The sequence below is a fragment of the Mchenga conophoros genome, linkage group LG7, assembly GCF_057382185.1.
Source record: "Mchenga conophoros isolate Kocher_MC1m ecotype Shallow Benthic linkage group LG7, M_conophoros_male_GT1.1, whole genome shotgun sequence".
Classification (NCBI taxonomy): domain Eukaryota; kingdom Metazoa; phylum Chordata; class Actinopteri; order Cichliformes; family Cichlidae; genus Mchenga; species Mchenga conophoros.
This window is the reverse complement of record NC_140532.1, coordinates 28658607-28728666: the sequence shown is the minus strand read 5'-3', so window position 1 is coordinate 28728666 and position 70060 is coordinate 28658607. Positions and strand designations below refer to the sequence as shown.

The 70060-nt window shown below is 43.8% G+C and overlaps 5 protein-coding genes and 1 pseudogene across 7 annotated transcripts; 4 read left to right on the top strand and 2 right to left on the bottom strand.

The window, feature by feature from the left end:
- The window catches only part of LOC146570335 (uncharacterized), a 10352-nt pseudogene extending 9650 nt beyond the window's left edge, over positions 1-702 (top strand).
- A 9775-nt stretch (positions 703-10477) lies between these two features.
- atp6v1b2 (ATPase H+ transporting V1 subunit B2) lies at positions 10478-17786 on the bottom strand. Its single transcript, XM_085278764.1, has 14 exons — positions 17594-17786; positions 16869-16924; positions 16557-16655; positions 16380-16473; positions 16190-16267; positions 15007-15146; positions 14793-14894; positions 14558-14655; positions 14062-14185; positions 13824-13974; positions 13649-13731; positions 13392-13496; positions 13183-13312; positions 10478-11226 (listed from the first exon to the last, which is right to left on the bottom strand). The coding sequence occupies exons 1-14, from the start codon at positions 17757-17759 to the stop codon at positions 11090-11092; spliced, it is 1563 nt and encodes a 520-aa protein (XP_085134890.1). The 5' UTR covers positions 17760-17786; the 3' UTR covers positions 10478-11089.
- On the top strand, positions 11311-12912 carry LOC146570334 (uncharacterized). The gene is made up of 3 exons (XM_085281265.1): positions 11311-11336; positions 11444-12002; positions 12418-12912. Exons 1-3 carry the CDS (start codon positions 11311-11313, stop codon positions 12910-12912), a joined length of 1080 nt encoding a protein of 359 aa, XP_085137391.1.
- Positions 17787-33912: 16126 nt separating the features above from the next.
- On the top strand, positions 33913-46692 carry LOC146570332 (transcription factor 7-like 1-A). 2 transcript variants are annotated; one of them, XM_085278762.1, is made up of 12 exons: positions 33913-35063; positions 35154-35223; positions 36362-36501; positions 41992-42069; positions 42733-42850; positions 42935-43016; positions 43652-43726; positions 44443-44586; positions 44688-44853; positions 45564-45671; positions 45746-45794; positions 45875-46692. In XM_085278762.1, the coding sequence occupies exons 1-12, from the start codon at positions 34887-34889 to the stop codon at positions 46405-46407; spliced, it is 1740 nt and encodes a 579-aa protein (XP_085134888.1). In that variant the 5' UTR covers positions 33913-34886; the 3' UTR covers positions 46408-46692. The 2 variants fall into 2 exon arrangements, with proteins under 2 accessions (XP_085134888.1, XP_085134887.1); XM_085278761.1 differs by having other exon boundaries at positions 33915-35063; positions 42932-43016.
- Positions 46693-51083: 4391 nt separating this feature from the next.
- On the top strand, positions 51084-59514 carry LOC146570331 (caspase-7-like). 2 transcript variants are annotated; one of them, XM_085281165.1, is made up of 5 exons: positions 51084-51407; positions 55533-55696; positions 55807-55933; positions 57337-57399; positions 59084-59514. In XM_085281165.1, exons 1-5 carry the CDS (start codon positions 51212-51214, stop codon positions 59326-59328), a joined length of 795 nt encoding a protein of 264 aa, XP_085137291.1. In that variant the 5' UTR covers positions 51084-51211; the 3' UTR covers positions 59329-59514. The 2 variants fall into 2 exon arrangements, with proteins under 2 accessions (XP_085137291.1, XP_085137292.1); XM_085281166.1 differs by lacking the exon at positions 57337-57399 and having other exon boundaries at positions 51086-51407.
- Positions 59515-59844: 330 nt separating this feature from the next.
- On the bottom strand, positions 59845-63379 carry LOC146570330 (caspase-3-like). The gene is made up of 4 exons (XM_085281164.1): positions 63129-63379; positions 62324-62487; positions 62087-62213; positions 59845-61426 (listed from the first exon to the last, which is right to left on the bottom strand). The coding sequence occupies exons 1-4, from the start codon at positions 63343-63345 to the stop codon at positions 61113-61115; spliced, it is 822 nt and encodes a 273-aa protein (XP_085137290.1). The 5' UTR covers positions 63346-63379; the 3' UTR covers positions 59845-61112.
- Positions 63380-70060: the final 6681 nt, after the last annotated feature.

The window sequence follows — 70060 nt, the reverse complement described above, 5'->3', positions numbered from 1 at the left end:
GCAGCAACACGATACTGATTCGTTTAAACTACTGTCAGAATCCTCAAAGCACAGGCAGAGGAGCGGGTGTGGCAGCAATCTTCCACTCCAGTTTATTAATCAACCAGAGACCAAGACAGACTTTTAATTCATTTGAAAGCCTGATGCTTAGCCTTGTCCACCCTAGCTGGAAATTTAAAAAAACAGTCTTATTTGTTATCATCTATCAGTCAGCTGGGCCTTACACAGAGTTTCTGTCTGATTTCTCAGACCTTTTATATGATTTAGTGCTCAACTCTGATGAAATAATTATTATGGGTGATTTTAACATCCATGTAGATGCTAAAAATGACAGCCTCAACACGGCATTTAATCTGTTATTAGACTCAATTGGCTTCTCTCAAAATGTAAAGAACCCACCCACCACTTTAATCTAGATCTTGCTTTAACATATGACATAGAAACTGAACATGTAACAGCGTTTCCTGAAAACTCTCTCTTGTCTGATTATTTCCTAATAACATTTAAATTTACAATAATGGATTCCGCAGCAGTGGGGAGTAGATTTCATCACAGTAGATGTCTTCCTGAAAGTGCTGCTCGTTATTGTTTGTTACAGGCCCGTGTCCTCGGGTACCAAATGCAAACGAGAGTTCGTTAGCTGAACAAACTGACAGGAAAGAGGCGAGTGAGGAGCAGAGGGAGGCGGGTCGAGCAGTGTAATATCAAAGATCCCTCAATGAATCAGGACAAGCTCTCTCTTCTCCTGTCCTGATTTTATTCCTATCTTCTTTCTCCTTCACCTTATTTCCTTTTCTTTTCTCCTTTCCTATATTTGACTTCTTTCCCCTCCTCATTTGTTACCCTGATTTCTTTTGCTTATTCCTTTTCTATCCTGGCTTCCTTTGTACTACTACCACCATTTCTTTTTTCTTTCCAGTACTTCTTTCTATTCTCATGTTTTTCCTCTGTTCCTCGCCTTGTTTCTTTTCCTTATTTCTTGAAGGCTACTTGTTTGCTTTCCTAGGTTCCAGTGCTCCATTCCTATCCTTGTTCACTCATCTCATGTACTCATTTCATTTTTTGTTCTTTCCTCTCTTTGTTTCCTGTCTTCTTATTCATATTCTCATTTATTAGCTGTATGTCAGCACAGATAGATTTATAGTCCCAAATCACCTGAATGCACTTTATACTGTAAGAAGCTGTCATGTAGCTGTTTGCAACCATGCTCTAACCCAGGGGTAGGCAACTCCAGGCCTCGAGTGCCGGTGTCCTGGAGGTTTTAGATGTGTCCAAACAAATCAGCTCTGTAGTTAAGGGATCTTTTTATCATTTACGGATTTTAGCCAAAGTCAAGTCTTACCTTTGCAGGAACGATCTAGAAAGAGTGGTCCATGCTTTTATTACTTCACGGCTGGACTACTGTAATTCCCTCTATGCTGGCCTAGATCGTTCCTGTCTACATCGCCTTCAACTGGTGCAGAACGCTGCCGCTTGCCTGTTGACCGGTTCAAAAAAAAGAGACCACATCACTCCGGTTCTCTGCTCTCTCCACTGGCTCCCAGTTGCTTTTAGGATTGATTTTAAAATCTTACTGCTGGCTTTTAAGGTTTTAAATGGCACTGCACCTTCTTACCTGTCAGAACTCCTTAGTACGTATCGCCCCAGGAGATCTTTGAGGTCAGCCGATCTGATGCTTTTAGATGTTCCCAGGTATAAATTAAAGACAAAGGGAGAGAGGGCGTTTGCTGTGGCTGCACCCAGACTGTGGAACAGTTTACCTCCTCACGTCAGATTCTCCAAAAGCCTAGAAACTTTTAAAACTGCTCTTAAAACTCACCTCTTTTCATTGGCTTTTAGAAAGGTTTAATTTATTTGTTTATTTATTTTTTATTTGATCAGCGAGGTGTTTTACGAAATTGTGTTCTATTGTATTTTTATCTGTATTTACTGTACAGCACTTTGGTCAGCCTTGGTTGTTTTTAAATGTGCTCTATAAATAAACTTGACTTGACTTGACTTGATCCATCACAGCTGATTTAAAGGGCTAAATGACTCCTCAGCATTTCTTGAAGTTCTCCAGCAGAGGCCTGGTAATGAACTAATCATTTGATTCAGGTGTGTTAACCCAGGGTGCGATCTAAAACCTGCAGGACACCGGCACTCGAGGCCTGGAGTTGCCTACCCCTACTCTAACCACATTAGAAAGAAACACGTATGTAATTCATCCATTAAATAATAAATACCTGATTGATATTTCTCGCACTGTAAGAGACAGTCTAACTGGACCTGGATTCTACATGAAAACATCAACATCTACACTTCGACCAGATATGAAAGAATCGTAACTGTGCAACAGACGTCAGTTTGTTCATGTAAAAGTTCCACTGGGGTCAGTGCTAGGACCAATTCTGCTTCTCTTTGGCAGTTCATTAGAAGACATAGCATACACTTTCACTGCTATGCAGATGACACACAAATTTCTCTATCTATGAGGCCAGATAGCACACACCAATCAGTTAAAGTGCAGGAATTTCTCAAAGGCATAAAGACCTGGATGGCCTCTAATTTTCTGCTTCTAAATTCAGATAAAACTGAGGTTATTGTACTCGGCCCTGGAAATCTTAGAAATATGGTATCTAACCAGATTCTTACTCTGGATGGCATTACCAGTAACAATGTAAGGAATCTTGGAGTCATTTCTGTCCTTCAATGAACATATTAAAAAAAATATAGGACTGCATTCTTCCATTTGACACTGAATCCTCCTTAAGCTAAGATGCAATAAGCTAAGGTCGCTCCTAAACTCTAAATTATTGACAGCTGTGGGAAAAGCCAAATTTCCTGATCGATTTTCACCCTCACCTCCTTTTTATCCTGTGAAAAGGACAAAAGAACAGAAATAAAGAAGTGACTGTCAAGCTTTTAACCAACATCATAACAAGCCACAGAAGATTAAAGTTTGGGAACAGCTGCTCCTGATATGAAGCTGCCAGTAAACACTAAAAGTACTTCTTATTCTAAATGAGCCATTCCAGTCGCATTAATCTCAGTTAAGATAGTCTGTAGCAGCACATCATGATGAGTTATTTAAACTCATCAAATATGCCGTAAACCATAAATGCTCTGCAGCATTTTCCTCTGAAATCAAGTGATGGAGCAGAAAAGTAGTCTGAAATGTTTTTTTTGTTCTGTTCTGTAATCTCAGACCGATATCTGATGTGAAGTGCTGTTTTTAAAATCCCGACACTTCACCGTGAGGGGGGATTCCTCTGAAGTGCCTGGCCTTGAGTGCAGGTTAATAACTTACACACACTCCCACTTCAGATCATCAGCCTAATGCATAGTGAAGAAAAACACGGCATTCTGGTTAAACGTATGGACTCTGACAGGAGGTGCGGTAGGATTTGTTCCCATGGAAACGCTCTGAAAGCTTCGTGACAACTACTGACGTCATCTGAGCTGTTTCTACTCTTTGAGGTGTCCCTTTTTTTATTCTTTAATCTTCATTGGGTTCAAATCCCATTTATCCAAGCTGAACAGCAACAGGGTTGCAGCAGAGTGGAAGCAGTGGAGCACTGCAGCAACCTGCAGGTCTGAAAACAGTTTGCATTATTAAGGGTGTGGCCTCTCAGACTGATAGGTGGATGATGACACAGATGGTTGCAGCTGCTAGTTTCACCTGAACTGGGCCTCTGGACCATGTTTGTCCTGTTGGAGCCTTTTGGAGCATTTTTAATGACTTCATGTGACCAATAACATGGCTGCTACGAGGTTACTGTACTAACAGACTGTTGAAAATGCTAATGCTGAAGCTTCAGACTGCGACATCAGTGAAACTCATGGTGGCAGGTCTGTGATTATCATACTTTTCATGTTTCAAGTCTGGCAGAAATTCTGCAGCGGTCGAGTTCTTCAGGCTCTTTATTCTCTGCAGTGAGCACTTTTCACATTTCACAGATGTGGCGAGCTTTTAACTTGTGAAACAATTACCAACTCTTATAAGATTGTTGGAATAATAAAAAATACCTGCTCTTTCCTGTTACATCCTTAAACTGACAGAGGAGTGAAGGAGTGACAGACAGATGCCATACACTGATTGGACCACATTATGCTGCTATTACTGCAGCTCAACAATCATGAGCAGAAGATCAGCCAGTAAACTCTGTTTACTACTCTGTGTGTGCGTGTGTGCGTGTGTGTGTGTGCGTGTGTGTGTGTGTGTGTGTATGTGAGAGAGAGAGAGAGAGAGAGAGAGAGAGCATGCACAGGTATTTTCATTTCACATCGTTATTTCAATTATACGTGTGTGTGTGTGGTGGGGAATACACAGTGACAGCTCATGAATAATTCCCCCCCGTGCAGGAAGCGTGTGTTTATCTACCCTTTAGACTGCTTATTGACACAAACACACACACACACACACAGAAATACATCAGAATAAACACGCTGAGGCGGCCGGGTGGGAGTGCAGACATTTATCAGACGGGCTAACAAAGAGAAGTCAGAGTGATGCTCCTGAAGATTAACAGGGTGGTTTCACTGCAGTCAGTGTCAGTTTACTGCCTGATGCATTCACTGACATCCTGTTCACAATGAAGTTTGAATCCACTTTCCTCTTTGAGGCTGCGTTTCTGTTCAGAAAAAAAAATTCTTTGTTTGTGCATCTGCGACAAGCTCAGATTGAACAACAGAGGCCTCGCAGGTGACGGGGGTCAAGTACGCGAGCACGGACTCGTGATTTGTACAACTGGAACACCAGCGTACTTGATGATGTCACAGGTCCGGAGTTTTTACTTCCGTCCCCTCTTAATTTAACTGTGAGTAATATGTTATGAAGCTTAACTTTAATCACAGGCAAACCGATTTACTCAGGAACAAATAAAACACTGAAATAAACCAAACATTAACATTTAGAAGTGATCTAAGTTACTTATATATCATGTTTAACCTCAGTAGTGAAATCTTTATTAATAAAAATAGTGTACATGTACATACATGTACATACCTTAATAAAAACAAGCAGGTGAGATGTTAGAACGCTTTTTATTTTTATTTTAGTGGACACTCAATACAATAGACAGCTGCTGGGGTTTGGGGTTTGTTTAACCTGAGTAGCGAAAAGACCGCGGGGGGGTTGAAAACGATGTGCCGAGAGTCCGCTGTTCTCGCCGGCTCTAATGATCCTCGACCTCGCTGTCTGCTATGGAGCTGGCGGGTCACAGACGTCTCCAAAAACGTCGGAGCGCGTTTGGAAATATATGATATCTTGATAAATCGAGCAGATATTTGAAGTTTACACAGCTACATTCTCGCTTGAAAATAACTTAAAAGTTTATTTTGTGACCCAGAAAGAGTAATATTTAAAAGTTTTTAGCCGCGCTCCTCCATCATTGCCGCGTTTGGGTTTTGGACGAAATGCATTCTGGGATATTTAGCTGTACCAAGTCCACACAAGTTACCACTGATGCATGCTCGATAAAACGGGCGGAGCGAGAACACATCCGGGACTTTTTCGCGTTCTCGGCTTGATGCGTACTTTGAATTGGAACAGTACTTGGTCTCCGACTGATGACGTATCACGAGTACACAAGAACGCAAGTACGCACAAGTACGCATATTGAGAAAGGCCCCGCCTCTCCAGTCCCACCGTCCCACTGTGACATCACCATGTGAATACTCTGTTCACCCCTCCCCCCTTACACATGCTGTGTGGCCCAAACAGGGTTTAGTTACATGAAAGTAGCAAAGTGTGCTTTAACATATAACAGCCAGCCTTACCCAGCACTCACATCTCCAAAACACTGATGTCCAGAAACCGGTGGGTGGGTGATTGAGCGGATCATGCTTTGGATATAAAGCCTATAAAACAGAGAAGAAACTGTCTTTCCTATTAGTGATTTTTATTTAGTGATTTTGTTGACATCAATAATCATCATGGATTCATTTTTAAATCAGTCATTGGTTTATTTCTGTTATTACTGTTGTTGTGTAAAGTGCCAGAGATTCCTGTTTGATCCCAGGAGGAGACAATGATCTCAAGTGGTGTAAATCGAATACACACCCCTGCCGTGGGGATCTCTAGTGAATAACAGAGCGGCCGAAAGCAGCTTTTTGTCTCGCGGCTGAAGAAGTGTCATGAAAAGTCATTTGTATCTGATCTGCAAACATCCTTTGTTGTGTTTTTTGTGTTAAAGTTTCCATAAACTGCTGCGGTCAGTAAAACACTCAGCCGAGGGCACCACGAAGCACAGAGATGCTCTGAGGAGACGCCCGACCCTCCAACACCGCCGCCACACACACACTGACACACACACGTACAGACACACACACGTACAGACACACATACACACACACACAGTGACAGGGTGGCAGGGTTACCAGTCACTGTGAGCAATCAGAGCAGTGTGCAGAGACAGAGATGCCACATACCTGCCACCATCCATCAACATCACAGCCTCACACTTGTCCATTTAAATTCATGTCAACAGCAGAAGAGAAGAGAAGAGAAGAGAAGAGAAGAGAAGAGAAGAGAAGAGGAGAGTCAAACTGAAACCATGAAGCACTTTAATAAAAATGTGGTAATTTAAACAGGAACTCTTGTAGCAAAATCTGATATTGTAGTGGAAAAATAATAAACCCAGTTTTGTTAAAAGCACCAGGATTACAAGCAGGCCTCATTCTGTGCTGGAAATCACTGCAGGTGCTCAGAAATGCTTTTGAAAACCATCGCAGCTCATTACTGCATCCACACAGGAAGTTCAAACCCCACCATGCAAAGAACAAACAGACCCCCAGAAACGCTGCCCCCTTTCTCTGAGGTCATGTCAGATGAGGCTGAGTGGAGACCGTCCCACACTCTTCAGGCTAAATAGAGAAGAAACTATCCTGCCTGGTGTAAGCACACAGGTCAAAACGCTCTGTTAGTACAGTAACCTCACAGCAGCCATAGTGCTGGTCACATGACGTCATTTAAAAGATGCTCCAAAACGCTCCAGAGGTCCAGTTCAGGTGAAGCTAGCAGACAGCTAGCAGCAACAGCTGCCTGTGTCAGCATCCACCTGTCAGTCACAGAAGGCACGCCCCTAATGATGCAACCTCTAAGCATTAATGCAATTTAAACAGGTGAGTTATAAAAACATCCTCCCTCCATAGCACTGTTATGAAGGAGGAAACATTAGTTTGACAAAGAAGAATATAATTCATAAGTAAATAACAAGGAGAGGATTTCCCGTCTGTCTGCGGCACTGGGAGGTGTCAGCTTAGTCCCACGGGGAGCTGCATGTAAATAAGCCTGAGTCTTTGGGCTGACATTTTAACAGGCCGGCTTCCTTCCAAAGAGACATGCAAATAACTGCAGGCAGAGACACAAAATATCATCTCTGTCAGCGCTGCATTTATCTCTCTGTGAAAATACAGAGCACACGTTAAACGGCAGGGAGTCAGTGCCCATAGACTACATTTTAAATCTTTACAGCAGAAATAAACATGTTTACAGCCTGATAAACAAACTGTTTGGTCTCTGTGGATAATTTAAACCTTCATAACACCTGTAGGAGGATATAACTTTTTTTATGACTTACTTGTTAAAAGTGCATTGAAGTATAAGTACTTTAACTGTGGTAAAATATCTGGATATTTGATATGGTTCAGAGTCAGATAAAAATACTAAAGACACTTTTGAGTTTCACACAGAGAAACAAAAGTGTTGTGGATCAGTGAGCCCCAGACCTGCTGTATGTATTAGTGGATGATCCGATATCATCGTGTTGGTGTTGTTCCCAGATCATCATGAAAATGTTGTTCCAGGTTCAACATTGCAAGTGACCAATCACATTGTTCTGACGTTATTCTTTTGCGCGCCAAGCCATTTGTGCATTTATGAAATTCCAATGTTGCAAGGACAATATCAGTTCGTTTATTAAAGGGTTATGGTTAGGGTTAGGGTCAGGGTCCGTTGATCGGCGGACAGAAGCAATTTCTCGCAGCTTAAGTACAGTTTTTTGTTTTAAGGCGGTTTTTCCCGGAGTCGCAAAAGTATGACGTCACAACATTCTGATTGGTCACTTGTTGATCCTGGAACAACATCTAGTATGATGATCTGGGAACAACATCAACACGAGGATATCAGATCGTGCAGTTTCTCCAGCCTCTGCCCTCCCACCCCCCACCCCCCGCCTGGACTTCCTCCTCCTCTAGCCCTCAGTTTGATTATTCTGTTAAATCAAAGCATGTGAAGTAACAGAAGATAACAGCGAGTTCCTTTCATCAGAACAAAGCTGGTTTGTGCCTGGAGGATGGGAAACTGAAGATATGCAGCGGTCATGCAAAGGCACGTGTGAGTCTGCATAAAGAAAAAACCCTACCCTCTAACCCTCTGCTCAGGCTGTCCTCCTGGACATCTGCAGACCTGCAGGGCCACAAACACGCCTACAAACACGCAAGCTGATTTTAAATTCCCAAACTTCTAAAGATATGATTATTTCTCACTGATTTGGTGGTAAACATATAAAACAAGGAGATGGAGCAGAGCAGCAGGAAACTTCAGGTGAAAAAAAAAAGACAAAGATGTTTTTATAAAAGCCTTAAAGCCACTCACAGGAACTAACGCAGGAACAATGGTTGCCATCATGTTGATGTTAATGACTGTTTGTCCTGTGAAAGCTGAGAGAGCGCACAGGTGTGGGAGGAAAACACAAACCACTCTTTGTCTGGCTGCAGGAGGATGGAGAAAGATGGAGACCGAGGACAAGAAGGATGATTGACTTAGATTTAAATATACTAAAGGGGCAGGGCCAAGAGATGGCCACTATAGACTGTATATGAAAGATATGTATATGTAGGTAGCTTCCAGGTGCCTGAAATGTTTTCTAATGACCATCAGGGGGCGCCTCCTCTGAAGTCTGACGTTGTTGAGGTCTGTTAACCATCATATCCAGCTTCCTAACCCCAACACACAGCAGTTAAAGTGCTAACTGATTGGTGATGTCACAGTGCCGTCTTTTATATACAGTCTGTGTATATTACTTTCTCTCCATGCTGAACGTGGAAAATACAGTCACTGCTCTCTCTCGCCTGCATATTTCCCCATTCGGACAAATGTCAGCATGTGTGCTGTAATGTGTTGTGATTGGTCAGTTAGGACGCCTGTTTCTTCACCACAGGAAGTGCAGTGTGGTCAGAAGCAGCAGCAGCTTGTGGTGGTTTAAGGTGATGCTCTCAGAGGGATGCAGGCAGTGATACTGGAGGATCACGTACAGGCCAACAGCACCTCCCTGTGGACCCCTGAAGAACTGCAGGGACTGAGTGGAGCACCAGCAGTTGATTCGTGTCTGTCACTGTTTTTAACGTGGGTGTTTGCTGCCGTGACGTCATCGACCTCTCCTGTAGCTGGTCGGCGTCCACGGGGACTCGGTGTGGATTTTTTTAGGCTTTAACTGGAATCTTCTGCTCTGACTCTTTTACAATTTTGCAGCACTTTTGTTCCTGCACTTCAAGCTGTGTGTTTGTCGTGCGCGTGCTCACAGAGCTCTGCATGAAGCTCCAGCTGTTCCCCACACAGTCCTCCACGGCAGCTTCAAGCAGTGCAAAGCATAAAGTTCCTGTTCAGGCTGTGCTGAGACTGAGGTTTAAGTTCAACAAACCATCTGGGCGCTTTGATAAAATCCTAAATTATAATGAAATAAGCAACACAGCAGGTGATTCTCATTCATTAAGAGAGATAAATTAACTTTTATGGATTCATAACTTTCCCAGACACTTCCAATAACAGGTTCAAGCATCTGTTGGACTCCTTTAATTAAAGGAGTTCACCTGTCGCTCCCTAGGTAACTTATTGTGACTTATTGTGAGCTCACTGATGGATATTTATTAGTGAATAAGTGATGTAATGAGTCTCAGGAGCTTCAGTTCATCAGTAAGATGTAAAAACAGTTTGATGGATGTTGATGGAGCTCTGTTTTGGTGGAGGTCTGGGCTCTGAGCTGCTGCTATGCCCTTTTTGTTTTCATGCACTTTACAGATTTCTGTGAATCTGCAGCATTAATAATGTGCAGCTGTGTGGACCCATGAGTGACGCATCCACAGGAAAGGTGACTCAGGTGTCTCAGCAGACTGAACTATAATTCACTTAGTGTACTGGGTTATAAAGCACACCTGTAGCCCATCCTGCTCTCACTCTGGCTGCAGCTGACGCAGGTATGTGGGAAACAGACTCACCTGGGGAGCAGCTGGTAGCAGCACTGGGCTGTCCTCGTGTAAACTTCCTCCCAGCTACCTGTGCTGTTTGTGTGGATACACACACATATGTAGTGAGAGGAGTTTTCTGGAAGAAGATTCATGAGTTTAAGGATGTTTTTAAGAGGGTGTAGGTGTTTCCATGTCACACCATCCCGTGCTCCAGCCGTCCATCCACCACGACCTCCTTGCTGCTCAGACTCCTTCATGTTAACCCACAGCTGTGTTCATACACGGCATTAAACACACGACCGCTCAGGAATGATGACACAGCAGCTTTTATTTCAGACTGCACTTCAGGCACCAACAGGAAACATTCAGCGGCGATGCATGCAGTTTGTACATCCACCAATGAGCACGCAGTGCCTACAAAGAACACACACATTCATCGTCACATCAAGCTTTTGGCATGAGAAAAAAAAGAAAAAAAAGAGTACACTGAATCTAAAGGAACCACAAGAACCGCACAGAACGCACAGAACCTCACACCTGATTTAAAGACACAATAAAAATGGAATTTACACTTTTCTTTGGATGTGTTTGAATTATTATTTTGACCTTGATCAGAAGACATCAGCATTTCTAATGCGGCATGAAATGAGCACGACAGAACATCTGGATTCAACATCTGTCTCTGCTGAAGTTCTGCAGGTCCTCATAAAATAACCTCTGACGTTAAACTGACCACAGAGTGCAAATCATCATCATCATGAACACGCTGATGTGCAGGCTCCTCCTCCTCGTCTCCTTCCTCTCTGAGTGGAAGCAGGACATGAAGGTCATGAGTGTGAGAACGTCACAGCATCACATCACTACACTGTACGAACACAGCGAGGGCAGGAAGCAGTGTGTGTGTGTCTGTGTGTGTGTCTAGTTAGTGTTTGGCCTCTCGGGGGTAGAACTCGGCCAGTGTGCTCTGGGGGATCCTCTTAAGCATCTCTTTGGGGAAGATCCTCATGAGCTGCCAGCCAATGTCCAGAGTCTCAAACACGCTGCGATTCTCATAGGCACCTAAACACAAACACAGGGACAGGTGAACACCAGTGTCTGACATCACAGCAGTTTGATGTGGGTATCGGGTGGACAAAGAGTCACATGACCCGTGAAATGCTCCTCCTAATGTGAGGGCACTCAGAGCCTGAAGCAGATAACCCGGGTTAACAGAGAAAGCTGATAACCATCATCATCGTACCTGTCATCTCTGACTGGGAGTTAGGATTTATTAAAGTTTATTTAAGTATCAAAAGTCTGTTAAAGCTGCCAAATCTGCCTTTTTGTCTAGCATTATTATGACTAATAGCCACAACCCCCGAGCACTTTTTAATACTTTTAATTCTGTGATAAACCCTCGCACTACCACTTATAGGGATGCTTCCCCTGCTCTTTGTGATAAATTCTTAAAGTATTTCTCTGATAAAATCTCAGCTCTAAGGGCTTCTCATCCATCTCATCCATCATCAGTTTTAGACCCAGTTCCAGCTTCTGAATGCTTGACTGTCTTTCAACAGTTTGAGCCAGTGTCTTATTCTGCTTTAAAAGATATAATTGATCATCTCAAAATCTCTGGTTCCCCGCATGATATTCTTCCTTCTCGTTTCTTTAAGGAAGCTTTACATGTTATTGGTCCTTGTATCTTATCTCTGCTGAATGCATCATTGTCATCAGGTTGTGTACCGTCTGTCTTTAAGCATGCTGTTGTGCAACCTATTATTAAAAAGCAAAATCTTGACCCTAATGGTCTTACTAACTACAGCAACACTCCTCGGCTTCTGCCCCTATTTATTGTGGTGTGCCTCAAGGGTCCGTGCTTGGTCCTGCTCTTTTCTCTTTGTACATGTTGCCCTTGGGATTAATTTTTAGAAAATAAAACATCTCCTTTCACTGTTATGCCGATGATATCCAGATTTATTCACCTTTGAAATCCGATGTGTCTGCTTCTTTGCAACCTCTGTTCAACTGTTTGCATGAAGTTAAAATTTGTTTATCACATAATTTTCTTACATTGAACGAAGACCAAAATCACTAGACCAGTTAGCTGATGCCCTAGGCCCTCTCGCTAGCCATCTTTCGTCCACTGTAAGAAACCTCGGAGTGTTCCTGGATGGCTCTTTTAAACTCGAGAAACAGGTCTCCACTGTGGTAAAAAACAGCTTTTACCAGTTGCGTCAGATTTCCAAAGCAAAGCCGTTCTTTCCTTTAAAGGACCTTGAAAAGCTTATCCACGCATTTATCACATCCAGATTGGACTACTGTAACTCCCTCTACTCAGGCCTCCAACACTCTTCTCTTTGCCGGCTCCAGTTAATTCAAAATGCAGCTGCGCATCTTTTAACAGGTACGAGAATTCATGAACACATAACTCCTATTTTAGCCAAATTACATTGGCTCCCTGTTAAATATCTCATAGATTTTAAAATTCTTTTGTTCACTTTTAATATTTTGAATAATTTTGCGCCCAGTTATCTTTCTGATTTACTCCATTCATACAATCCCAACAGGGCACTTAGATCATCCAACCACAGGCTCCTAGCACAATCTAGGTCTCGAATGAAGTCGAGAGGCGACCGGGCCTTGGCAACCGTGGCACCCAGACTTTGGAATAACCTCCCTGTTCATATTCGTACTGCCGAGTCTATCCAGTCTTTTAAATCACATCTTAAAACGTATCGTTTTACTTTGGCTTTTGATTCTAACTAGTTGGCTGTTTTAGCTTGTTGTGTTGTTACCTATTGTTTGTTGTCCTCTTTTATTGTTTGTTTTAACTGTCTCGTGTTTTTATTGACTGTGAAGCACTATGGTCAACACTGTTGTTTTAATATGTGCTATATAAATACATTTTGATTTGATTTGATTTGATTTTGATTAAAGCAATTAATAAATCCTAACCAGCTTTCCAAAGAAAGCTGGATCTGTTCAACGTAGTTACATAAAGGTGAACAAACAAGCAAACAAAGAGTCCAATGGCACCTTGAGAGATGAAGTTTTTCTCAAACTTGGTGAGGAACTCCAGGTACAGCAGATCATCGGCCGTCAGAGCCTCCTCTCCCACCACTGCCTTCATGGCCTGGACATCCTTCCCTATAGCATAACAGGCATACTGCACACACACAGACACACACACACTTAGATTAAGCAGGAAGACAGGAGCGTGCAGCCTGGAGCAGGTGTATACGTACGAGCTGGTTGGAGACGTCAGAGTGGTCTCTGCGGGTCATTCCCTCCCCGATGGCGGACTTCATGAGACGGGAGAGAGACGGAAGCACATTGATGGGAGGATAGATCTGAGTGGAGGAAGACGGGGAGGACAGGTCAGGGTCACCTGATGGCTCTGACGTATGCCAGGTTGACTGACAGAGCCTGGCATTCCTCTACCTGAGGCCGGCTACAGAGCTCAGAGCTCCACAGGTGACGTCTGAAGGCGGAGCTTTGTTACCTGTCTGTTGTGAAGCTGTCTGTCCACGTAGATCTGTCCCTCAGTGATGTACCCGGTCAGGTCAGGGATGGGATGGGTGATGTCTGCGAGAGATGAGAACTTGCTGTGAAATCCACAAAATTCCAATCCTTTGTATGTGAGATGAGCACGTGTGTGTCTGAGTATGTGTGTGTACCGTCGTTGGGCATGGTGAGGATGGGGATCTGGGTGATGGAGCCGCTGCGTCCCTCAACCCTGCCGGCTCTCTCATAGATGGTTGCCAGGTCAGTGTACATGTATCCGGGGAAACCTCGGCGTCCTGGCACTTCCTCTCTGGCTGCGGACACCTGGCGGCGGGGAGCAATCACATGATCATTTCCAGTTTCCTGCAGCGATTTGGGGTTACGGTAAGTGAGAGTGAAAGAGCAGCTGACCTCTCTGAGCGCCTCTGCGTACGAGCTCATATCGGTGAGGATGACAAGCACGTGCTTCTCACACTGATAGGCCAAGTACTCGGCCGCCGTCAGTGCCAAGCGGGGGGTGATGATCCGCTCGATTCTGCAACACAATGGCCCGATAATCTGTGAATGTGGGCCGACCCCCGGTGCAGGTTAGCCTCAGCCATCACTAACTCTTAGAAGAACACAGCTCGACCTGCAGAGCACACCTGTGTGTTCCTGCAACGTTACAAAACTGCTGTTTGAGCGCCTGAAGGTGAACCCCCAAACACTTGACCCGCTCCCACGGCCCATACAGCAAATCTGACATCATCTATGAAACACCTGGAAATCTGCCTTCAGCTCTGTCTGTTTGTCTGTGTGTGTATGCAAATGTGTGTGTGTGTGTGTGTGTGTGTGTGTGTGTGTGTGTGTGTGTGTGTGTGTGTGTGTGTGTGTGTGTGTGAGCTTTGTTCTTAATGTTTTGTCCTACGTCGGGTCATTGGCCAGGTTGAGGAACAAGCAGACATTGTCCATGGAGCCGTTCTCCTCGAAGTCCGACTTGAAGAACCTGGCTGTCTCCATGTTCACCTGAGGGCGGAGAGTAGATCACTGAGCTCTGTGAGTGGGAGTTTGCAGGTGCTGAGTGTGTGGGGCAGCTTTAAGACATCAATAAACTTGCTCTCATATTCAGAGGCTTCTGATGAGGAAGCATCTGAAGAACTCACCCCCATGGCGGCAAAAACAATGGCAAAGTTGTCCTCGCTGTAGTCCATCACGTCCTTTGACTTCTTCACCAAACCGGCCTGCCGGCAGATCTGAGCTGCAATCTGAGACAGAAGAAGAGGGATCTGATTTCCTTTTCAGTCATTACATCACAATAATGAAGAGGAGGTGATGTGTTTACCGACCCTGCCCCCTCTCGGAGTAGGGTGCGAGTACCTCGTTGTGCGGCAGCCCGGCAGCAGAGAAAATGGGGATTTTCTGCCCTCTGGCGATGCTGTTCATGCCATCGATGGCAGAGATGCCAGTCTGGATCATCTCCTCAGGGTAAATGCGGCACTGAGGGTTTATGGGCTGTCCTGAGGAGAACGTGGTTACAAACACATGTATGAAGGAACTGAACACGTGATCCACTGCAGCAGATAATAACAACTCCAAGAAGTCAGAGACAAGTACACGGAGATTCACAGGTGCAGTTTATGAGGACTCGAGGAAGTCAACATGAAAGCTGAAAACTGAATGTATTTTTCTATTTCAAAACTACAATTATAATGGATTGGATTTATATAGCGCTTTTCAAGGCACCCAAAGCGCTTTACAATACCACTATTCATTCACTCTCACATTCATACACTGGTGGAGGTAGCTACAGTTGTAGCCACAGCTGCCCTGGGGCAGACTGACAGAAGCGAGGCTGCCATATCGCGCCATCGGCCCCTCTGACCAACACCAGTAGGCAAGTAGGGTAAAGTGTCTTGCCCAGGGACACAACGACCAGGACAGAGAGCCCAGGGATCGAACCGGCGACCTTCCGGTTACAGATGCGATTCCCAGCCCCCTGAGCCACGGTTTAGCGAAATAAAGTTCCTAAAAATAAACTCATCATGACCCACAGCACAAGAGACTCTGCCCACAACTCTACGTCCTAAAACACATCCTTTAAATTTATTCTAATCACATTTTACTTAAAAACTCATAGAAAGCTGTTTTTATCGTTTCCCTCCTTCTGAAATCTGACTTTTCTCCGATTAAACCTCCAAACTTTTGATTCTGTGGGTCGTTCTTTGACCTGAACCGCATGTGAGTCCACGCGATCAAGCCCAGCTCGAACCCTGAGTGACGTCAGTGTGTAACCACATGTTCCACACTGAGGTGAGGTATTAATGAGAAGGTGGGCGTTACTGTGACTGCGAGTCAAACATACAGACAGAGCCTGATTTTGACCACGTGTGTCTCTATAAAACATTAAAACTGAGATCAGGTTAAATCTGCTGTGTTTTCTCTCATTTCTGACATTTTTCCTCCGAACAAGTCGAAGAAACTTTACTGCCTGTTTCAGATGTTTGCATCAGACTGCTGCACCAATCAGATCATGGCAAGTCTCCTCGAAGCAGAGACATACCCATGATGTCCAGGAAGTCTTCGGCCAGGACAGCGGGTCCTCGGTCGATGGGTTTACCCGACCCGTTAAACACACGACCTGCAAACACAAAAACACGCCTCAGCACACATCTGAGGACCTCATCACACATTCAACAGCGGACGGGGATTCATGAGGACCTTTGTGAACCTCATTCTGTCACGTGACGTACCCAGCATGTCCTCTGAGACCGGCGTCCGTAATATGTCACCTGTGAACTCGCAGCTGGTCTTCTTGGCATCGATGCCTGCAGTCCCCTCAAACACCTGCAGAAGGCAGAGCGGAGGAGGAAACAGTTCATCGGGGTCCTTCTGGAAGTGCCCACATTGTGTCAGACTGATGTGAATACCTGCACCACAGCTTTGGAGCCGGTGACTTCCAGCACCTGGCCGCTCCTCCTGGTTCCATCCGGCAGCGTGAGGTGGACGATCTCGGCGTACCTTGGGAACTGTCGGTGTGAAGGGAGACCACGAGAGTTACCAACCTCCACTATACACGTGTCAGAAAACATAGCACAGTTCACCATTTATTTGAGGGAAACTACATAAACGGATTTAAACGTGGTGTGAGGACGCTCCGACTGCAGGATCTGCTGGTTTTATTGAGAGACGCTTAGTAAAGAGGACGCTGAGACAAACAGCTGAGGAGGTTTTCCTCTTACCTTAACCTGGTCCAGGATCACCAGCGGCCCGTTGACTCCAGACACTGTTTTGTAGGCTGAGGAGACAAAAACAGCACAAGTCAGTACAGCGTGGGTGGAGCACAGGTGGAGCACAGGTGGAGCGCTGCACAGCTGCAGATCTCCACATGACAGCACCGTTTCTCCAACATGTGAAATCTTCTTTTATAAGCTCAAAGTCTCCACCTGCTGGAAGTCACATGAACCACAGTCTGACGGGAGATACGAGCCTTAGAGACTCTGCAGTGTGCAGAACCTAAATATGAATAAAAAAGTTTCTGTTCAACACGAGCCTCTGAAGAGCGTTTCCCTCTCACTTTAAATCACATCACACTGAAAGAACGGGTGTAATGAGCTCGCACATGTTCACCTGTGCAGGTGAGCCTCATCGCTAACACTTTAATCCTGCTCTAAACACTCCCAGGATCAGACACAGGAGCATTATTCTGAACTGTGACTGTGAACTGCTGTGAAAGAGTGCAGAAACAGATATATAGGTGAGCTGTCAGGAACATTTTTAATGCTCAGCATGTAATTTACAAGCCGACAAAAGTAAGAGATTACAACGCCAGCACCTGAGAGTTTTTTTCAGCCTCCATCATCGCCTGGTTTATTCCATTAACCCTCATCCTCCTCCTCCTGCTGCGGACCTCAGTCTGCCTGATAATGATGATGATGATAATGATGGTGGTGGTGGTGGGACTCACTGAGGCGCGGCTGGGAGATGTAATCCCGTTTGACGGCCATCACATGTTCCCGGGCGGCAGCGGTGGCGGAGGTAGGAGCGGCGGCCGGGGCTCTGCTCCCGCTGACGGCCGAGGACAGCTCGCTCATCGCCCCGTTCACCATCCCTCTGAGCGCCTTCATCGCCATGTTTCCCCGCAGCGGCGTCCGAGTCGTGACAGCAGCGGCGCATGCGCACGAAACTTCAGCTGCATCAGAAAGGACGCCGAGGAATGTGTCTATGGAACCTCAGTGATGCTAAAACAACATTATTATTATTATTATTATTATTATTATTATTATTATTATTATTATTATTATTATTATTATTATTATTATATAACAATGTGAATGAATAAAAGAAAAGCTGATGTTTGAAAATATTACATTTAACTGAGCTTTTTGTCAATAAATTATTTTTGTAATAATATTGCACTTTTTATCTAAACTTCTCATTAGAATAAAAACAATAATGTTATAATTAGAATACATATAAATGTATGAATTTATAAGACACGATGATAAGAGGTATATTTGGAGGAGTAAAGGTGAGGCTTCCAAACCGAAGAGCACTGAAGCATGGTGTTGGTAGCATCATGCTCTGGGCTGTTTCGCAGTCAGTGGCTTGAATAATGAAGGAGGAGGACTGCCTTCAAATTCATCAACTTCACCTCAAATCAACAGCTAGATGTTTGAAACTTGGACACTAAGGGTGTCCAAATTCATAGGCTGCATCCTCCTGAGACTACATTTGTAGGCCGATTATGTTACAGCAACGTGACGAAGGCTGTCCAAATTCATAGACTCCTCCAAATGCGGCCAACAAATGCGTCCTCCTTTTCCCCAGATTTGAAGGATGGGTCGGGTGTATCCTTGCTGGCCCACCATATCCCAGAATTCACAGCACAGCCCAGCCAATTCCAGTTTCCAACAATGGTGGCAGTTACTTAGTTTTAATTTTGCTCTTATTACTTTTTCTGGGTTACAAAATAAACTTTTAAGGCGAGAATGTAGGTGTGTAAATTTCAAATATCTGCTTGGTTTATCAAGCCATCACATATTTGCAAAAGTCCTCCGACTTTTTCTGAGACATCTGTTACCCACCCGCTCAATAGCTAGCCGGGGTGAGAACAGTGAACTATTGTTTTCAGCCACCATCCCCGCGGTCTTTCGCTACTCAGGTTAAACATGATACATAAGTCACTTAGATAATTTGAAAATGTTTTTGTTTGGCTTTTTTCTGTTTTATTTGTTCGTGAGTAAATCAGTTTGGCTGAGATTATAGTTATAGTTTTCACACAGCTGAATAAATGTCAAACAGAAAACTGATTAAACAGAAGTGTGACATGATCGAGAATTTACGCCAGTGTCCTGTTATATTTTACATAGCAAGGAGCAGGCAGCTGAGTTTTTATTAAACTCTACCAAGACACAAAAACTGAAGGCTAGACTATGAATTTGGGGCGATCGTGGCTCAAGAGTTGGGCGTTCGTCTTGTAATTGGAAGGTTGCCGGTTCGAGCTCCGACAGTCTCGGTCGTTGTGTCCTTGGCCAAGACACTTCACCCGTTGCCTACTGGTGGTGGTCGGAGGGCCCGGTGGCGCCAGTGTCCGGCAGCCTCGCCTCTGTCAGTGGGGCCGAGGGCGTCTGTGGCTACACTGTAGCTTGCCATCACCAGTGTGTGAATGGGTGGATGACTGTGTATAGTGTAAAGCGCTTTGGGGTCCTTAGGACCAAGTAAAGCGCTACGCTATACAAATACAGAGCATTTACCATTTGGACACCCCCACTGTGTTCCAGCAGAACAATGATCCCAAACGCACATCCGAACTGGTTTTGGATAAAGCAGGATAACATTAAGCTTCTGGAAAGTTCTTCTCAAAGCTCCGACCTCAACCCTGTGGAAAGTTTGTGGACTCTGGTTAAAAGCTAGCTCTGTGCCATGAAACTAAACAATTATCTTTGTCCTGTCTTCCTCCCCTCACTCCCAACCAGTCGGAGCTGAGCCTAATTCCCTTCCTGTTGAAAAGGGTGTTCTTTCCCACTGTCACCAAAGCGCTTGCTCATATAAAGTGCCTTCAGGTGACTGCTGCTGTGATTTCATGCTAAATATATCGATAAAACTGAATTGTGAACTTTATTTTGAAAATCCCAAATAAAGTCAAACTTGTTCTTTAAAGTCAGTAAAGATGTTGGACAATCATTCCAACCTGGAAACATAGCCACTCAAAGAAATCATTAAAAGCCCAAAATGACCCTGATGTTGATGAGTGGATGGAAACTTTGCTCTCAGAACAGCTTCAGACTGTCTCACCCTGCTTTAAAAGTTAGCCTAAACTACGTTTTGTCCAGTTTTACAGTCTTCACTCAGAATTTTAACATGATCACACAGACAGACATTTCTCCATCAGACAGATGGATTATTACGCAACAAATTATTAAATGAGTTTATTCAAAGTGGGACACAATAAATGTTTCGCACACGCTGACAGCTTTCTTCTTCACAGATAGATGCAGAGATTTCTTCTACCTGTTCAGGTGCTACAGCCACAGATGTCATGGAACTGACTGTTTATGCACATGTTTGGCCACCAGGGGGAGCTGGAGCATCAGTGATGTAACCTGATGTCTTGCCCTGTTGCTGTGGGAATCAAACCATCAACTTCAACATTTCCTGCGCTGTGTCTGCGTCTCTGAGCTCAGAACCCAGCGTATCCTCTGAACGCCTGAAACATGTCTGATGTCACTTCCTGAAAAACTGCTCTGTGGTGAACAGACCAGACGCGCAGCTGCCGTGGACTATTTTAGGTGGCGGGTGTATATGGGTCTCCTGGGGCAGGCGGTCAGAGTATGTAAGAGTGTTTCCTGTGTGTGACAGCACAGTGGTGCTGACATCGTGGGGCAGAGTCTGACTGCAAGGTGAATAATCCCAGCTAACTTCAGCCTGCTGTGTCTGAGTCTGGCTCGCACAGCCCGCTCACAGCGTGTCCTTGGGGATGAAAAACGACGCGCTTAAACGTTTTTCAGTCTGACTGAAGGAAACATGAAATTGACTCGAGTCCAAATTTGAACCTTTTTAATGTTCAAATTTTGTAAAACATTAAATTTAATCGAATTAGATGAGTAGCTACTAAATGTTCAGTTTAATGTGAGCACATTTTTCTGAATGATTGATTATTTGGACAAATTCAGTTCAATTTCAATTCAATTCAATTTTATTTATTTAGCACCAAATCACAACAACAGACGCCTCAAGGCACTTTATATTGTAAGGTAGGCCCTACAATAATACATACAGACAAAAACACAACAATCATATGACCCCCTTAGAGCAAGTACTCTGGTGACGGTGGATAGAAAAAACTCCCTTTTAACAGGAAGAAACCTCCGGCAGAACCAGGCTCAGGGAGGGGCGGCCATCTGCTGCGACCCGTTGGGGTGAAAGAAGGAAGACAGGATAAAACACATGCTGTGTAAGAGAGACAGAGGTTAATAACAGATATGATTCAATGCAGAGAGGTCTGTTAATACATAGTGAGTGAGAAAGGTGACTGAAAAAGAAATACCCAGTGCATCATGGGAATCCCCCAGCAGCCTACAACTATTGCAGCATAACTAAGGGAGGATTCAGGGTCACCTTATCCAGCCCTGACTATATGATTTAACAAAAAGTAATCTTAAAAGTAGAGATAGTGTCTGTCTCCTGAATCCAAACTGGAAGCTGGTTCCACAGAAGAGGGGCCTGAAAACTGAAGGCTCTCCCTCCCATTCTACTTTTAAATACTCTAGGAACAACAAGTAAGCCTGCAGAGCGAGAGCGAAGTGCTCTAATAGGGTGATATGGTACTACAAGGTCATTAAGATAAGATGGGGCCTGATTATTTAAGACCTTGTATGTGAGGAGCAGGATTTTGAATTCAATTCTGGATTTAACAAGAAGCCAATGAAGGGAAGCCAAAACAGGAGAAATATGCTCTCTCTTTCTAGTCCCTGTCAGGACTCTTGCTGCAGCATTTTGGATTAGCTGAAGGCTTTTCAGCGAGTTTTTGGACATCCTGATAATAATGAATTACAGTCGTCCAGCCTGGAAGTAATAAATGCATGAACTAGTTTTTCAGCGTCGCTCTGAGACAGGATATTTCTAACCTTAGAGATGTTGCGCAAATGGAAGAACGCAGTCTTACATATTTGTTTAATATGTGCGTTGAAGGACATGTCCTGGTCAAAAATGACTCCAAGGTTCCTCACAGTGTTACTGGAGGCCAAGGTAATGCCATCCAGAGTAAGAATCTGGTTAGACACCATATTTCTAAGATTTTCAGGGCCGAGTACAATAACCTCAGTTTTATCTCAATTTAGAAGCAGAAAATTAGAGGTCATCCAGGTCTTTAAAACTTTCCTGCAGTTTAACTAATTGGTGTGTGTTATCTGGCTTCATGGATAGATAAAGTTGGGTGTCATAAGCATAACAGTGAAATGTGTGCTAGACCTTCTGATGATACTGCCTAAGGGAAGCATGTATAATGTAAACAGAATTGGTCCTAGCACCTACAGCATGCTCTAATCATTCTAATAGAATATTATGGTCAACAGTATCGAACGCTGCACTGAGGTCTAGCGGGACAAGCACAGAGATGAGTCCACTGTCAGAGGCCATAAGAAGATCAGTTTTAACCTTTAACCTTAACCTAAAGCTGTTTCTGTGCTGTGATGAGCTCTGAAACCTGACTGACACTCTTCAAATGAGAAAGTCTGCGGGTCTCCGTGTAATCGGTTTACTGTTCCAATACTTTTAGCCCTACTTCCATCTGTGACTTCACCAACATGTAAGAATAACCCGGAAGTGTGAGTACGCCATCTGTAATAGTGTGGTGAGCACATGAGCAGAGATTTCCTCCTCTTTGTGTGTCCTTGAATTGCATCTGCAGATGATCTGTTAGCTGTTTGACAGCTACTCTTTCAAGAATTTTTGATATGAAAGGAAGGTGAGAGAATGGCCTGTAATTAGCTACAGATGGCTTTTTAAGTAACTACAGCCAGCTTGAAGGCCTGTAGTACGTAGCCGATTATTAGAGAGAGGTTGATCATATTTAAGATTGAAGCATTAATTAATGGCAGCACTTCTTTGAGTCAAGTAATTACTGAAGTTAACTCAGAGAGATCAATTGGAGAAAAAGACTAGAGCCTCATAAATAAACATTTCATTTTACATATTTCAGTTTAGTTTCTCTCAGATTTACTGCTTCATGTTTTTCAGTGTCCTCATGTGTGAAAAATGAGTATTCTTAGAATAAACCACTGGTTCAGTTTCTTTGTGGTCATCTCCTTCGTGGTCACTAAATCCCGCAGAGCCATAAACTGTCCCTGATGCTCACGGAGGATTTATGCTTCAGCATGAAAACTGTAATCTGATCTTTTACCTCCTGGGAATGCCGTGACACGTCAGGCCAAAGGAGCTGCAGCTGCTGTGATTGGTCTGTTCACCATGGTGAATTCCTGTTTTTGAATGTATCAATGAAAATAACATCATCATGTGAGTATGCGGAACAATAATCACAGCATGAACAGAAGGACTCCCAGACTCTTGAAGTCACTGAAACCATGCTGAGAACACGTTTGTCCTCCTGTTTCATTAAAGCGGATCCAGATGTGATTATCATGTGTTAAATGTTTCAGTGCTGTGACAGCGCCTGGAGTGATTCATGTGTAGATGGAGCTCTGCAGGAAGTGCAGCAGGAGAATCTGTCCTGTCAGACTCTGCAGCGATACTGCAGGGTCAGAGGTCAAATGATGGACAACTTTATGCTCATTAGCTGGATTGACCGGCAGCTGGACAGGCTCTCATCAGAGGAGTTAGAAGGACAAGAACACGTCAGATGATGCATGACCTCACAGAGGCGTCATGTGACATCTCTGAAGCACAAGGTCAATAACACGCTCAGCTGCATGCAGCACTGTGTTCCTCCTCGTCTTCATTACAAAGCTGCTGAGTCCACACAAATAGGTTGTTGTGGTTTGTTCCTCTTCCTGTGCTCTGATTGGACACTAAGAGCGTTAAAACTATCTCAGGTCACAAATCTGTGAACTATGTTCAGAAATAAACACCCGCTCGCAGCTTTCACTTTCAGCAAGCATCTCTCACACTCACAGATACCTGCTAATTAGTGACATCCAATCAGAACTCTCAGGTTTCACTCAGCAAATCTGAAGCTTTGCCTTATTGGACGGTGTGTTAATCCAGTAACCTCACAGCAGCCATTTTTATTGGTCATATGATGTAATTAAAAATGCTCCAAAAGGCTCCGAGAGCACAAACACGGTCCACAGGTCCAGTTCAGGTGAAGTTAGCAGACAGCTAGCAGCTGCAGCCACCTAGGTAATCATCCACCTGTCAGTCACAGAGGCCACGCCCCTAATAATGGAAACAGGTGAGTTATAGAAACCTCCTTCCCCCATAAAGGTGTTATGAAGGTTTAAATTAACCACAGGGACCAATCAGTTTGTGTATCAGGCTGTAAACATGTTTATTTCTGCTGTAAAGTTGTAGCATGGGGCTAACTCGCTGCTGCCTCTGCTGGATGTCACAGGAACTGCAGGTTCTTCACTGTCCCAAAGACAGCTGAGAACATTAGCTTTATGTTACAAATATCAGACCTGTCTCTTCATATCTGCTGCTGAGGAACATCCTGAGACTCAATCCAAACTTGCCCCCTTTAATCCTTTATATCAGATTTAAACCTAGCTTTAAGCCTGATATAATATTAAACCCTGCTTTAAACCTGATGTGATATTAAAACCAGCTTTAAGCCTGGCTCATTCATTGTTTAGCACAGCACTCAGATTAGAGCTGCTGCACTTGTCAAAGTTTGAGAAGAGGAGCTGAACTTTGAGATAAGCACTCTTTTTAATCCAATAGCAGGCGCCATATATCCAAAAAAATATCATCATTGCCACTTAATTTTGCACTCAGTCTTTCCATTGGTAAAACTCAAAAGATTTCTTTATACCACTGAGTTATTGTTGGTGGTTTTTCATTAATCCAATTGAAAACAATACATTTTCTTGCCAAAACAATCCATCCATCCATCTTCATCCGCTTTATCCGAGGCCGGGTCGTGGGGGCAGCAGCCTAAGCAAAGAGGCCCAGACCTCCCTCTCCCCAGCCACCTCCCAGCCAAAAACAATAATTTACATAATAGTTTATATTTGTTTTTATCTGGAAATTTATTCAGAATTGGCAGCCCCAATAAATACTGAGCTGGATCTTTTTGTATTCTGCTTCTAAATATACCTTTTAATTCTTTTGTTACACAGAGACAGAATTTTTAAATTTTTGAGCAAGTCCAAAGACAGTGCAAGTAGGACCCTGCCACAGATTTACATTTAGTACATTGTGCTGACCTGCTCGGATCAATTTTATCCAGAAAAATAGGCGTTCTATACTGTCTATGTAAAATTTTATATTGTGTTTCTTTAAATCTGTTACTAAGAAATAAAGAATGCACAGATTGTATGCACTCACTCCAGGCAAGATCATCACAATGACACTGGAGGTCACCCTCCCAACTCCTAATAAGTTTTCCAATATTATGTTTGTTATAACCTTGTAGTGTATTGTGAAACTGTCTTATAGTTCTATTATCTGCATTTAAGTTAAAAAGAAATTTTCCATGGGTCCTAGTTGCATTGTATTGTGCAAAGTATCAAAATTTGAAGTAATTAGGTGACGAGCCTGCAAAAATGCAAAAAAAAAAAAAATTAATTTGATGTATTCCATATTTTTTTTGGACCTGCTCAAAAGACATACAAACATTCCCATTAAACAGATCACCCACCACCAATGTTCCCTCTAAGCTGCGCACTGCTGGCACGGTCTCTGCACACAGAAAATCTGTGTTGCGCACAAAAAAATCTAACCTGAATTGAAATTAAAATTAATACTTTTTAATACAAAACAATTCTGTTTTGCAGTGTTAGTCAGTGAGTGACTGGCTGCTCCCGTATGGGATTAGAACGATGCCACCTTATCCCATAGTTCAGCCAATCACGCGATTAACATTCGTATATACGCAGCTAATCAACGTCGTTGACAGGCTGTGACAGCGTCCTTATGTGCCGACGCCGGTGTTTTAGCTAGCAAAGCGGCTGATGTGGAGTGAAGCCACATTAATGACAACGTGTACAACCATTGGAGATGTGAGCAGGACAGACGGAACAATTGACGGAAAAAGTGTGGACTTTATACCAGTTTTTAAATTCTGTTGATAGGCCACGTAAAACCAGAGTTATGATAAAAATATCTGCAATGTTTGGTTTTCTTCCTGAATACTGTCGTTGTTTATATTTACTGCGGGGAGAAACGGTAAAAACGGCGTTTTATAAGAAAAAAAAGCTCGAAAGCCTGTGAGCAAAAACAAACTCCACCCCCTCTCCCTTTCCTATTCGTCCAAAAAAGTACCATGTCGACCAATCAAAAAATGATATGGCAACGTGGCATCTAGTTGTTAAGAAACGGGGGGAAGCTTTGAGATGTGAGAGATTTGAGACGTTTAGCGCAAATCTTGTGTAGTTAGTGTGTAGTGTAGTTTTGTTGTGTGTGTCAGAACAATGAGGCGACTGCTGAATGTTACAGGTGTTACAGGAGTGATACATCTCCTGTTGCCAGGCCTGCAGGTATCAGGCTGTTGTTCTCCTTTATCTCATAGTGGACAGAAATGATTTTTTGGAGTGGCACAAATAATTTCTGTGGCATCAAATTTGATGCAGAACAGCTGATTGTTCTGTAAATAGTTTGAAATGTTTATTTAAAAACGCCTTGGCTGCATTTAAAAAAATAGCTGCAAAAAAACTTTGTTGTTTGCCAAACTGAGTCACTTTTTTTTTGAAGTAACTATATAATTAATTGCCCAGCTTTGGTGATTATATACTATATTTTGCAGACAGAGAGCTACAGGACTCTCTCCCAGACCACAGACTCATAATACCAGTCAGAGCTTTTTTTAAAAAGAAAGTTATGTTTTCAAAATTGGAGTTCAAGTTATTTTTACTTCCAATAGTGTTAACATCCTACACAGGTCAATGAATAGATTTTTTTCCTACATTTTCATTGTAAGTGGGCTAAGGCAGTTAATTAAAAGTAGTCTAACATAAGTGTAAAGGCTGTAATTTGATTATTTTAATAAACCATGTAACTTGGATGGATTAGATGCCGGCGTGACCACAGTGCACACGTCTGCTGTTGCTCACAGTGGTCCAGGAGACCGCTCAGGGAGTTTGTGTGTTCGCTCAGACACATGAAAAATTAGAGGGAACATTGCCCACCACATGTATTCCTGCACCAAACCATCTCTGAAATACTGCACTTTTCATTCCCGGTGTAAAGTGCCGATTATTTATAAAAGGTGTTAAATAACTCAGTATAGGATTACTTTCAATGTATTTGTTCATATCACGCCATGTTTTTAAGTAAGTATCAATCATTACTTTGTTATGTTTTTTAATATATTTACTCACTAGTTCGCTTAGGAGATTAAATGGCGAACATGTCCAGGCTTCTAGGGGGTTCTCTGTCTCTTTTAGATATGCGTGGATCCATTCATGTATAACTCTACTATGACATGACCAGTTATACAGCAAAATGTTAGGAAAGGCAAGACCCCCTTTATCTTTGGGCAGCTGTAACGTTTTCCCCTCCAAATAAACCTTGACAGATCTTTTTCAATTTCTTTTACAATTTTTTTGGTAAGAGTTATCGGGAGCATTTGTAAAGGATATAAAAGCCGTGGCAACACATTCATTTTAATTTAATTTATTCTCCCCATCCAGGAGACCAGGAGATCCATCCATCTAGAAAAATCTTGTTTGACACTGTTTCAATATACTTTTTATATTAGGTGAAATGTGTATCCCCAAGTACTTAAATCAAGAACCCGACCAGGTAAATGGGATGTTGCATGTCATAGGCAAATTTCCCAGTGGCATAGCAATAGTTTTGGTCATATTAACCTTATACCCGGACAAATATCCAAAAGTTTCTGTAATAGATAATACAGAGGGTATAGAATCCTGGGGATTGGTGACAAACAGCAGAACATCGTCTGCGTATAGTAACATTTTAAATTCAAATCCTTGAATTAGGTATCCAGATATACTTTGATTATTTCTAATGGCCTCAGCCAGTGGTTCAATTACTAAAGCGAAAATTAATGGGGAAATCGGGTCCCCCTGTCTTGTTGATCTCTGTAAACAGAATTCTGATGATTTAATACCATTAACTACAAGACATGCTCTTGGGGTGAGATATAACAATCTGATCATGTCTATAAACCCCTTGCCCAAGCCATATTTCTCCATTAAAGCAAACATATAAGTCCACTCAACGCGGTCAAAAGCTTTTTCCGCATCAAGTGATACAACAAGTCCTTGTGTTTTGGTTACATTGGAGTGTTCTATAATATTCAGTAATTTTCTCATGTTTGTAATTGATTCTCTATTCTTGATAAAGCCCGTCTGATCTGCCTTAATAAGCTTAGGTATATAATTCTCTAGTCTGCTGGACAATATTTTAGACAAAAGTTTGCTGTCAACATTTATTAAACTAGCTGACTGATTCTGATTCTTGGACCTCACTGGAGAAGCTTTACATGATTTAGAGTCGAGAATAATCGTTCTTTATGATCCTCTGTCTAAAACAAGCTCCTGAGTAGGAGTCAGCTTTCTTTTCATGCTGACAGGCTTTTTTTTTTAAATGCTCTTTTTTTCTAGAGTGAATATTGGCCTTGAAAACAATGAACACCTGACAGCAAACCTTCAAACATTAACGGCCTGGAGGCCAACACAGTCACCTGACGATATGGCTGCTGTCCTGTTAACTGCACTATCAGAGCCTCCAAGCTGGCTTAGCTCCAGCTTTGGTGTGCTGTTAAATTTGAGGACTGTGATCGGATGTGATTGATCAGCAGGTCTGTGGGTGCAGATTCTCATGTGAACACCTCCACAAACAAGAATGAGCTTGTTTCTGGGCAGAACGCTAACACCAAGGCTCAAAGATACTTCCAAAACCAGTGAGTGGAGTCAGGAGAGAAGTCACTGAGAGTTGAGCTCACTGCATCTGTCATTTAAAAGTTATGTGCTTCAACCCTGAACTCTGACCTTCAGCATGGCTGCAGTCACTGGGGAGCCTGATCTGGGGTCCAGCAGAACGGAGGAAAGAAAGAGCTCCAGCTGCAGACTCAACTGGCAGCTGTTTCCTCCTCTGCGCCCCGCTGTCGATGACATCATTTCTCAGACACTTCATACACGCGCGCACACACACAAATGCTGCTCAGCGTGGTGTCTGAGGCTTCCATGCAGCCACTTAGAGAAACCCTCAGAGAGGAAGTTTCTGACTTTCACAGTAAATTAGTCCAGGGGGTGATGAAACGGCTGGAGTTCGGCTGTTACGATTCCTCTGTTTCTGGGCTGTGACGAGCTCAGAGCAGCACAAACACTCACAGATGAGCTGATAAACTCACCTGAGCTCTGCCAGACGTCCTCAATCTGCTGCAGTTTAATCTGCAGACGGCTGACAGAGGGAACGGGAGCCCACTTACCCCCTGAGTCCGAGGGAGGAGGAGTAGATGTTTAGACTTAAACTTTGGAAAAATGTCAAAGCCCACAGCTGTGAATTTAAAGAGCTGTGTAATAAATAGGATGAAGCTAAATCTCCACGTGTTGATGTTCCCTAGCTGTTTTTAATCTGCTCCCTGCGAGGCAGACACTCAGGGTTCAGGTGTTTTTTTCAACTCTTGGCTCAGTATGATGTCACACAGACAGGATATCCCTATATAAAGTGAGGTTTCCCCTCACCTGCTACACCTGCTTTATGCCAGCGGCCTCACAAACACCAGAAGTGACATCACAGCTGAAGATAGAGCTCTGCGGTTGTGTCTGTCTTGGCCACCATCTCGGCAGTATGTGAGGAGCTCAGAGGTTACAGAGGTTCTGCCCTGCTGGAAACCTTCTGCAGAAAACTTCCATAGAAACTTTCTCTCTCGTTTTCTTCTCCTGGATCAATGCTGCTTCACTTATTGTGACATGCTCACGGCCATGAAGCCCCACCTGCAGTCCAACCCTCTGTTTGTGAGGGGGAGCCAGTCAAAAGATAGGGGGAGGAGCTAAAACAGCTAGTGTAAGACAGGCTGCACTGAGGCCCAGGATCACATAAAAAAGAATTATTTTGAGCTGTGATCATGCAAAGCTGCCCTGAGGAGCCTGAGAGCAAACATGCATTCTGCTGTCAGTGATGAACGCTGTGGCTGCTTGAGGTTTAGGAAAACATATTTGCAATACCAAATTCAATGGCTTTGACCTTTTTCAGTTTCACTTCTGTATTTTCACCCACATGCACACTCAGACTTCCCAAATTTAACATTTGTCCTCAGAGCACCATCAGGATGAGCTCATCTCTGTGTGAGAAACCTTTAGCTTTATTTGTGGGTTTGTATCATGACACTCCACGCTGTTCTTTTTCTGGCTTTCAGTAAAAGTCAAAATGTGCTGCTTCCACATTTGACCTCAAATGTCTGGAAAGTTTTATTCTTTTATTTAAAGTGACTGTCAGATTAAAGTGCACAGCTCCAGACTCTCTCACAGAGCACCTGTGAATCATGCACACCTCAAATCTCTCATTCTGGCTCTTGGTGTAGCTCTGGTTTAAAACAAGCTGTTTAGACTCCACCCTCTTAAACTCAACTTTCTTTTGATTGGCCGCCACTCACAAACGGAAACCATGAGCTGCATGTGCGCAGAGCCTCTCCCTCTCCTAACAGCTGTGCCTTCCAGCTGTGGGCTGCTCTCTGAAGCTGCTGGTTTGTCTTGTGGTTGAGTTAAACTTCAGATCTGTTTGTCAGAGTAATCTGTAATCTGGAGTTTTTGGGCTCTCTGCTGAAAGCTGCAGCTGGTAAAACAATGAGTTTGAGTGAGAAACCTCAGCAGATGTTTTCAGCCTGTTAGGATCCATCATCTGTGGATCTGATCGAGAGCTTTAGTTTGAAATAGCAGCAGACACTTCCTTCACTGCATGTCCTCACTAAGCTCCAACACTTTCAGAGTCTTCTTTCTCTGAGGAAGAAGTCAGAGAGCATGAGCACATCTGAAGGGGGGAGGATACACCGGGGTGTCTGCTTTCATCAGCAGGAAGCGGGGTTACGGACCTGAAGCCCTGTAAGGGTTCAGGTCTGATTCCTGGGCCTGTTTGGCTGTAGCAGCTGAAACTCGAGCAGCTGTGCATCAGCAGGAGGATCACAGCGAGGCTCCCCAGGGCTCTCCAGGCCCGCATACCGCCGCTCAGTCGTAACCACAGAGGCTGCCTCCCACTGCAGCCCGCGTCGTGAACCCGGTGACCCCGAGGACCGGGACCAGACACATATGTCTAACTCTACACGGTCGTGGGTGTGTGCTGAGCTTCCAGAGCGTCTCGGTGAGGAGGAAATCCCTCTTTTGTTTCCAAGGAAGTGGAGTGTGTGCTGTGTGTGAAGGAGGGTGAAGTGTGGCCGAGAGACGCTCAATAACGAGCTGCGCTCTGAGAAAGCAGCCACTTCCTCTGGCACAAGCAGGCTCACTCAGTGAGGACGAGAGGCTTAATCTGAGTTATGTTAGATGATGAACACATGTTCACTACTGTGTTAGCATATCCTCACAAGCACAGCTTTAACACACACACAAGGACTCTTAAATATTTATCGATTATTTATTGAACATTCGATGAATCGGTGTGATTCTGTCAACAGGCTCAGGATCAGCTGTGTGTGTGTGTGTGTGTGTGTGTGTGTGTGTGTGTGTGTGTGTGTGTGTGTGTGTGAGTGGCTGCCTGCGTGTGCGTGTGTGTGTCTGTGTGACTGTGAGTGTCTGTGTGTGTGTGTGTGTGTGTGTGTGTGTGTGTGTGTGTGAGTGAGTGTCTGCTTGTGTGTGTTCTAAGTGATAAAATTATTATTATAATAATCCAGTGATTAAGAAAAAGATGAAATCAAAAACAACAGGAGCTGCTCAGCTTTGCATGATTCACAGTTCAAAATAATTCTTCTTTGCATTATTCTGCACCTTCAAACAAGAAGCAAAAATTCTGAGTGAAATGCAAAGTCATAGATTATTAATTTATGCATGCATGCTTCATATAAACTGAATGTATACAAGCCAACATTAAATGTATGGTTTCACTACTACAGGTAATTTTACATGCTGAGCATCTCTGTGATAAGCTGAGTGTTTGGATCACTGCAGCCTCACTGGGACTCCTGAACACACACTGAACTCAGTATTCAACACTCTGCTCGTGGTTAACATCACACAGTATTAACGTGTCCAGTCAAAGTCGGGAATTTTGAGCGATTCGCCTGTAGTCAGAAGGATGCAGACGGAGGGATATGTGTGGTTCAGAGTCCTGTTTAGGAGTTTAAACTATTTAAAGAAGAGAAGAATCCCAGCATGCGTTGTCAAGTCTCCTCAGTGTGTGTGTGTGTGTGTGTGTGTGTGTGTGTGTGTGTGTGTGTGTGTGTGTGTGTGTGTCCAGACTCAGGGATGTGTTTATGATGGAAACAGGCTCTTTGTCTTTAATGAGAGCTGATTTAACAGAGGCAGCCTGTCATTAACGTGAAGGTAGTCTCTGTGAGGCCTCTGTATCACTCACATACTCAGTGTGTCTCTGCTTGGTCCTCAGACTTCCTCTGCAGAGAGCTGCTGTAATCTCAACATGCATGACCGTAATCTGCATGGTGCGAGGAGGGGGGACAAAGAGAGCCTAGAAAATGAGGAAAAAACAAACAAAAAGACAGAGGGGGAGGGGAAGGGGTGGGGGCATTGGGGCCACCATGCTGCTCTCCACAGGGAGCACAGCAGAACTGTGAGTGGGCAGTAATGAGTGTGTTCAGTTTTTTGGGAGGGGATAGTACATGCCTCCTGCTCTGCTTCATCAGCACAGACAGACAGGCTGGAAACAATAATCAGCTCCTCAGCCCGGCTCTGCTGATGATAGCTTATTTTCTTTTTCCCATCAAACCCGAAGCTCCAAACCGGCCCTAAACGCATCCCAACGTTTCACAAACACACGCGCAGCGCTCGGGCCAAAACGGTTCTGCCTTCTAGAACCACAACCCATCACTGTGCTCATGTGCAGCAGAAACTGATACCGGACAAACGGTATCGGTGTGCCAGCTGTTTTTACCTCGTTTCCTCCAATCCAGAGCCAGATCCACACGATCCCACTGAAACAGAGACCTGTGAGCTGCAGCTCCTCTTCCGTCCAGCAGAGACAGCAGTGAGTCCGTCCCAATAGACTCCTAATTTTAAAGCATTTATACAACTTGCGCCATTCACCAATTTATTATTCCTACACTCACCTGTTTAAATTGGATTAAGGCTTAAAGTTTGCATTACTACAGCCGTGGCCCCTTTGGCAGGTTGATGGTGACACAGGTGGCTCTAGCTGCTAGCTGTCTGCTAACTGGACCTCTGGACCATGTTTGTGGCTCTCGGAGCCTTTTGGAGCATTTTTAATGACATCATGAGGCCAATAAAATGGCTGCTGTGAAGTTACTGTACTAACAGACCATCCAAGAGCTCCCGCTGGGCTCATAACACTTTTATATATGTGGGGGCGACATTTGGACAGGTACAGCTCTAATTAACAGACTTTCACTCATCCAACCCGGATTTCAGACTCTCTGGAAAGTCTGCTCCCAATATTGTTTATACAGATACCTGCTGAGATGAAGACAGCAGACAGCTAGCAGCCACAGCCGCCTGTGTCTGTAGTATTAAATGTTTGTAGTTTTTGTCCGCAAATAATCACTACCTTTTGATTAGCCTTGTCTCATGCTTTCGTGCTTTGTGGTAGATCTTTGTTCTGTCTTCACTGAGATATTTGAATGCTAATCAATAAAAATCAAATCAAAATCAAAATCAAACTACTACCTGAGCGGGACATAAAGTGGATATGGAGACTTCAACATAAAAGTTTTGCCTTATGAAAGATGTTAACTGCAACCCTGACTTTTACTTTGAAGGTGAACTTTCTCTATTTCCAGTTTACATCCCATTTTTTACAGTTTTGCTACTACTTAGGTAGTAGTTAGTGAATATTGGCAGACAAACAAGAAAAATATATTTTTGAGACTCAAAATGTGGTCTTAGTATTGGGGTTATGATATGAAAACAAGTGTGTGTGTATATATGTATGTTTGCTGTAAACGCGTTTATTTCTGCTGTAAATGTCGGACACGTTAACACGGGAGTGTATGGGGGCTGACCCGCCGCTGGCGCCCCTGCTGGCCACTGGAGGAGCTGCAGAGTGCGGAATTTGAGGCCCGGGGTCTGTGCTCGGCATCTGCGGTGGAAGTGTGTCCCGTTTCAGTCCGTGAGGGCACAAAGTGTCGAACTGCTCCTTTAAACTCTGAAAGTCTCCTTTTCTCCGTGTGAACTCCTCCTCCTCTGCGCGCAGATAGGATCAACCTGTTGTGCCTGATCCAGGATCAGCTCAGCCCGCGGCCCCGTGCACCCGGCTCCGGTCAACTGATCCGGGGCCAGTGCAGGTCCCCTGCTCCTCCAGCCTCCACCCCCGCAGTCTTTTCCTTCCACTCCACTTGAGTGCAGCCCGTCTCCGTTCCCACGCCTCCAGTGATCGTCTTGAATCAGCAAACTGCGCGATATGCGGAAACGAGCAGAGTAAAACCGCAGCGGTGTGCGGAATTATGCACGTTTCAGAGCGGACTAACGATGCAGGGATCACCGTGGGCAGGCCTTCCACTTTCTCCGCTGGAGCAGTAACTGCACACAGGGGGACATGAACTTTTCGGGCTTGCTTATTAAGATGTCGACGGTCCGTCCGTGAAGGATTTAAAATTCTAGTTTCATGTTTGGTGGGACGGGGTGTTTTAAAATCATTGAAGCATCTGTGGCTGAGACTTTGCTTTTGTAAGGAGGTTTTTCTTGGAGGAGCTCGGCTGAAGGAGGACCGCGCTCCTCAGGAATTCGACGCCTGAAGCTGAAGTGTCCGTGAACGCCGCACGGAGCTAGCTAGCATGTAAGCTAGCTGTTGGGGGAGTTTTCTGTTTATTTAACGGTTTAAACGGATAGAAAAAGCCGTTAAGTTGGCGTTAACGCTGACTTTGAGGAGGTCCCGCACAGTTGACCTTAGCTAACTACTTTCCTGGGAGAGGGCTTCGGTGTTCCGGGACTTTTGTGTACTAACTGCGAGTTAGCCCTTAAGTCGCTTCTAGTGTTAGCCGTCGTTAGCGTCCAGCCATGCCGCAGCTGAGCCGGGAGGACGGCGACGACCTGGGAGCCAGCGACGAGCTCATCGCCTTCAAAGACGAAGGTGAGCAGGAGGAGAAGCGCAACGTGTCCGCCGAGCGAGATCTGGACGACGTCAAGTCCTCCCTGGTCAACGAGTCAGAGACCAACAGCAGCTCGGACTCAGAGGTGAGTCAAAGCGGGGCCACAGCGGGGCAGCCGGGACCCCAGCGGGCTATCGGCGCTGTGTTTACCCTCCCCGTGTGCTCCTCTGTGCAGGCAGACCGGCGCCCCGAGCCCCGTCCAGGTGTGGTGAGCAGGGGCAGGCAGAGCCAGCTGAGCGAGGAAGGTAAGAGCCACAGTGCTGCTTTATGAAGTTTATGAGCCCGCTGGGAGGGAGATGGTCTCCAGCAGCAGAACACCTGGACACGGAGCTCTGTGTACCTGAGACCAGGTGAAACCTCCAAGAGACACACCTGTAAGAGTCCAGGTGTTTCTGGGTACTTTATTGACATAATCCTCTATTGTCATTTAGATTTGTTTTATTTCTAGCCCTATTTTACACCCATGTTTCTGTATTTGTAAACATGTCTGACCTTTCTTATTAATATTTTAAGCACATTTTTTCTGCATTTAAAGGATAATGCCACATTTATGTTTACATTATTTATATAAATATTTCTGGGTGTCTCAGAGAGCTATTAGCAGTTATATTTACAAACACTTATTATGTTTATTTGCTATATATTTTAGTTCATTGCAAATATTTTGACTGTTTTAATTGTTTTAGAAAATTTTATTGGGTTAATGTAATTTCTTGGACAACTTGACTTGTCTTCATGTATTTGCTCCTGACTTTGTTGGAATCTTATTTTAATTATATTGAGTGTGTTTCATGTCTTTTAGACATTTAAGTACATTTGGAATGTAACATTTTATATTAAATTTAATGTAATATATACAAAATAATAAATATTAATATTAATTAAAATTATTGTTTTATATTTAAATATTAATATTATTTCTCATGCATATTTCTGTCATATAATGTTTGTTTATTTTTTTAAATATTAATCATTTTGGGGGGGTTTAAATTTTTGCTACAAATATTCAGTATTTTATATCTCTCTCATTGGCTCTTTTAGAACACTTTATTTATTTTAATTAGATATTTTAGTAATGATAAATTACTTAAAAGAAATTTTTCATTAGCTTGATTTAAATTTTGTTTTTGGTATTGATTTATTTTAGCCGACATTTTTGTGCTTACACGTGTAAGCTTCCTGCTTCCAGCAGTGCGGTGAAGTCAGAGGGTGTTTGGCGTCGTAAATTCCTGATCTTAATCAGAATGAGGGTTTCACTGGAGATGCAGCTGATTAGTAATCTGATTCAGGTCTTGGGCTGTAAAAGCTGAACTGAATGTGAGCCTGAACTTGAACTGGTCTCAGGTCAGCATGCACTGTTGATCCTTTTTATCTATTTCTCAGCTCTGAGGAAGCAGCAGCGTGATGGAGGCGTCCTCCAGCCCTCGCCCTACGTCGGGTACCCGTTCTTCATGTTCCCTGACCTCGGGAACCTCTGCAGCCCGTACCTCGCCAATGGAGCCCTGACGGCAGGTGCCCGAACGGTAAGACGCAGACACAGAGATGCTGAAAGTGTTTTTTCATTTGGCTTTCATTTTTCATTTTCATTCAGATTTTAATTACATTTTTTTTTTTTTTGATTTTTGTCAATGCTATCTGAAAAACATAAAATGTTATCTATAGAATTTTAAATTTTATTATTGAATTTTTTAAATAGATTTTCTGTTTTTCAAATATTTTATCAATTTGAGCATTTTTATTTATTTGTTTATTTATTTATTTACTTTTTTAGGTGATTTATTTTTAGATGTGTACTTACAGTTGGTACAGCTCAGTCACGCTCATGCACATGAAGCCATTCACGTGACACACTTTAACACGACAGAAGGCCGCAGCAGAGACGAAAATCACGCTGACTCACCTGAAGGCTGCGTGCACGAGCGTGTGTGTGCGCGCGCGTGTGTGGTTGGGCAGGTCGAGCTCAGTGACGAGCTGCAGATTAGCTGCTGTAGCTTGGGGTTGGCGAGCTGGGATTAGAGGTTAATGCAGTGTGACGGTGAGGGGCTCTGATCTGAATGCTGCTCTTGGGTAGAGGCGGGGCTTAAAGCAAACCGTGGTTACAGAGCAAAGTGGATGATGACGAGAAGGTGGTTTTACGGTTGTTCAGCCTGATCTGGAAGTTTGTGATGCGGTTTAAAAAGAATCGATATGACAGACTGGAGGAAAGATGGATGCTGTTTTAGGGACCACTGTGTTGGGAGGGCAGAGTTGTCCAGTTGTTATCCTGGCACCAGAGGTGGAGGATGATTGGTGCCACTCCCTGAGGTTGTCACAAATAAATCATTTTCCCCCTGAGGCCACATTTCATGTCAGTTTTACAGCCGAGTATTCCCAGGAACCCAGGTCTGGGGTTTCTTTCCTTCTCCTGTGTGTTTAAAGTCTGAAAGCTCTCAGGTGGGTTTGTTATTGTTATCATTACCCGAGAGCTGGTTAGCTAAGTCGCAGTTCGGCCTCCGGCTACTGAAACGTCTTTTGACAGAAACACTGAGAAAAGAGCATCAGGATAAAACTGACTCCGCAGTGGATTTCAGGTTCAGAAAAATTTCATTTTTGTAATTTCTCTTCAAATTATTTTACATGTGTGATAACCAAAAGTGGGTTATGTTCATTGTTGAGATTACACAAGACAGCAAAGGAAGCCTTTATGCAGCTGCTGAAAGACCAGAGCCGGGTCCAGGTGTCGGGTACGAGCCACACCTGCAGTCTGGTGATGCTGCTCAGGTGTGAAAGAGCACAGGTATCTCTGCTCTGCTCACAGTTCAGACCTCCTGCACCCCTGTCAGGCTACGTCCACACTAGCACAGATAGATTTGAAAACAGCGTTTTCGTCTGAAAACGCTCCGCGTCTACACTTGCGTTTTCAGTCGTTTTCACAGAGTTGTGCGTCCACATTGAAACGGCCCAAAACGCTTATGTTCCAGTCCTGCGCATTCGCAAAAGTGAGTGAGAATTAAAGAATTTGAAGAAAAGCTACCTGGAGCATGTACAAACTGATATTAATCTTTTTTTAGGGCTGTCAAAATTGAGAGCAATCAAAGCAACTGCTGTATAATGCCCTCCGCTATCTTTGTTTAGTTGGTCACATGACTAAAATGCGTCATCGTTTTAGAAAGTCTGCATTTTCCAGTGTCCACACTGCGACTGGACAGCTCCGTTTTGAAATGTATGCGTTTTCGAGAGCGTTTTCAAAACGCTGCATTTTTCCTTGAGGAAAACGCCGTCTCAGTGTGGACAGGAGGCCGAAACGGAGAGAAAACGATGCGTTTTCAAACAAAAACGCATTAGTGTGGACGTAGCCTCAGTGTTTTGGAGGAGCAGGAGGAGGAGGTGTGCCTGGCAGTCTGAGGGCGGGTCAGAGGCTGTCATTAATCGGGCACTGCAAACGTGCGCATGTGCACACACACACACACACACACACACACACACACACACACACACACACACACACACTGCATACATAGACACTGCAAATACACTAGCTTCAAGGATCTGAAAGAAGGTGTGTGTGTGTGTGTGTGTGTGTGTGTGTGTGTGTGTGTGTGTGTGTGTGTGTGTGTGTGTGGTAATTTGAGCGTGTCAGTCCTGTTTTTTGGTAACACGTGCATGTTGATAAATGCGAATATCTCCATTTAAAGCTGCCCACACACTCAGGCCCTTTGCAGGTTAGTGCATAGACTGTATACAAAAGATTGATGGGGCACTGTGACATCATCATTGGTGTTTAAACTGGTGATTTATAAACACCACCTGGCAGACACAGGACACGCTGGAGAGATTATATCTCTCAGCTGGCCTGGGAACGCCTTGGTGTTCTCCCGGACAAGCTGGAGGAGGTGGCTGGGGAGAGGGAGGTCTGGGCTTTCTCTGCTTGTGCTGTTGTGCTGCTGCCCACGCAACTGGTCCCGGATAAGCAGAAGAGGATGGATGGATTTATAAACACGTGACAGGAGAGCAGGTTTGGAAGCATGTTCATGTCTGCTGTACTGTCTTGATGATGTTCAGTCAGCCAGTCCCAAAAAAGTGAATGTGTTCATCTACACATGAATTTTCAGTCACTCATCCAAGTGACCAATCATTTCTCCCAAAGTTGGACATTTCAGTGTGGGCCTCGCCTGCTGGCCGTCAGAGGAACTGCAGCTTTCCGACTTTAATCTTTTAGCCTGAGGTTACAGCTGGTTCTCCACCTGCTCTGTGGGGTGGTGTCTGAATGTCTGCATAGAAGCCTCTGCAGAACAGAAAACAACACGATGATTATATTTTTATTATATCTATATTTTTGTGTGAGCTTTGGATTTAATCCCAACTTGAACCAGTTTAACCAGTCTGATGTGCTGTTTTCAGTGTCTCTGTTTTGAGTTGAATCTCAGACCTGTGGGGACACGCTGGTGAAGTGTTGGTGATTCTTATTTTACACACAGAGCTTCTCGTCTGTTTGCAGTGCTGTAATCAGCATCTGACTGATTGGCTGAGATGGCTTGCAGTCAGTCACACCTGAGCTGTAGTGAATGGAAGCAGGAGGACCGAGGGGGCTGGGCTTTAAAAGGTTGTTGATAAAGCCGGCCGTGTGTGTGTGTGTGTGTGTTTAGTTAAAGTTGGTCCCTCTCAGCAGGCCAGACAGTCCCACAGCTCCTTTGTTTTCCTTCATATTGTCTGCAGAGTCTTAAAATACCAGGAGGACAACCTGTTTAAACACCCTCACACACAGAGGGACACACACACTAACGCACACTAACACACAGTCACACACACACAGTTCTGCTTTCTTCACTGTGTTCCTGTACACAGAACAGAAACAGTTTATTCCCAAACGTGGAGGAAACAGGAAGTTCTTGCTGCTCGCTGCAGATCTGGGTCAGACTGATGGTTCATGACACACGCTCTGACATCATCAAACTGAAGGCGTCTCCTTCATCTGATCCCGAGGCAGAACCCGGACCATCAGGACCAGAACAGGAAGACAAGGCAGCAGCTTGATAGGTGTCTTCACCTCCCAGACTCAGATCAGCAGTCAGGGTGGACTGCTCCTCCCAACCTCGCCCTCCAGGAAACGAAGGCCATTACATCCATAAGAAAAGACCACAGCACCATGGTTCTGCTTCAGCCAATCATCGCTCCAGAATAACCTCCAACAGCTGGACAGCGAAAACCACCTCGACCACAATCACTGCCTCCTCCATCCCACAGCACGGTGTAGGTGGACCCCCAGAGACTTACAGAAAGGAGCTCCATTCAGGCTGGAATTGCAGGTTGAGGTGGAGCATCTTCAGGACCCTAAAAGCAGCTGGATGACTAAGCAACTGACGCAGCTGAGCTGTGGACGTAAGTCAGGCCAAACATGTCTGCTGTGCGCCGTGAGCCAACGCTTCTGAATCCACCCAGGGCATCCTGCCACCATCAGCACGCCTCTTTTTCACTCAGGGTTACGCAGCACTACTTCCCTGAGAGGGGGAGGGGTCTGCTTTGTTTATTTTGGAGTGCCTCGGTAACCCTGAGGTTGGACTCTGGAAGGAAGCTGCCGTCATTCTTCTACCCGGAGATCGCAGCAAGTCATGGAGATGTTCAGACTCTACTGCTCTGGCTAGTCTGCAACAGAAAGTCCTACTCAGTAACTTCCTGTTATGTTATGACACTGCCTACCACTAGGTGTTGCACCGCTCTGTGTAAACAAGCGAGGCGGAAAGTGAGACGATGCAAAGGAAGTCATCTCACTGCAGTGTGTGTGTGTGTGTGTGTGTTTACATGCTTGTTACAGAGCGTGGGAGCAGATAAGAGCTGTGTTCTTATTGGTGGTTCATGGTGTTTTGTGGACTTTGAGCACGTACTGCTCACCTGCTCAGGTGCTTGGTGGTGATGTCACTGCAGTCCAGAAGGCACATCAGTCACAGTGGTCCTGTGGTTAAGGGTCAGGGATCACAGCTGATTGGAGGACTGAGCACCTGGGGTCTGTTTACATTTGATAAAGTGAGGGGGATGGGGGTGTGAGTTTGTGGAAGGGGTGGGGTCAGAACAACTTTGGTTTAGATCTAATCTGTCCCTCTTCTTCCTCCTGTGTAAGCCAGGTCATTGGTCCATTCATCAGTGGGTGTGGCCCTGTGTTGGTGTTTCTGGTGTGCAGGAATGTAAACATGCGTCAAAAAGTGCGTTGTCTCATCTTGGTGTCAGTGTTTCCTGCAACACTGACACACAGAGCTTCAGATCAACACACCTGGACAGGTCACACCATCACCTCCATCACTGCACATTATCAGCATTCACCTGAACATCCAGGTGGGTCAGAGTGTTTCAGTGCAGCTGTTAAAGTAAAGATGCACCGTGTGTGTTCAGAGCCCGGACACACACACACTTTGGTGCCGCTGCAGCAGTGAGTTTGTTCATCCTGATGTGAGGAAACGAGGTGTCCAGATGGTGTAATATGACTTCCTGTGAGCTGTTCTCCTGCAGACATGAACCTGATCTGTGAACGTGTTCTTGGACACACGTGTTGAAGCTTCACTTGGATGAAAACAGAAGTGGTAGTGTCGGGTTCTCCCTGTGTGGCGTTGCTCAGACGAGGCTTAGGTGAAACGTGTCTGAGCAGCTTTCGTTCCAGCATTGATGGAGTTTGGTCAGTTATGACAGAGCTGCTGGAACACGCGGTGCTCAGCCAGCTTAGCTAAAGTCTGCAAAAGTCTGACCTTTCAGTTCCTCCACCAATAAGTTTGCTTCGTTTTCATAAGATGGGCGACCTCGGTGATGAGTTTACATTTCACGGTGAGTTTGAGGCCGGAGGCTGCTCCTGTGGGCGTTCTGTGGATTAGTCCGACCTGCTGGGAGGAAACTCAGACGTGGCCTTCAGCAAAGACTTTATTAGGCTGAGGAAGATGATTTCCTTCGGGCTTTAATCCCTTCATCCAGATTTGTGTCAGTGCTGGGATTACTGGTAAATATTGCAGAGAAATCATGACCAACGTGTGTGTGTGTGTGTGTCTCCACAGTACCTGCCCTTTCAGTGGCCGCTGCTCGACGTCCCAGGAAGAGCATCCGTCAGAGACACAGCGACTCCCTCACACCTGGTAAGAGCTTAGAGATGAAACTAACATCAGCTCCATCCTGATTGGTTCTCAGGCAGGTGGAGGATGATGTTTCTCCAGTTTATCATGTTGTCATGGAGATAGTCACTGATTCAACATGTGAGGTTAAAACAAGCCGGACTGTGCTCCTTCTCATCCTCACCATCACCACGCTGTAAATCAGGGCGATGTGCACAGCCTCTTATGGAGAGTGCACTTATTTATTTACTGCCCCGATCAGCTGCTCGGCCTTTGTAGTTGTAGTGCGCCCTCTGGTGGACAAACACAGCCATTTCATCCATCTCTTCTTCACTTCTTTGAGTTTCATTCTTCTGATGTTGCAGTTTTAATGATATCCTGGTGGATCTGCATACAGAAGAGCCGTCAGAAAGCTTTAATCCGATCATTCTGTTCTTCCAGCTCTGCGCTAATCCCGCTAACTGCTTCCCTATTACTGAGTCACCCTCACATAGCAGTATTACAGTAATGTCACAGGTAGAGTCAGACCAAGGCCTGGGTCGGGGAGTCGCCCAGAAGCATCAGTAACACGAAGAGCTGTTTATAAGAAAATAATCTGTCCTTCCTCTGATACAATAATCCAGAACCCTGAGATTATAATCTCATATTCATCTTTGCCTCTTAGCTGCTGTCTCTGTCCATTTGCAGTCCAGCAGTGTGCCGATAGTGCAGCATCCCCACGTGTCCCACCTCCACCCACTGCTGTCCTATAGCCCCGAGGCCTTCTCCCCACCGAGGACCTCACCTGGCTTCTCTCCTGAAGCAGGTAAGCGGCATCCCTGCCTCCATCTTTAATCCTGTGGGCATGATGGTGAAGCTGAAGCATGAAGCTGAGTTGTCTCTGCAGCAGGGGTGTCCCGGTCTCCTCACGCCTCCTGCTACCCGGTCTCCCCCGGAGCCATGCCTCAGATCCCACACCCTCTGGGATGGCTGTGAGTACCACACACACACACACACAAACACACACAAACACACACATACACACACACACGGTTCAGGGTTTCCATGGTAATCTCACAATTACATCACAGCCCTCAGAGGAAACAATGATGCTGTTTCTGAGGGCAGAGAAAAAAACTCAGTCACATGGAAGCACAGAGGAAATGTACTGAAGTACCACTGCTGACATGGATCACTGATGCTCTGCAGTGACCCTTTCAGCCAATCAGAGCTGAGCTCTTCTGGCACAGTTATGAATGAGGAAGCGACAGAGCGAGTGCGAGGAGCTGAACTTTCTGTTTGTTGATCCAGTTCAACCTGAAGGCTCCCACCGACCAGGAAGTCATAAAAACACGGCATCACGACGATTCATGTGAAACCTGCCGTACCTGTACAATCAGCTGCTGAATAACACAGGCTCGTGTTTACCTAAAACTGGTAAAAGCTGGAGAATCAGAGCAATGCTTCCAGGAAAAGCCCCGGCCTTAAACACTGAGGGGACACGCCCACCTCCTCGGCCGTCCTCATCGGCAGATCCAGTCGTGGGGCTGGCGAGAGGTTTCTGCACACGTTACACGGCTGTCAGCTAACAAGAAGTCCTCACATCTGCTCGTGTTTCTGTCTGCAGGCAGGGCCAGCATATGTACCCCATGGCCGGGGGCTTCTCGCCGGCAGCACTCGCCATGAACGCCTCCATGTCGAGGTAAGTGACCGAGACTAAACACGCCGTTTTGATGCTCATGTGTATTTTGAATCAGCTCCACCTGCTCACTGCGGCTGAAGTGAAGCGTGATCCTCGCACCTTATCGCCTCATGTCAGAGTTCCTCGTATTACTCCTCAGGCTTCAGGACACCTTGAGGGATCACGATGTTGTGTTAGCAAAGTAAAAGCTTTACATTTCGAGTCAGTTTGGATTATTGTGGGTTTATTTTGTTAAAATGACAAATAAACAAAATAAAACAAAACCTAAAGAAAAAAAATCCAGATTCATATTTTAAAAACAGGTGAGCCAGGCCAGTTTTCTCACATTGTTGAAAGTGTTATAGCTCAAGCTGATTTAATTAACATATATTATCCTGGACTCTTCAGGGCAAAGTAGGTGTTAAAATAAACATGTCCATATTTAATGCAGTTTCTTGTTTTTTGTGGTATTCAAAATATGTGGTTCATATTTCCTCAGTTCAGCATGAAAGTTAATGGAAAATAGCATTTTCTTTGTTGTCGTCTCATTTTCTATTCTGCGTGCTTTATTTCACTGTTGGAATTCAACAATATACCAACTGTATACCATTCATAAACCATTCTGTCTGTGTGACGCTTTTATTAGTACATGCTCAGATATGGGACGTAGCAGCACTCCTTGAATTGTTGCTTTGTTAATGATCCAGTAGTATTTAACCTTTCCCTGTTCTGTTCAGTCTGGTGTCGAGCAGCTTCTCTCCTCGCTTGGTGCCCACCCCTCAGTTGTCCGTCCCCCACCCCGCCATCGTCCGCACCAGAGTCAAGCAGGAGCCTGAAAGTGATAGCTGCGACGAAGGCGGGGCCAGCAGCGTTCAGCCAAGGTAAAAATAAATGGCCTCACAGTTTAATTCCAGCAGCTGCTCCTCCCACCCATTTTGTCACCAAGGTTACACTCACCCGTCTCACGCCTGTGTCCCCACAGGAAGGCGACGCCTGAAACAAAGCGCGAGGGCGACGAGGACAAAAAGCTGCACATCAAGAAGCCGCTGAACGCCTTTATGCTGTACATGAGGGAGGAGCGGCCCAAAGTGGTCGCCATGTGCAAAGTGAAGGAGAGCTCGTCCATCAACCAGATCCTCGGACAGAGGGTACTGCACCAGGGGGCGGAGCTTAATTTTTAGTCTAATGTCTTTACACATTTTAACGTTCCAGGCACATTTTATTCACATATTCATGTTCAAATATTCATGTTTTCATATTTACATTTATTTCACATTTAAAATGTAAAATGATTGACAGCTGTGATGTTTTCAGAATAAATCAAGTTTTTATTCTTGATTCATAAATCAAGACAATTATGAATAAAATAAATTTTAATAATTAAGTTGTCATTTGGACAGAAAGTTGGAGGTCAGAGGTCACTCTTAGTGACATTATGGAGAAAGTGATGTCAGGTGTAGCGTCATAAAGCCGTCGGGATGAATTGAAGAAACTGAAGTTCAGAAAGGATCAAATCAGTTTCATGTTTGAGATTTTAACTTTATCAAAATTACATAAAGGAAAGTTGTAAGATTCTCTGAATCATCAAACATTCAAAGTTATGATGAAATCATTTCATCACAGCTAAAATAATGGTAAAGTCATGTGATGAGGTAGATTGTCCCTTCTTGATCCTACTTCCTGTTAAAAGAGGGTTCTTCCTCCTCACTGTGGCCGAGTCCTGCAGGGCTGTAAATAAATATAAGTATATATAAATAAGTTTAGATTGAATCTGATTGGTGGGTTGTTTGTTTGTTTGTTTTCCGTGTTCGTGGATTCGTCATTTTTCACGTGTGTGCTGTGTTTTTTCCGTCCTCAGTGGCACTCACTGACGAAGGACGAGCAGGCCAAATACTACGAGCTGGCACGCCAAGAGAGGCTCCTGCACTCCAAGCTTTACCCCGGCTGGTCGGCCAGAGACAACTATGTGAGTATGAAAGTCGCGTGATCATGTGTCACATGTTCGTGTCAGCTGACGTGCTCACGGCTCGTTTCCTGCAGGGGAAGAAGAAGAAGAGGAAGAGGGCGAGGATGGAGATGAAGCTCGAAGGTGAGGCAATGTTTGCTGTTTTCTTTGTGACGATGTAGAAAATGTCACAATGATGTCACTTTTGTGCGTCTGCTCCTCAGTTGCCGCGGCGGCACCGTCAGACAACTTCCCCCCGCAGCTGAAGAGGCCTCGTGTCTCCGTGGGAGCCGAGGACCCACCGCCGCCTCCACCGCACACACAGACTGCACACGCGCGCCATCACCTGACGCAGCCGCACACCGTCTCTCACCTGACACACACCCACCTGTCACAGGCGAGCCCCGCCTCCTCCTTGGACTCTCCCGCGACTCCCACCACGTCGCTGGCCTCGCCCGCTGCCCCGGCGCCGACGCACACGGAGCACACACACTCGTCGTCCTTCAGTGGGCACACGTCACCGTACCCCGAGCAGCTGCAGCCGCTCTCCCTTACCACCAAGCCCCAGCGGCCACCACTGTCCCTGAACCGCGCCACCATCACCACGGGCCCCTCCACGCCCTCCTCCAACACCGCCTCGTCCCCTCCACAACGGCCCCCTCCTCTACGCTCTCAGCCTTTCCTGGCCCCGCCTCCTACCTCTTCGAGCTCTCACGGTGCCTTAACTCAGCAGCTCCGAAGAACCAATCAGCCGTGACGAACGGCGTGAGAAAAATATAAATTCTGACCTCGTTTTTACCGCCACTGTTTTTTATGCTCTTTTCTATCCGTGTCATGTTTGTACGAGAATAAAAGGACGTGTAATTGGTCAATATTTGACTGCACCTCGGACTCCAAGGAACTATTTTTACACTTTTTCAGGAAGTAACGGTGAGGGGGCGGGGCTTAGTTTGTTTAACATGCTTTTTTTACCTGGTAGTTTTGAGTGTAAACAGATTTCCTGTTTCCTCCTCTTTGTCAATAAACCTTCACTCAGCTCTCACCTGAAGTTTCAGAGCTCTCTGTGTGCAGCGTCCGACAGGCTCTGACTCTGGGGTCAAAGATCATCATCGAAACATCACGCCCCATTGTTTTTATCTCGTTTACTGTTTGCAGCAGATTATCCGAGTCCCTATGGAATCAGAGTCAGGAATATTTTGAAAGAATCAAGCCTAGATAATGTCCGACATTGACGTCATGAATTATAAAGAAAACGAGCTTCATCTCTGAGACTAAACAAGAAAAATAAAGGTGCACACATACACGGTACTTTACTACACGCAGGCTTTTTCTTTGTTGCTTCCAGAGTTTCAGTGTTTTATGTGTAGACGAAGGAAAAAGAAAACTTGGCCTCTGTGCCGTGTTTTTGGATCAAGCTGAATTATTTGTTGGATATGGTTATGTCACCACCTACTGCTCTGTCCAGCTCCACAGACCTTGAGGTTATTTTTTTGTTTTGGTTTTATGAGGACAAAAACATTTTCCAAAACTAATTTGGGAAAAATAATAAACTCGTGTACATGTGGTCATAGCCTTGATTCCACTGACGTTAATGTCTTGGAAAGATTTAGGAAAAAGGTTTTGAGAAACACTCAGCAAAAGAAAATATACTTGGAAAATCCAACATTTAAATACAGAAATTTATCACAAAAAAGGGCGACTCTCTCAGGAAGTAACGGTGAGGGGGCCCCAATAATCTGTGCCACATTTTAACAGTGGCTGTTAAAGTGTGGCAGGTGACAAAAAAGGTAGATTAAAGTCATCAAAAGTTAAAACCTTGGATAATGTGTAGAGATGATCCAAGTTTTCCTTGTAAAATTATAATCTGTACAGAAACTCAAATTTAAAGAGCTCTGCTGTGTTCTGAGATTAAAGTCATTAAAACATTAACATATCTGTAACTGCGTTCACAGGAAGGTAAAAAAGGTCCTGAATGTTCTTTAGAAGTGTGGCTCCTCTCCGTGAGGTTGTAAGGAAAAACATGGACCCTTCCTGAAGGTAAGATTCCTGAAAATCCGTGTTTGGTTAGAGGTGGGCAGCATATCGATACCAACACTGGTGCCAGTATCGGATCCATGCTTTGTTTCTCAAAGTCCAGTATGTATCCCACCGCCCACCCATACCTACATTGTCTTCTGCAGGTCATGGTCATGGGGGTGGGGCGTGAACCAATCACTTACATTCACACCTACATGCATTTAGAATCACCAATTAACCCAACCACACTGTATCCCACTGAGCTGTGTTAAATTAATGTTTTAATCTTTTTATGAAAGAATAAACGTCAGTCGTTTACAGTCTTTAGCACATTTAAACAACAGACGCTGGCCTTTAAAAACGGGCACATTTACACCCCAGCTCTACAAAACACACAGCATCAATATGTAAGAAAACTGTTAACTAATCATCATAAGTAGTAAAAATCACAATGCTGTCGTTGTTTAGTGTTAATTAAAATGTGTTCAGAATTTGGCAAATGTAAAAGAAAAAAGCTCATAAATAATGACACACTGCTCTCCCCTATATCAGCTGGTTAAAAGTATTAGAACCAGAAATACTGCTCTTAGTTTGCTTGGTATTGGATCAATACCAATGTTTGCAGTGTTGCACAGCACTTCCAGATTCAAAAGCTCAACCAGGAGTCCAGTCATGAATACCTGAACCTGCTGGACTGAAACCAACCATGATAAACTTGTTCATTACATTTCCTCCAAACTCAGAGCCGCTGCTGGACCATTACATGAACATCACTCACCAAATATTTCAGAGGTTTGAGTTTCTGCCGTTTTAGGTGCAGTTGTGCTCTGGAAGGTGCCCAGTGCTCTCTGAGCAGGTAAGAGTTTCCTGTGTCACCCTGTTCCGACAAAGACCCGGCAGAGGAGCTCGAAGGAAAGACCTTGACTCTAATCTGGGCCTGAACACTGAACACAATTCACACAGCTGAAGGTACATCAGCCGCATCATGCTGCTTCATGCTGCTTCATGCTGTCAGGTAAAAACCCTGTGATCATGGACAGGAAACCCCATATTAGCTACACTTGACAACAACGGGGAGGAAGAGGTTGATTTAAACAGCAAGAGGCCTCCACCCGAAGCACAATCATGGAGAGTTGAGGGGGTAAGGTCTTGAGGCCTTAATGTAAGTTAATGAAGCTCTTCCATCACCTGACCTCTGGAGGGCGCCGTAGAGAACAAAGATGTGCAGACGTCCTGGTGAGAGATCAAAGACGTCCTGATAGCAGTAAACCTGATTCTGCTAGACTGAAACTGACTTTCACTTTTTCTTTCAAGGAAAAGACCATCTCTGAACCGAGAAGGGGGCCTAAGGGTTCATTTTTCTTACAATGCTGTGATTGCAGCCAACTCTCTGTGAATGTACTCATGACCAATGATCAATGGTGTGAGTACAAAAAAAATCATTATTACAATATAATGTTTTAAATTTGCTTAGATCAGAGGAATAGGGAAGGATTTGTCTGTGTTTCAGTTTGGCTTAGCTTTAGGCCTGAGAGTGTGTGTAATTGTTTAGAGGGAAATAAATTTATTAACACTGGAGGTCTGCTGTCATAAAAGGAGACAGGAAGCTACAGTTGGGGGTTGCTGATGCTGATGCTTGTACCTTTAATAAAAACTCATAATTGTTATAACTTAGAAGTAGGTTTGCAGGAGACTCTCCACATGATCTGTAAATGTAAGACAACAAGAGGCCACTGGCCCAGTGGATGCAGAGTGGGGGTCTCAGTGTTTGAAATATGTTAACTCTGTTTTCTATGTTGTGTAGAGGAATTTGGTGTAGCTTGGGTGAGATTACTTTTATGACCGGCAGGATGTCATGTACACAGAGACACACACACACAGTGCTTAAACTGTTACACTCACACATACACACAGGTACGTGCACACATTCACTTACGTGCACTTACATAGACATACGGATACGTGCACACACAGGCACTCACGTGCTCATGCATACGCACACAAACACAGAGTTTGCAACACACCATGGGGTCGCTTCTATAAAGCTGACTGTAACAAACAAAGGAGTGGAAGATCTGCAGAGGGACACCAGCCTTGCACGTCTCCCCTTCTAGAAGATGCTTAAATGAAGATGAATGAAGATGAATAAAGGTTTTGTGAAAATGACTACTGAGTCCGGTGCTGTCTCTGGATGCCTCGAGGAATAAAAAAGAATTGATTTTGTAACAATGGTCATGACAATTTGCATATGAATGATCATAAATTGACCTCATATTGTTAGTGTGCTAGTTTCAGTCATTATGCAGATGTCCTGTTTATAAGGTTGGAAATCTGCAGTTAGCTGAGACTGAAGAAGTCACCTGGATAATGATGAAACATTTCTCCCACTGATATGGCATGTAGATTCAAGATTTAAGGTCTTTATTGTCAGTACAACAATATACACAATATACAGCATACCAAAATGCCGTTTCACCCCAAGCCCCCTCGTTCATTATAATTATATAAGAAGTATATCTCGAAGAGATATAAAACCAGAAATTACAAATAAAAATAATTTTATTTTGAGGTAAAATTAGGAGCTAAAAAGGTACTATTACGAACTATATCTATGAACAATACACAAAGACTGGACAGAGACAATACAAAGTTATGTTCAGGATATTGTAGACAAAACAGGACGAAGACACGTGCAAGATGCAAAAAGTGCAAAAAAGCATGTTGTTCCCAGTTCCAGTTTGTAGTAGATTTGTGGAAGTTTGTGTTGTTTTTGAGTCTTTTGTTGAGTATTGTATCAAGAAATAACCCCAGATACTTTCTAAGATTAAAGATTTCATAAAAAAATTTTTTTAAGTAAATAAAAGTAAAAATCACTTAAAAAACCTGACTGTGTCCCAGTGATTTATGGCAGTTTATGCACATTTCCAAAAAGAATAAACTGTCAGTTCAGTGTAAGAATACAGAAAAATTGCTGTTTTTTAATTTTTTGTCTTAGATGATAAAACTGTTAAAAATTAAACCATTGTTTATCAGTCAGTGATTAAAAAAAAACCCTTAAAATTTGGATTAAAGTTTATATTAAAGTTTAATTTAAAGTTTATAATATCATAAATCTCTGGGGAGAGATGATAAATTGTACTGAGATTTTCATTTCTGCTAATCTCAGATTACAGTGAAACACATCTAATCTGCTATTCTCATCTCACACATCAAAGGCACTCAGCTCACGCCTTTCATTTGTGAGCTGAGCTGCTCACAGGCCGAAGGACACATCTTGACCTTTGACCTGCAGTTGTTGCTGATTCCTAGCAGTGTGCTGGGCCACGTCACTGCTGTCAAACTGCTGGATTTATGGTCTGCAGGTGAGTGTTGACTCATTGTGAAACTCAAACAGCTGAGGGCATCGTGACCAGTGTTACCTGCAGGAAAGGAAAAAACATAGTTGTGCAACACCTGTCCAGGGCAGTCCACCACACTGTCAGGTGTGCCAGAAGGCGGGGTTGAACCTTCACATCTGCTGCAGGTGGAGAGCTAACAGATGCGTGATGGATGCCAGAGCAGGGAGTAACCGGGCTGTGGTAGTGTCCGTGGCCCAGTTTGACCCCGGCGTGAGTCTGGGGGACAGGGCCGGAGCCCAGAAAGACGCCAAGAGGCTTCACGGCACCCTCAGCAGGCGAGGCTTCGAGGTGGAGCTGCACAGCGACCTGAGCGGTGACGAAATCTACGAGCTGTTTGTGCAAGGTAACATTTCCATGGAAGCATCGTGTGGTTTGAAGGATAAATCACCTGCAGCGGGCATGGGCTCATGTGCAGGTGGGCGTGAACATGTCCAGCCTCACTCATCTCACAGGTAACCAGGTGCTGCTGATCAGCAGGTGAGACCGCCTGTGTAAATGCAGAGCTCTGAGCAGGTCTGCAGCTTGCACACGTACAAACTTCCCAGCAAAGTCATCTCAGTCAGATGCTTATTGTCCCTGCATGCCATCAGGTCAAAGGTTAAAGTTCACGGCAGCAGCGGTCTAAAGGAAAAAGCCTCTTTTCTCTGTGACAGCGCAGCTTAGGTGTGCAAACCTGCATCTGACTCTGGAACAGCGAGCTCTGGACATTTATGTATTGCTCTATGGATTTATGGATTTATTGACTTTCAGCTCTGAGCACCATGAGACGAGTGCCGATTAGCTCTAATACATTAAAGAAAGAAGAAGAATATACTGATGGATGCTTCCATGTTGTATATTATTTCTATTATTACATATTAAAGACCCAAACAGCTGCAGGCCGGAGGGCAAATTGAATCATAGCGTGATGAGGTGAATGATCAGCTGACTGTAGAGTGTCTGTGAGCAGCTCACTGTGCCATTCAGCAGCTCCAGGCTAGAACCTGCTTCTCACAGGACAGGCGAGGTGCGTCATTTATTCGCTCCAACATCAAAACAAAAGTTCATCGTAAGTTTATCTTATCTGAACGATCACATGACTGACTACTGGTCACGTAGCCCAGGTGTGTTGGCTCATTTAACAATTTCCCATGTGGGATCAATAAAGTATCTAATCACTGATCTTATAGTAGCACCAGCTCTGTATTTGGTGCTGTATTTTTATAATCTTCAGAGCTCTTTCACCACTGATAATGTTTGCTTTGCGCAGAGTCACATCATGCATGCCTTAACCAGTAACCACCATCGTGATGCCGGTCAACTCAGACTGGATTTAATCCAGCTAAAACAGAGAAAGCCTGGCTATGCTGGGCTGCTTTTGCACTTCAGTTAGCTGAGGTGAAGCTAGCAGATAGCTAGCAGCAACAGCCACCTGTGTCACCATCCACCTGTTTGTCAAAGAGGCCACGGCCCTAATAATGCACACTTTAAGCCTTAATCCAGTTTAAACAGGTATGGGTTAAGAAATTATGCAGAGAGACCAAACAGTTTGTGTATCAGACTGTAAAGACTAGTTTTAACATGGAAGAACATGGGGACAGACTCCCTGCTGCCTCTGCTGGATGTCAGAGGAACTGCAGTGTAACACCTATTTAATTACTAACAACTTATTAGATGGTAATAAAAAATAAAGACAGGCTGGCTTTTGCTTCAGTGTTCCTGTTTCTCATGAGTAACCACTCTGCAGACGAGGCGCATGTGCATTGAGCACGTGCATACCTGCTGCCATGTACAGTGGGGCAAAAAAGTATTTAGTCAGCCACCGATTGTGCAAGTTCCCCCACCTAAAATGATGACAGAGGTCAGTAATTTGCACCAGAGGTACACTTCAACTGTGAGAGACAGAATGTAAAAAAAAAATCCATGAATTCACATGGTAGGATTTGTAAAGAATTTATTCGTAAATTAGGGTGGAAAATAAGTATTTGGTCACCTCAAACAAGGAAAATCTCTGGCTCTCACAGACCTGTAACGTCTTCTGTAAGAAGCTTTTCTGTCCCCCACTCGTTACCTGTATGAATGGCACCTGTTTGAACTCATCATCTGTATAAAAGACACCTGTCCACAGCCTCAAAAAGTCAGACTCCAAACTCCGCCATGGCCAAGACCAAACAGCTTTCGAAGGACACCAGGAAAAGTATTGTAGACCTGCACCAGACTGGGAAGAGTGAATCTACAATAGGCAAGCAGCTTGGTGTGAAAAAATCAACTGTGGGAGCAATCATCAGAAAATGGAAGACATACAAGACCACTGATAATCTCCCTCGATCTGGGGCTCCACGCGAGATCTCATCCCGTGGGGTCAAAATGATCATGAGAACGGTGAGCAAAGATCCCAGAACCACACGGGGGGACCTGGTGAATGACCTGCAGAGAGCTGGGACCAAAGTAACAAAGGTCACCATCAGTAACACACTACAACGGCAGGGAATCAAATCCCGCAGTGCCAGACGTGTTCCGCTGCTGAAGCCAGTGCATGTCCAGGCCCGTCTGAAGTTTGCCAGAGAGCACATGGATGATACAGCAGAGGATTGGGAGAATGTCATGTGGTCAGATGAAACCAAAGTAGAACTTTGTGGTATAAACTCAACTCGTCGTGTTTGGAGGAAGAAGAATACTGAGTTGCATCCCAAGAACACCATACCTACTGTGAAGCATGGGGGTGGAAACATCATGCTATGGGGCTGTTTTTCTGCCAAGAGGACAGGACGACTGATCCGTGTTAAGGACAGAATGAATGGGGCCATGTATCGTGAGATTTTGAGCCAAAACCTCCTTCCATCAGTGAGAACTTTGAAGATGAAACGAGGCTGGGTCTTCCAACATGACAATGATCCAAAACACACCGCCCGGGCAACAAAGGAGTGGCTCCGTAAGAAGCATTTGAAAGTCCTAGAGTGGCCTAGCCAGTCTCCAGACCTCAACCCCATAGAAAATCTGTGGCGGGAGTTGAAAGTCCGTGTTGCTCGGCGACAGCCCCAAAACATCACTGCTCTCGAGAAGATCTGCATGGAGGAATGGGCCAAAATACCAGCTACTGTGTGTGCAAACCTGGTAAAGACCTATAGTAAACGTTTGACCTCTGTTATTGCCAACAAAGGTTATGTTACAAAGTATTGAGTTGTATTTTTGTCATTGACCAAATACTTATTTTCCACCCTGATTTACGAATAAATTCTTTACAAATCCTACCATGTGGATTCATGGATTTTTTTTATTTATTTTTTTCCACATTCTGTCTCTCACAGTTGAAGTGTACCTCTGGTGCAAATTACTGACCTCTGTCATCATTTTAGGTGGGGGAACTTGCACAATCGGTGGCTGACTAAATACTTTTTGCCCCACTGTATCCAGTGTTATGGCTGCTGTGAGAATGCTGACTGAGGGTCACTGACGGCCAAAGTTGGTCAAGTTACTTGAAAAAAGTAATCAGTAACTAATTACTGGTTACTTCCCGAAAAAAGTAATCCAGTTACTTTACTGATTACTTATTTTCAAAAGTAATTAGTTACTTAGTTACTTTTTAAAACATGATTTATCCCCTAAATAGGTGATAAAGCGATAGATCTTTCAGCCCAATTCTACTTTTTCTGCATAATCCATCATACAAAATGTAATCAAATGAAAAAGTCTCTTTTTAATACTTGTTTTATCAGTTTTAATCTTTTAACTTTATGCATCAAGCAAACATTAAATTATATGCAACATTCTCTGACTGGAAGAAATTTGTTTAACATTTAAACCTATTGTCTGCACATTCCAGCACATAAAATAAAATATTTTTTGTGTTTACACTCTCTCTTTCAAATAGATGCAAGTAAAACACAAAAGAAAATAAATAAAATCAAAGTCTCAGCGGTCCTGTTGCTCTATTTTAACCTATATAGCAGAAGTGGGGCAGGCGGAGGTTTGCCCTGGTGCAGGTGTGCCGCAGCCATCATGTCAGTGGAAGGATCTGGGAGTTTCTCTGTGAATTTCAGATTCCAGCAGCAGCGTATTTGGTGCTTGCTCGGACATTTAGGGGTTTTTTCGCTGTAAAAAGAACTTTTCTTCCCACACACAACAGACGCTAATGTTTTTGTCACTTATTACGGAATCAAACTCAAAGTAAGGTCAGTACTTCCACGCTTTAAACGCTGCACGCTCATACTCTCTCCTGCACTCGTTATATTATCCATTGTTGATCTGCACACAGCTGTTGCCACGAACGTCGCACTTACGTCATTGTCATGAGACACTCTCGCAAATAAATCACGGTTTTATTAACGCAGTAATGCAGCGTACTTATGGGAAAGTAACAGTAATCTAATTATCTTTTTTGCAATAGTAATCCCTTACTTTACTCGTTACTCGAAAAAGTAATCGGATTACAGTAACGAGTTACTGCCCATCTCTGCTGACGGCACAACTGTTTGTGTCTGTTCTGCAGAGAGCAGGCGGCCCGTGAAGGACTGCTTCCTGGCTGTCTTGTCGTCTCACGGGGAGGAGGACTGCGTGTTCGGAGCCGACGGCAAACCCGTCCGGCTGTCTCGGATCTTCGCATATTTTGACAACGAGTGCATGGAGAATAAGGCCAAAGTGTTCCTCATACAGGTAGGTGGCAGAAGGGCGAGGACAACATGAGTTTAGGTCGTGTCGAGGGAATCAAATGATCTGTTTTCTTCTGTGATGCTGAGGTCATCCTCTTGATGCTGTCTCTGCAGGCGTGTCGCGGAGACGCTCTGGATGATGGAGTGGAGGTGGACTCGGCCGGTGACGCCACCGACTGCAGCTTCTCCCTCCACCTCTCAGTTCCTGTAGATACAGCTGTGATGTATGCCACGCCCCCAGGTAAACACCAAGCCTTCAACAGACCACCACCACTACCCTCTAAACCTCCTCAGCGGCCACTCAGACCTCCTAAACTACCCTTCAAACCTCCTGACAGGCAGCATAACCATTTTATCCATCCCTAGAACCTCCACAGTTACCGTGAAACATAGAACTTAAACCATCTTTATGACAACTGCAACACTTGCAATATGATCACATCTCTTTAGGGACTTTTAAGACCTACCAAAGGACTTCTAAACCTCCTTAGTAACCAGAGAAATCTTCTATACTACCCATCAGGGGCGATTTTAGCCCCCCAAAGATTTTAGATGTCACAAATCAAAGCACCCCCAAAGATTTCTTACTTTTTTGACAATATTTGCTGTTTGTGTGACACACTGCTAAAAATATAAAAAGCATACAGTACGTAATTGAGATGGAACATTTTAACAACAAAAGTATGTATAACCCCCCCCTCCCAAAATGGTTTGTTCCAGCTCTCCCCTGTTCTGGCTCTAGCGCCGTTGCTGCCAGAGCGATGGTGGCTGAGACGCAGCGGAGCAGAGGTGTGAGTGCCTGGCTTAAAACAGGACATATTAGCTGCATTTAACCTTCTGTTACTCTTTATATAGTTGGTAGGAGTCAGACCATGTTTCTTTTTACTGAAAAACATTACACCAGGTAAGCAGGGTGTAAAAAAACTTGTTTTCCAGCGATGTTTGCTACCCTACAATTTGTCCTACACTGCAGTAAAATCAGTGACATTTGAAAACCTAAAACTTAAAATTGTCCGTAGCCTGCTGTTGTTACCACTGTCCTGTTTTAAATCGATACTAACTAGCTAACTGACCGAATGCCCATTAACCTTAGAACTCCTGTTGTGTGTGTGTGTGTGTGTGTGTGTGTGTGTGTGTGTGTGTGTGTGCGTGCGTGTGTGTTTTGGGACCACCCTGGGGCGCACACATGTCAGTGCGCCCCAGGGTGGCTGTGGCTACAATGTAGCTTGCCAGCACCAGTGTGTGAATGTGTGGATGACTGGATGCGTAAAGCGCTTTGGGGTCCTTAGGGACTAGTAAAGCGCTATACAAATACAGGCCATTTACCATTTTTTTTGTACAGAGAGACAGCCAGGTTCATAATGGATATAAGGAAGTTGTTTTTGTTTTTTGTTTTGTTTTTTTTTAAAAGGAGCCACATTCAGGTAAAAGTGTAAAATCAAACGATCCGTCAATCAAGAATAATGTTGGATCAGTGTTTCAATATTTATATCTTTTATTAGATATTCATGTGGTTTGGTTATTTTCCTTTTGGTTGAAAGTAGACTGAGAGAGGACTTTGTGTTAGCGATTTTAATAGTATTTTTTCATATTAATGTAATTTATCATCTAATTGAATACAATCTATTTGTGTATGATTGTCAGTCCAAAGAGGGAGAGAGGAAAGAGGAGAACGTGAGGAGAAAGTACAAGGTCAGGAAGAACCAGGTAAGAAAACAGACAGGGAACAGTGACAGGCAAAACAGAAACTGTTAAACTGACAAAGAGAAAAAACCAGATTTTACTCAAACAATCTGGAAGTTGTGTCCTCCCTATATTAAAGCTGCTATACAGAATCTGCAAAACAAACTGGGTTGAAACATTTGACCCTCTTTAACAACATTCCAATATAACATTATAATTGATTGGGGAGATTAAAATTAATAATATATTTTTATGTGGTTCAACCACAACTCTACTAAAACCTCAGCCAGTAATAGGTAGGCCAACTTTTGGACTGTCCAGTTGTCTGTATGACTGCTGCAGTACGTGCGCCACATTTGCGCACTATCAGAAAGAGCCAAACGGCCCTGGTGGAGTGAGGAGCTGTAAAGAGAAGTGCTCTGTTTCTAAAAATGTTAAACTTTTTACAGTGTGTACCACCTGAAAGTACCACTATGAAAGCATGAAACCCATAAATCTTACAACACAAAATTTGTATTATTAAATTAGATTTTTATTTGTAATAATTTATTCTGTTTTGGGAGTGTTTTTTTATGTATCTGTATTATATTATACATACACATTAAAAGTGAATCTCTGTCCAAACAATGCACTCAGTTTACTTTTTACTCACTATGAGCATCACTCATTATTCTCCCCCAGTAATGAAGGTTAGGATATGTTTTCTTTTTTATTCCAATCCATTCTTCTTTTGCAGCATTTAAATAACCTTGATCAGATTTGATGGTTTTGTTACAGACTTTTCAGAAAAGTTTTTTGCTTTTCTTTCACAAATATGGGGATTAAATTGTGTTAAAATGTACAAAACAGTGATGTCATGTTTTGAGACGAGGACCCAGGGACAGAGAGACTTGATGAATTTAAGAATCTTATGATTTATCTTGCCTGGCTGGGCAGCTCTCTGGGTGCTCAGCACCTCCAAAGCTCTAATCCTAGAATCGCCCCTGCTACCCATTAACCTCCTCTATGACTACTGAAATCATTTTAACTGTTCATGGAATCTCCTCACCTGCCACAAAAGTGCCCAACTACCTGTAGACTCTCCCCAATTACTGCAGACCTCTATCTTCTAAAGAATCTGTTGAACCTTTTTTGTGATCATAAAACTTCCCCAGTGACTGCTACAGCATCCTAAAGACCCCTCAAACATTTTATTGACAACTGAAACCTCGTGAACTACGCTTAGAGGCTCCACAATGACTACAAAGCCCTTGAACCTCTGTAATGACCACTGCACATTCCTAACTGAATCTAGGTGACCTTCTTCATCCTAAATATTAAGTTCACTTTTCAAACAGCTGTTTAAGTCTCTCTGGCCATAACCAGCCTACCAGAGAACCTTGAACCTTCTCACTGACCAGTCTAATCTCCTCAAGGCTCCCTTTCTCCAGGATCCCTTAAACTTAAAATACCAGTGCAACTTCCTCAGTGAGTCCTACAACTTTGTGAGGACCTCTAGAACCTTTTCCTGACAACTCAAGTAGTGTTTTAGTAGTGTTGTCCAAATCCTACAGAACCCTCTCTGAAAACTCTAACACCTTTGAAGAGACCACAGAACCTCTTCATTTTTGACACCTGGTGGTGACATTTGTCTGAATCAATAATCTGCAGATTTTTCACCACGGTCCAGAGACCAGTATCTCTGTTTACCTCCTCCTCTCTCCATCAGGTTACGGAGCCTTCATGAGCCCGCTTGGATCCGTCTTCCTTCAGACGTTCTGCACTTTGTTGGAGGACGAGGCCCATCAGAACCTGGAGCTGACTCGCCTGATGACCCGCCTCTCCCACAGGGTGGCCTACACCTTCCAGGCCAAAGGTCGTGAGCTGGGCGGGAAGAAAGAGATGCCGTGCTTCCTGACACGACTGACCAGAGAGGTGTTCCTGTCCTCAGAGTCAGAGAGAGAAGATCTCTGATCCTGGGAAAGGTTTTCCTAAAGTTCTTGAAGATGTTGTGTCACCATTTTTTGAGAAGTTTCACAAACTTCAGCTGTTCATTGATCCACTTTAATGCGACTGCAATAAACTGGAGCTTATTTTCTCATTTATGAAGGTTATTTCTTCACTTATTCACTCATTATCCACGTAGTCACACATTTTTATATCTGCATTTATTTTTCCTTTGATAAATACATCTGAATATGAACAAATAACTGAGTATCAGAAATTAACAGCAGGTAGTTTTTAATAATAAAAAACAGTAATTTGGAGTAGGTGCAGAAATCTTTTATAGTGCTTAAAAATTTCTACTCCTGTATTGAGACATTACAAATAAATCTTGAATTGTTGGTTGAAGAAAAAGATTATTCCTAAACTAAAGTGTCAGTCTGAAGAACACCGTCACATGTTTAACAATAAAATGTAAGATTTACTGCATATGTGAGTCTAACAGGTCGGTATAAACAGTAATTTAAAAGTTTTAACCTCTTCATCAGCAGTGTGAAGGTACAGCTGTGGATGAGTCACATGTTTAAGCATTTAAACCAGAAACCAGGTGAGGGTTTGAACTTTACATCTGTTAACAGGTGACCAATCAACCTGCAGGGTCAGGCTGGATTTACATTTCACATATTTTGTCCTCTTACAGGAGTTGTGAGAATCTTAGGTGGAGATGTTTCTGAGTCATCTCCTTGAGTCAGCAGGTGTGTGTTCATACAGAGACACGTGTGGGATCACATAAAGTCAGTCTGTCTGGGTTTGAGTACTTCCTGTCTGGACGTGAACCAGAACTTACAGAGTCCACACCTGTTATCACTGAATATGTAATAAAGCAGATCATGTGACGTGGAATGAGCAGTCAGCAGGTCGGGAAGTTTACGCTCACAGAGGTGTGGGAGCGGTTTTGTCCTGAGGCCTTCCTTCATCTACTTTCAGTTTAGTACCTGCAACACATTTATGATTCATGTCTGACACACAGCACGACATTTCCCAGAACTCAGCTGTTTCACTTCCCCACAACTGCTCCATCACATCACTACACCCTCTTCATTCACAACTTAGACACGTTACATGGATATTCAGTGGTGCTCTAGAAGCAAAATAGTTCCAGTGTTACATTCACAAAGGTAAAAAAAAGAAGCTCCTGTCACAAACTGAGTTTATTCTGACCACATGATTAAAATCTGAAGGCGTGAAACAAACATCATCATCCTCGTTCTCTAACGTCACAAGCTTGGAAAGACAGAGCAAGTTCACAGACCTCTCCACAAAATCATCCGCAGGTCAGTGCAGAGCTACAGACGGCAGATCAAACTCTCATGCTTTTCAGCTCTCCTGACCTGTTTCTGCTTCACAGAGTCCAGATGTTTTCAGATGTCAGAAAGAGCTTCCCTGACCTGCAGATATATTCAGCATTAATGAGCCTCGCAGAAGTTACCCCTGCATCTCACCAACCGCTCTGTAAAAAAGAACGTGCAGGGTTTCCAGCTCAGGCTCCAGTGTGTTTACGATGTCTGCATCGTCCTATAAACACGTTTACCTGGTCAGGCATGATGATTTACGCCTGTTACTGACAGATGTTCAGGAAATAGACCAAGCAGACCCGTGACTGTATCAAACATTGTGTATTTGCAGATAAATAATAAAGTGCATACATACATATGTACAGGACATGCTAAACATTTTCTTCACACAGTTTTAGAACGACACCACACAAAAACAAGATCATTTCCATTCCTCCATGTGCTCTGCCGTGATTTGGTCTAACTGATGGAAGGTGTCCGTGTTCTGGTGCTCTCAGTACCAACCAGTAATGTGGCTGAGATTCCCTCTGCTTTTCCGGCTCTCTCTGACTCTGAGGACAGGAACACCTCTCTGGTCAGTCGTGTCAGGAAGCACGGCATCTCTTTCTTCCCGCCCAGCTCACGACCTTTGGCCTGGAAGGTGTAGGCCACCCTGTGGGAGAGGCGGGTCATCAGGCGAGTCAGCTCCAGGTTCTGATGGGCCTCGTCCTCCAACAAAGTGCAGAACGTCTGAAGGAAGACGGATCCAAGCGGGCTCATGAAGGCTCCGTAACCTGATGGAGAGAGGAGGAGGTAAACAGAGAAATCTGACATGGTTAAACACGTACAACCTCTGAAGAATTCTGAGAGCTCCTGAGGACATAACTGAGAAAGAAAATCACGATTTATTAGTATCCGGAGTTGGACTTGTGTTGTTGTATCAACCATCATATAAAGGTTTCTGCCAACCAAAAAAGCTCTGAGTTTTTTTTTTTAATGTGTTTGTGCGTCATGAAGGAGGTTCTCCAGGATCAGCTGGAAAGGTATGCGGGCCTCAGAGGAAGTTAGAGGTCTGCAGTAATTGGGGAGAGTCTACAGGTAGTTGGGCACTTTTGTGGCAGGTGAGGAGATTCCATGAACAGTTAAAATGATTTCAGTAGTCATAGAGGAGGTTAATGGGTAGTATAGAAGATTTCTCTGGTTACTAAGGAGGTTTAGAAGTCCTTTGGTAGGTCTTAAAAGTCCCTGAAGAGATGTGATCATATTGCAAGTGTTGCAGTTGTCATAAAGATGGTTTAATTTCTATGTTTCATGGTAACTGTGGAGGTTCTAGGGATGGATAAAATGGTTATGCTGCCTGTCAGGAGGTTTGAAGGGTAGTTTAGGAGGTCTGAGTGGCCGCTGAGGAGGTTTAGAGGGTAGTGGTGGTGGTCTGTTGAAGGCTTGGTGTTTACCTGGGGGCGTGGCATACATCACAGCTGTATCTACAGGAACTGAGAGGTGGAGGGAGAAGCTGCAGTCGGTGGCGTCACCGGCCGAGTCCACCTCCACTCCATCATCCAGAGCGTCTCCGCGACACGCCTGCAGAGACAGCATCAAAAGGATGACCTCAGCATCACAGAAGAAAACAGATCATTTGATTCCCTCGACACGACCTAAACTCATGTTGTCCTCGCCCTTCTGCCACCTACCTGTATGAGGAACACTTTGGCCTTATTCTCCATGCACTCGTTGTCAAAATATGCGAAGATCCGAGACAGCCGGACGGGTTTGCCGTCGGCTCCGAACACGCAGTCCTCCTCCCCGTGAGACGACAAGACAGCCAGGAAGCAGTCCTTCACGGGCCGCCTGCTCTCTGCAGAACAGACACAAACAGACAGTAGTGCTGTCAGTGACCCTCAGTCAGCATTCTCACAGCAGCCATACCACTGGATACATGGCAGCAGGTATGCCAGCCTGTGTTTACGTTCACATGCAGAAGATTCAAACTAATGAAACTTTATGACCTATGTTTGATCTATGAGTGGAAATCAGTTGTAACAGTGTTTAATCACCATCACTGTAAAACACACTCATATAATCACATCCTCACATGTTATATAATTACAAATGTATCAGTCAGCGCTGGCATGTCACCAATGAGTGTCAGGGCAGTGTAAGCCTCACCTTTACCTGTAAATAGAACAGAGGTGTGTCTGTGTGTGTGGACACACACACAGAGACTGTAATGTTAAAGCTGCGTGTCTGTCAGGGAGATGGAGCTGCAAATGTTTCCTTATCTGGGCTCACAGACGCAGGCCCTGCTGTGGGCACTGATGCCCCGCCCCCTCTGAGTTTCTGTGACATCAGCTGTTTTTTTAAATGAATGAGTTCTTGGCTGAAAGCTCTCTCAATTTAAATATTTTGTCTCTGTGCTGTGTTTAAATAAAGTTAGAATGTTTTGCGTCCTGTTTTTATTGTTGGAAGTGGGCTTTTCGGGGTGATGCGATTGGTTACCTTTCTCAAACAGCTCGTAGATTTCGGCGCCGCTCAGGTCGCTGTGCAACTCCACCTTAAAGCCCCGCCTGCTGAGGGTACTGTGGAGCCTCTTGGCATCCCTCTTGGCTCCGGCCCTGTTCCCCATCTTCACCCCGGGGTAAAACTCGGCCACGGACACCACCACTGCCCGGTTCACCTCAGCCTTCCCACCCACTGGTCGTCTCTGCTGGGACATGGTGATGTAGCTGAGGTCCGCTGAGCTCTGTCTCTGTGAGTCTCTGTCAGATTTAAGCTCCTGGCTCTGCACTGAAAGTATTTTAAGAGCCCCTGAGCTGTAAAGGTGTGACCACACCTCTTTACCTTACCTGGAACTTCCTCTGCTGCCTTATCAGCCTTATGTGCTCAAGTCTTACACAACTTCATGTTTTTTCTCGCTGTGCCAGATATCCAGGTGTGTTCCACTCACGGATGACATGTCATCATTTCACGGCACACAAACATTTTCCTGCAGTAACAGAAAACAATCGAGGAGTTTTTAAAGCCTTTTATGATTTTTGATTTTAATAAAAACACTTTACTAAAAATGTGAAGTTTGTGTTTGTCATCTTTACAAATAAAGTTTGTTTCACTCCAAGCAAGACTTTTGCCACCCCTGTGAGTAAAAACCTAAATAAAAGTGAGTGTTTCCACTTTATTCTGCCTTATTCTACTTCACTGGCTGTGGGGTTTGTTTGGTCGTCTGAATCTTTCAGTGATCCTGAAAACTCCCGACAGATGGTTTAAAATCAGGTCCCTGTAGTGGCTATATTAAGTTCTCTCTTTCTCTTATATTTAAAATAACCACACTACGCAACTGTTTTTACGCGTTGTCGTTAGCAACAATGATGGTAAACCCACTGTGTGGCTCCGCCTTCCATTTGTTTGTTTTCCACATAAACCTTTCACAATGAAGCTGAAGATCCTGTTGAGATTTATAAAAAATAATAAACTGAAATGATGACAAGCAGAAGGACCATTCAAAACAAATCGAGGACCTTATTTCTAAACGAGGGGCTCCCTCTGTAGCATTGACATGGTTTGGTTATGAAAAGTCTGACACGGACCAGAAAACTGTACTATGCAAATTATGCATGAAACTGGTCCCCACCTCAGACTCAAACACGGCAAACCTCTTCTACCACCTATGTGTCACGGCGAGTGAGATGAGCTGTGTGGGGAAAAATAAAGGAGGATCCAATTGCAGGCACTCGTGAAGATGTGAAGGCGGTTTATTGAAACACAAAGCACAGGGGAAAAAATGGCAAACAGAGATTAAGCTAAACTATACTGGAAAGAACTAATCTACTGAACATGAACACAAACATGAAGGAGGATTGGTAGAGGTAAATGACGATGGACAGCAGGGAGAACACACAGATGAAACACGGTGGATGGACAGACGGACCAGCAACTATTACAACAGAATACACGACTTAAATACACTCAGAGAAACACAGGGCGATTACACACAGGTGGGGGACACAGCTGGAAGTAATTAACGAGACGAGACAAGGGAGGTAAAACTGAATACACTCACATGAGACGCAGACCTTCACAATAAAACAGGAAACACGAAATCACTACACAAAGACACAGACTCAACACTGAGAGGCAGACAGAAAATAACACATGGAACTCAAACTATACATGAGACAACAAATCCTTGAAAACGAATAAACAGAAAGATAGAATTCTAATAATAATCAACAAAGCACAAGAGTAACAAAACGATCATTCAAAAATAAACCAAAACATGATAAACTCAAAATGCTGGGTCGAACCGACCGAGAACCCTGACACTACGCAAGAATCATGTGAAAGAGTATGGAGAGTTTATGGATGAGAAGCAAAACACAGCCGTCTGGTGCTGAAAATAAACCTTAGACTCAAACGTTACAACAGGCTTTTCCCCGTGCAATAAATAATCACAAAGAAAATTGGAGCCGTTACAACCTATGTCTAAAAATGCATTGTTTCACGCATCGGTCGATACACTCAACTCCGGGTGCATGATGCCCACCTGAAAACACTTCACACAAGTTGAATTGCCCGGGATTCACAGAATTTAAAGAAAATTTAACATTTTTGTCATATATATCATTGTCGGGATGATAAATGTTTTATATCAGGATATGAGATTTTGGTCATAGCCCTAGCGGACATATTATTGGTCAGATGAAGTCATCTGAAGTCAAGTCAAGAAGTGTCTATGGGTGTCTGACGGGACTGACTGCTGACTATCTGAGCTTCATGTTTCAGGCAGCAGATGAACTGAGGGGAAGTTAAAGTGTCCCTACGAGATAACAAGGGGTTTTTGGTTTTATGTTCTGCGTCTTTGTCCTGTCTTCCTCCCCTCACCCCCAGTTACAGCAGAGTCCTCTCTGAGTCTGGTTCTCCCAGAGGTTTATTCCACTTTAAAGGGATTTTTTTCCTTCCCACTGTCACCAAAGTCTTGCTCACAGGGGGTTGTGTGATTGATAGGTTTTCTCTGTATTGTTGTAGGGTCTCTAGCTTACAGTGTAAAGCACCTTGATGTGACTGTTGTTGTCATTTTGCACTATATTAAAACAATGATTTAATTTTTTAAGCTTGTTGAGTTTGCATGTAATGAGACACACTCTATAAATAAAGAACAGACTGACTCATGCAGATGTAATGTGGTGGAGTCTGGTTGACTGCTGCAGAGATTGAAGTGAGTGAGGAACGTAGCTGTTTGCGCTGTGCTGTCTGCTGTAGTCACACTCATGAATTAATCTGTCAGCTGCTCGTAAACTTTGATCACAGGTCACACGCCTGACCTATCAGCATCTCATGCCTCAGAGGAAACCTGCTTTTCCTGCCGCACACGGGAACAAGGTGTCCATAAAAAATAACACGTAAACAAATCAAAGCATTCCAGGAATCCTTGAACACGCTCACATATGTGCACGAACACCCGTCTTTATTTCATTTTAATTCATCAGACTTCATCCCAAAGGAAATTCTCGATGAGGTCGGCTGCTCCCACACACAACAGAAAAAAACATTAATTCAGTAGAAAAAACAAGAAGTTGATCATTTATAAATACAAAATGTAGTCCTTACAAATAATTAAAAAAATAGACATTTGCATATCCCTCCAAAATATTTAAGTAAAAAATTATTTATTGTTTAATTTCTGTAGATATTCACTCTATGTCTTCTTCTTCCTTCTTTCTCTCTGTATGTCTTTCTTTTAATTCCCGCCTTGATTTCCAAACTGATCCTCTGTGGGAATCTCATCCTCCAACATCCACACATCTAATTTGATTGACCCCTCCATCATGGCCTCTATCTATTTATCTATTCCTCACTATTTAATTAGATCACTCATTCCTAAAGTCAAGAATGCTGCTGTCCCACACATTTATGACCCAATCAAAGATCTTAATTCTGTCACAGTGATTACACATTTTTTATTTAAAATGACATAAAAATCACACGCTGCTGGCGATAAATGATTAATACTACAATGACCTTCAGTTATTACTGCAGCCCACCTGCAGCACCTTTGGTCCACACTCTGGGAATCCTTAGATATTTAAATGTATCAATTTAACCATCTATTTGTTATTCTGATTTTATTTAAATATTTGTTTCAGGCAAAATAAATCAAACAGAAAGGATTGATGGAGGCAGATGATCCACTGTGGCACCACCTAAAGGAAGCACTTGGAAGAAGAAGAAAAAGATTCATATCTTGATTTGCTTTATTTACATATTTGCAATTATTTGTATTACATTTATAACGTTTTATCATTCATTTATTCAAGTATTTATTTATTTTATAATATTTCTTTATTTACTCATTTATTCAGGTAGTTTTATTGTTTCAATTTTTTATTGATCCTTGAATTCCTTTATTATTTGTTATGCATGTGTTATTATGTTTCACTGCTTTGATGATGTAATTTCTTAATCTGGGATAATCTGGGATTAATCCACTCATTAATTTCATTTAACTGTCTTCAATTATACAAACAAATAATGAACAAAAAAACATAAATAAATATATTAAATTAAATTTTTCTTTTCCAGTCGCTTAACCAGGGGCGATTCTAGGATTAGAGCTTTTCACCCAGAGAGCTGCCCAGCCTGGCAAGATAAATCATAAGATTCTTAAATTCATCAAGTCTCTCTGTGCCTGGGTCCTCGTCTCAAAACATGACATCACTGTTTTGTACATTTTAACACAATTTAATCCCCATATTTGTGAAAGAAAAGCAAAACACTTTTCTGAAAAGTCTGTAACAAAACCATCAAATCTGATCAAGGTTATTTAAATGCTGCAAAAGAAGAATGGATTGGAATAAAAAAGAAAACATATCCTAACCTTAATTACTGGGGGAGAATAATGAGTGATGCTCATAGTGAGTAAAAAGTAAACTGAGTGCATTGTTTGGACAGAGATTCACTTTTAATGTGTATGTATAATATAATACAGATACATAAAAAACACTCCCAAAACAGAATAAATTATTACAAATAAAAATCTAATTTAATAATACAAATTTTGTGTTGTAAGATTTATGGGTTTCATGCTTTCATAGTGGTACTTTCAGGTGGTACACACTGTAAAAAGTTTAACATTTTTAGAAACAGAGCACTTCTCTTTACAGCTCCTCACTCCACCAGGGCCGTTTGGCTCTTTCTGATAGTGCGCAAATGTGGCGCACGTACTGCAGCAGTCATACAGACAACTGGACAGTCCAAAAGTTGGCCTACCTATTACTGGCTGAGGTTTTAGTAGAGTTGTGGTTGAACCACATAAAAATATATTATTAATTTTAATCTCCCCAATCAATGATAATGTTATATTGGAATGTTGTTAAAGAGGGTCAAATGTTTCAACCCAGTTTGTTTTGCAGATTCTGTACAGCAGCTTTAATATAGGGAGAACACAACTTCCAGATTGTTTGAGTAAAATCTGGTTTTTTCTCTTTGTCAGTTTAACAGTTTCTGTTGTGCCTGTCACTGTTCCCTGTCTGTTTTCTTACCTGGTTCTTCCTGACCTTGTACTTTCTCCTCACGTTCTCCTCTTTCCTCTCTCCCTCTTTGGACTGACAATCATACACAAATAGATTGTATTCAGTTAGATGATAAATTACATTAATATGAAAAAATACTATTAAAATCGCTAACACAAAGTCCTCTCTCAGTCTACTTTCAACCAAAAGGAAAATAACCAAACCACATGAATATCTAATAAAAGATATAAATATTGAAACACTGATCCAACATTATTCTTGATTGACGGATCGTTTGATTTTACACTTTTACCTGAATGTGGCTCCTTTTAAAAAAAAAACAAAACAAAAAACAAAAACAACTTCCTTATATCCATTATGAACCTGGCTGTCTCTCTGTACAAAAAAAATGGTAAATGGCCTGTATTTGTATAGCGCTTTACTAGTCCCTAAGGACCTCAAAGCGCTTTACGCATCCAGTCATCCACACATTCACACACTGGTGCTGGCAAGCTACATTGTAGTCACAGCCACCCTGGGGCGCACTGACATGTGTGCGCCCCAGGGTGGCCCCAAAACACACACGCACGCACACACACACACACACACACACACACACACACACACAACAGGAGTTCTAAGGTTAATGGGCATTCGGTCAGTTAGCTAGTTAGTATCGATTTAAAACAGGACAGTGGTAACAACAGCAGGCTACGGACAATTTTAAGTTTTAGGTTTTCAAATGTCACTGTTATGATGATTTCTGATATGAGGTTCAGTTCTACGGTGGTGATCGCAGGGTGTGCACAGGTCAAGTGCCACTATGACCCTCCAGAAATTAACGAGGACAGGGGATGATCGTTCAGCTCTTTAATGGCAGATTTAGCGTGGGTGTGGGTATGTGTGTGTGTGTGGTTCAGTCTTATGGACGCACACTCTCATTGAACCCACATAAACTGCTCCCGAGCATAACTTGTGATTCACACTGCCTTCATGAACACCATTTTCCATCCCAGTCAAACATTACTCACAAAACGGCCGCGCCCTCTAGTGGCGAGGCAGAAAACTGCATCACAGTCCTGCCTTCAGAACAGCCGCCCCCAAACTTGCCCTCGCAAGTTTGCAGAATGTCATTTACTGTCCATTTTGTTCTGGTACTGCAGGTAGTCGAATAAGGCGGCTCACTGGGCGTACGTAGGTACGGTCCTTTACGTCCACTTCTGCAGATCGGATCAAACCATCCGGGGAATACCCTGTTGATCTTCCCAACAGGCCATGATGCTCTGGGAAGATGGGGATCCACTATCATCACCACAGTGCCCAGCTGGATCGGAGCAGTGTCTTTCTGCCACTTTGACCGTGTCTGCAGTGTAGGCAGGTAGTGGCGTATGAACTGTGTCCAGAAGCGATCGGATAACACCTTACAGGTCCTCCATGATCGTCGTCCAATGAGCTCTGAGTCGTGGTATATCACTTGGGGTAGGGAAGGGTCTAGCCGCCCCATCAGCAACAAATTTGGGGTAATGGGGTCTGGGTCAGCCACGTCTGATGACACGTACCCCAAAGGTTTCGAGTTGAGTATTCCCTCGATCTCGATCAACACTGTTTGGAATATTTCCTCTTTTACAACCTGTGAGCCCAATGTGGAGGCCAGAGCTGCCTTTATGGACCTGATCTCTCGCTCCCAGGACCCTCCAAAGTGGGGAGAACTGGGAGGGTTAAATCGAAACTTGATCTGCTGCTCTGCTAACTTGCCTTGTAAAGAGGGATGCAGGGCTTTGAAAGTTTCCTGGAGCTCCCGATCCCCACCTCGGAAATTTGTTCCCTGGTCACACAGTATCTCAGCTGGTTTCCCACGACGAGAGACAAATCTTCTTAATGCCATTAGAAATGAGTCGGTGTTGATACTAGACAACACCTCAATAT

Bases quoted from the DNA above. Each gene is read 5' to 3' on its own strand.
- LOC146570330 (XM_085281164.1), bottom strand. From the start codon at position 63,345: ATGTCCCAGCAGAGACGACCAGTGGGTGGGAAGGCTGAGGTGAACCGG. The intron at 62,488-63,128 runs GTAACCAATCGC...TCTGTTCTGCAG, and splicing joins CTACGAGCTGTTTGAGAAAG to AGAGCAGGCGGCCCGTGAAG. The intron at 62,214-62,323 runs GTAGGTGGCAGA...CTGTCTCTGCAG, and splicing joins CCAAAGTGTTCCTCATACAG to GCGTGTCGCGGAGACGCTCT.
- LOC146570331 (XM_085281165.1), top strand. From the start codon at position 51,212: ATGGATGCCAGAGCAGGGAGTAACCGGGCTGTGGTAGTGTCCGTGGCC. The intron at 55,697-55,806 runs GTAGGTGGCAGA...CTGTCTCTGCAG, and splicing joins CCAAAGTGTTCCTCATACAG to GCGTGTCGCGGAGACGCTCT. The intron at 55,934-57,336 runs GTAAACACCAAG...TATGATTGTCAG, and splicing joins GATGTATGCCACGCCCCCAG to TCCAAAGAGGGAGAGAGGAA.
- atp6v1b2 (XM_085278764.1), bottom strand. From the start codon at position 17,759: ATGGCGATGAAGGCGCTCAGAGGGATGGTGAACGGGGCGATGAGCGAG. The intron at 13,732-13,823 runs GTACACACACAT...CATCTCTCGCAG, and splicing joins CCTCACCATGCCCAACGACG to ACATCACCCATCCCATCCCT. The intron at 11,227-13,182 runs GTGCCATTGGAC...GTTTGTGTTTAG, and splicing joins GAAAAACTTCATCTCTCAAG to GTGCCTATGAGAATCGCAGC.
- LOC146570332 (XM_085278761.1), top strand. From the start codon at position 34,887: ATGCCGCAGCTGAGCCGGGAGGACGGCGACGACCTGGGAGCCAGCGAC. The intron at 35,224-36,361 runs GTAAGAGCCACA...TCTATTTCTCAG, and splicing joins GAGCCAGCTGAGCGAGGAAG to CTCTGAGGAAGCAGCAGCGT. The intron at 44,587-44,687 runs GTAAAAATAAAT...GTGTCCCCACAG, and splicing joins GCCAGCAGCGTTCAGCCAAG to GAAGGCGACGCCTGAAACAA.
- LOC146570334 (XM_085281265.1), top strand. From the start codon at position 11,311: ATGACCCGTGAAATGCTCCTCCTAAT. The intron at 11,337-11,443 runs GTGAGGGCACTC...GATTTATTAAAG, and splicing joins CGTGAAATGCTCCTCCTAAT to TTTATTTAAGTATCAAAAGT. The intron at 12,003-12,417 runs GTGTGCCTCAAG...TTTCCTTTAAAG, and splicing joins TTCTGCCCCTATTTATTGTG to GACCTTGAAAAGCTTATCCA.